General features: G+C 33.7%; 2 protein-coding genes across 2 annotated transcripts; one reads left to right on the top strand and one right to left on the bottom strand.

Annotated features, from left to right (window-relative positions):
* Positions 1 to 43472: 43472 nt before the first annotated feature.
* Positions 43473 to 46979, bottom strand: LOC113762644. The gene is made up of 6 exons (XM_027306190.1): positions 46656 to 46979; positions 46483 to 46541; positions 45460 to 45509; positions 44881 to 45366; positions 44213 to 44390; positions 43473 to 43854 (listed from the first exon to the last, which is right to left on the bottom strand). The coding sequence occupies exons 1-6, from the start codon at positions 46798 to 46800 to the stop codon at positions 43690 to 43692; spliced, it is 1083 nt and encodes a 360-aa protein (XP_027161991.1). The 5' UTR covers positions 46801 to 46979; the 3' UTR covers positions 43473 to 43689.
* A 5331-nt stretch (positions 46980 to 52310) lies between these two features.
* Positions 52311 to 59510, top strand: LOC113759502 (extensin-2-like). The gene is made up of 3 exons (XM_027302078.1): positions 52311 to 52888; positions 56576 to 56646; positions 58978 to 59510. The coding sequence occupies exons 1-3, from the start codon at positions 52311 to 52313 to the stop codon at positions 59508 to 59510; spliced, it is 1182 nt and encodes a 393-aa protein (XP_027157879.1).
* Positions 59511 to 72089: the final 12579 nt, after the last annotated feature.

Raw genomic sequence — 72089 nt, 5'->3', positions numbered from 1 at the left:
AGGTGACCTTGTTTGATGTTGATCTCAAATCGACTTACTAGTTCTCAACTCGTCAATTGGCACCGTCTATGGAAATGAATTTTTGCCTCATTCGGTATAATACCGACAAGATCAAGAAGTCGAAGAGTTCCTTAAACCAACGTCGACGCAGATACGAATAGCCAAGAAGACATTGATCAGTGTATGGATTATAAAAAACGAGAGCCTTACACTACAAACGAAAAGATCCTCGTTAAGTTGGTCGAATTTGTAGTCGAGAATCCTAAAATGTTTGAAAAGTTAGAGAGATATTTTAAAAGAAAAAGTAAGGAAAAGGTCAAGACATCTAAGTAAAGAATTGTATCTTCTATTGAGATTCCTTCAAATGAGGAATCCGACAATCATCACTTAAAACGAAATCATTCAATGCAAGTTCCTTCCAAATCCAACGCCAAATTGGTGGCGATATCCAAATCTTTATCCTAAAACCTATATGGAAAACGAGCAGATGTACCATCGAAACGAAACATTAGATTTGTTACTAACTATATGAGGGTTACGCCCTTAACAAATAATATCAATAAAGATATGATTTTTCACAATTTCAAATTATCAAATTTTCAATTTTACAATGAAAGAGATAATCCTAAAGATCGCATTCATATATTTATCTTTGCCTTCTACTTTTATTATGTACATTTTGATTCGATGTATTATTTGAAAGTTTTGATATAATTTCTTTGCTGAGAACACTGGTTTTAAGCCTCTACCCTTGTGTGTATGTCCTTTGTAAACATCTATTATTACTTCTTTTTTTTTGTATTGTAGTTTACACTTGGTCGTTGGTATGATGCAAAAGTCCAAGCAATGTGGTATGAAAATTCAGCGACGGATCTTACAGTCAAAGAAAAGGACTTGCTTAAATTAGAGAAAAACTACTCTCTCTTAAGGTAAAGAAAATGAAAGGAAAGAATAATGAAAGAGACAACTCTCTGTTAGATAAGATTTTAAAGAGCTCAGATTGTGTTACTGCTGTCAAATATGATCTTGAAAATTTATGGAAAACTTTATTTGCCATTAAGTCAAAGACAAAGGAAGTCTTGATAGATGCTCCCATTCTAAAGAAGCGCAAGTTCTGAGTGTTGACAGATTTACTGCATGTCGTGTGCATATTTTTTCAACAAAATGGTTTGATAGTATGGGTACCTCAACATCTCGGATAAAAAAACGTCTTAGATACCTTTATCTTAAATGTCCTTGCCATAAGTTCATCTTGGGATAACCCATCTACTTGAGATATAAAAAATTTTAATTCGTCACTATGATATGCCTAGAGATTGATATGATAACTCGTTACTGACATCGGCACCGTGTCTTATCCTACGAGGTTAAACCACAAATAGATCTCATTATTCCACCACCTATTTTCTCTAGTATAAGTACTAACTCGTTGCTCATTTTAAAGGTATGAAAATCAACTCATTTAGATTAATTTTTGATAATTTTTGACTTAAACATTGGAGTTAAATCGAAGAACTTAACCTCGACCACTTCTTATTTTGCAGGTGAACTCGTTTGGCATTGACTTTCACTTGGATTGCTAGTTCTTATCTCATCAATTGGTGTCATCTGTGGGAACGAGTTTTTGCCTCATTTGTCATGATACCGACATGATTAAGAAGTCGAAGAGCTGGTCAAACTAATGTTGAGGTAGATGCGAATAATCGAGAAGACATTGATCAGCATATGAATGATTGAAAACGAAAGTCATGCTCTAAAATGAAAAGACTCTCGGTAAAATGGTCCAGTTCGTAGTCGAGAACCCTAAGATGTTTGAAAAGTTGGGGAGATGCTTTAAAAGAAAAGGTAAGGAGAAAGTCGAAACATCTAAACAAAGGATTGTATCCTTTCCTGAAAGTCCTTCAAACGAGGAATCCGATAATCATTAGTCATGACAAAATCATTCAATGCAAACTCCTTCCAAGTCCAACTCCAAATTGGCAACAATATCTAAATCTCTATCCTAATACCTATACGAAAAAAGTGCAGATGCGCCGTCGAAACGAAACATTGAATTTGCAACTATACGAGGGTCACGCCATTTGTTGATGATATCAACAAAGATCTAATTTTCCCCAATTTTAAATTTTCAAATTTCAATCTTACGATGGAAGCGGAGATCCCAAAGATTACATTCATGTATTTATCTCTATCTTCAACTTTTATGGTGTATCTGATTCGGTAATGTACAGAGTTTTTTCAATTTCTTGGAGAAAAATGCCCGAAAATTATTCTGGAGTTTGGAACTTAGGAGCATCTCCTCCCTCAAAAAATTGATGGACAAGTTTATCTATAGATTTGTATCTTCGAGTCCCATCATTAAAATGTTGATCAATTCAATGAACTTATATCAGGCACTCGATGAGTCTCTACGATCATAAATTTAGATATTTATCAAGAAAAATATTTTGATTCCTGATCCCGATAAACAGGTCACGATAGTTGCGTTCATTAATGGGTTAAAAGTAGGAACCTTTAACATCAAACTGCATTAAGATTATCCTCGTAATTCGCATGAGTTATGAAAGTTTATGGATAAAGGCATTCAAGTTGAGGATGCAAATCGAATAGAGAGTGAAATTCAAGTAGATCGGACATCTCTGAACCGAGAAGACGCGATCAGGGTAGAGCCGACACCATTAGTTGGATTTCTTGATACTAAAAATATAAAGTAATCTTTTATATCAAAATTATCTCGGATGGTCAAAATAGGAACATAATTTTTGGTGTACTTCTTGTAAATGTTTCGTGTTGTTCCTTTTCTTTTTTTGGGAAGGTGTGTGGCGGGGGATGGGGAAGAAACATAAGATCAGGATCATTTTTTGTAATATTAATTTCACTTTCAGGTATTGTCCATTCAGCTCAAGGGTTCTAATCAAATTGAAATGAATTATGATGTGTGAATATCAAATTAGGTAATGAATGGTAGACATACAAGAAACCAGAATTTTAGAATTAGTAAAGAAACATGATGTAACTTTGGTTACATAGTTCTCAACTACAGATTTTTTTACTGTTACTAGATTAATATTGAAATATTTTTGCATGTGTGGCATATGCATCATCTTTGGTTCGTTTAGATATTTGATTGAGGGTCTTCCTTTCGCTATTATTAATGGTTTTGACCTTTCACTCAAAATATACTTACTTCTTTTGATATATATACCTGCAAATTATACTATTTCCACTGATGATAGTTATTATGAAATTTTAAGTTTTCAAAGTTTCATATATACTATTTTATTTTGAATAATTTAAACGAGGTATGACTTGTTTCTATGTTAAGGAGAAACTTCTGAAGAATGGTGTCAACATCCCGTAATGATAAAAAGATAACATTCTTTTGATCCAAACATGACATTACTCTTAATGCTTAATTTAAAATCATACCAAGATCAATTTTTATATAATCCTAGGCATTTGTTGAAAAACCATGTCAAAAATTAAATTGGCTGATGACATCTTTCACTTACAAAAACTTGGAGTTAATGAAACTAATGAACTAATGGTCAATATTCTTTAGTATCGTGCCATCCTTAGTTATTTTTTCAACAAAGTCAGGAGATGAATTGTGTTTGTCCATATTTCTTTTTGAATGAGATTTGATGATGAAATGAAATATTTTAAAATTTTTTCAAAAAATGCAACAATAACACTAATCATCCACTTGGCGTGGGGAGATTAGCACTATGTGATGGGTTTCAAACTGTCAAAACTGATATATAATGCTTGGTACACATCTATAAATATGAATCTATCACTTTGAAAGACCAAAAACAAGGCAATAGCCATTCCAAGCCAAATTGGACACTTTCACGTCCATTCTCGAATTTTTTCGAAAGTTACTCATTGAGACATAGAAAAACTTAAAAATAAAAATAGCAAAACTACAGTAATTGTAGATCATCATCGCTTTCTCATCATCTTTGTCTTCCTCCTTTCTCCCTGGTCTATATTTTCCTCAGTGTATCCCCTCTCTCTTCTCTACTCTTCTTTTCTAAGTTTAAACCACATAGTTCTTTTTTCTTTTCCTTTTTTTGCTCCACACCCTGACCAAACAAATTGATATTGTCTAATTTAATATCCTGACCAGACGAATTGATGCTACTGGGTCTCTATTTTTCTTGCAATTCATGCTCAAAATTTTGATAGTTTCAAATAATTGTGGGTTTGTCGAGAATTTTGTTGATTTTGTTTGGCATTTTTCTATTGGGTTTTATTGATTTTGTTAATAAGACATAAAATTAGAGAAGATTTTTGAGATAGAGACATGGTGATTTTTTGAAATTAGACTATCATCCTATCTGGTGATGGGATGACAACGAAGAGGAAGAGGAGAAAGTGGCATCAAGATGATGAACAAAAATAAGAAAAAATAAAGAAGTAGATGATTATGTAACAGTAACAGTATTATTCATTGAAATGGGGAATTTGAGAAAAATAAAGAAGTTTGATGCGGAATTTGAGAAACCTAGTCATTATGAGGCTTACTACAATGGAACCGAAGTAAAGCTACTGGTATACCACGTAGCAGTTCAACAATATATAAGCACTTTCCAACCATTGTAGCTAAGCCAAAAAATTCTATACTTGTCATTTTCTCCTCTTAATATTGTTTGGATCTCTTTTTCGTTTTATTCTCTTAATATTGGTTGGATGATTTTTTTTCTTGATAGTTTTAGCCAAGAAGCATAGGGACTTGTACATAGGAGGTCGAGTCTCTGCCCATAGGAACAGGATAACACATTCGGTTAAGTGATGAGGACGAAAAATGTTGCTCAACTTTTCTACCTAGAGGAATTGGAATGCACACTCACTTTAGTGATGAGGATGAAGAAGATTGCTCTATTAATCTATTTAGAGGAATAGGAAAACACTTGCGTTTCAATTCGGATTCGAAATCTCCTTGACTTACTCTTTAATTCCAGGTTTCCTTGATTTTTCGCTATAAAGTGCAAAAAACTACTGCGAAAGTTGATAAAGGTTTCTAATGTACTAATGGAGCACATATTGCTCTCTTTTTACTTCTTTGAGCCTTTAATATGAAGAATGGCTGTAAAGGTTGATGATAGGTTTGATATGCTACTACTGTATAGAAGAATTAGATATTAATTAAATGTAAATAGAAACTAATTGAGTACATATTACGATTTCTTTAGTAATAGGAACCTTAAAATCCTTACTATAGTAAAATCTAGAGTTTACAATTTGATTTCAATTGATTAAAATTGATTTTGCCCCTTTATTGTGTGGATGAATTCATTATTTCTACTGGGTTACTAAGGATTTTTTGGTCAATTTGGAGGTTGTTTAGTAATGTGGACTTGGCATATATTAGTGGGGAGTGCTAACGGTCAATTGGAAATTGGTTGTGACTATAGTGAAATGATGACAATAGTCATGCATGCCTTTTTTTGCTCCTCAATTGTGGACGGGTTTCAAATTTATGATAATAGTTTTTATTGTCTTTGTTGGTTAAAAAAAAGAGACGGCCTTTCTTTGGACTCCCATCCATTAGGATTGTCTCAAAAAAATATCAACTCTTTATCTTGAGACTTGACCTTTTAATTTCTTGAAATTCTGCTCTTGCACGAGTCCTGGAGACGGGTCGGTTGACACATTATGTGTCTCCACCAGAATCCCTTAGGAAAATTCTTGTTGAACACAAAGACAAAATTATTCTTTCACTTCTTGATGGAGATCGGAGTATCCACTACCAATTTTTTAATATTCTTCAATTGGGTGTCAAAATAAAACCGCTCTTTGTGTCCACTATTCTTGACTATGTAGAATTTTCGGAAGAGATTAATTTTGGAAACCACTTATTGTTCTCGACATAGCATCTCGATCCCTATCAAAGTTTGGATAGCATTTAGAGTCAACGAGTAATCTGAGTTCCCTAGTGGGGAAGGTTATCTCAAACTTATCCGGCGGTGGTCATTCTCAAACGCGCCTCCAGCTACTCGATGTATATTGTCACTTGCCTTTTAGGTGGGATGGCCACTGATTGATCCGATTATGTTCAATATATATCATAATCTCGACGGAATAGGTATGCTCGTAATAACGCTCTTGATCCGGCCTTGTCGATCGTGCTCCTAAACAAAGGGACCTCACCAAAATCAATCAAGGCGAGGTTAAGGGAAATGTTAGGCAGAACTACTTTAATATCTTGAGGTACATCAGAATCTAAAGCGTCATTATACAAGGCCTTTAACTCCATAGCAGACTTGATTGATCTTTTTGCCCCTTCCACTCTAGACTGCCATGAAAACTCATCTCTAGAGGTAGTAGTCTCTTCTATCTAGGTTGTTTCCTCTTTTGTAGGGTCGGGTCTCTCTGCCTCGAAAAAATTCAGACTCACCATCTCTTTGTGAGTCTTTGCTATTCTAGTTATAACTACTATAGAAAAGGAAATGCAACTTACTAGTTTCAGAAAGTTCTCAATAAAGATGAGCTCTTGAAACACCTTGGATAATTGTGTCTGATGGAAAGTTACAGTTTGATCTCACGGTGAAAATGAGTCATGAATTACACCTTATTTATAAGGGTTAAAGAGGGTGAAAATGTGGACTTTTCGAATTTCGAAACTCTCGTCTCTCTCTTTTTTCTCTTTCCTTATAAATCATTGATAATTTACCTAACACCTTCCAAAAGAGTGACACATCAGTCATCCTTGATTGATATATTGTCTCTTCACAGTACTATGTGTTGACACGTGTACCCTTTCATCATTTCATGGTAGAATCTCGGGAAAGAATAGTCTCCGGAACTTCTCATTCTTCCCAAAGTTGGGAGATTTATTATGGGTACCTCGACAATTTAGATAAAAAAATCTTATATATTTTGGCTTATGTGTCCTTGCCAAGGGTTCATCACGGAGTAACCCATCTACTCAAGGTGTAAAAAGTCTCAACTTAATAAGTTAGATCTGTCACTGGCATCGACGCCACGTCTTATCCTATTAGGTCAGACTATCAGTAGACATCATTATTCCACCGTCTCTCTTCTTTAGTATAAATACCAGTTTCTTGCTTATTTGAAAGGTATGCAATCCAACTCACTCATTATAAGTCCCGACAATTTTTGACTTAAGCATCAAAGTAAAACTGAGGGACTTAACTCTGACCACTTCTTATTTTTATAGGTGAGCTCGTTTGATATTTGGTCTTAACTCAACTTGTTAGTCCTCACCTCATCAAGTAGAACCTATGTATGTCATCTAGGTTCAAAAGGCTGAAAATTGGCTGAATCTATGGTTGATATGTTTTTTCTAAAATTCAATGCAAAGTGTGAGAAGCCTGGTCTTTATGAGATTTACTACATCGGTGTCACACCCCAAGTCAACCACCTGATTTGGAATGCAGCACGCCGTGAAACTCAAGGAGTAAACACCCCTTTAAGTCTCACAAGGCATCTTACTTTACTATTCAACCTTGCAAACAACACTTGAAATAGATGCTTTCAAAAAAAGTCCAATAGGACCTCGCTCAACATCAACTAACATAAGGAGTAAATGTATCATGAAAACAAAAGTCAAACTTGTGGACTAAATTAAAATCCCTCAGACATGACTAGAAAATAAAAAAAAATCTCCACTTCTAAACTTATAAGATTGGCCACTATATTAACATCCAACCATTGACCATCTATTCTTCCTTTTCTTCGACAACCACTAACTCATATTCTCTATCGTTGTCTGCAAAATAGGGTGAGAGGAGGGGGTGAGCTTTTGCATGCTTAGCAAGTATTACCTACTATCCCTACTGGATCATACACGTTACATAGACATATAATTTAGCATACACACAACACAATTCATACTTCATATTTATGACTCTAACTATTCAAAAGAACCATAGAGTCGTATTCAAATTTGCAAACATAGTTATGCATCAAATTCAAATTCATAACAATCACCAAATAAAAGTTTTAACTTAATTAGAGGATTATGTCTTCATCTGTCTCTGTGTACATAGTCTAGTGTTTAACCCCCACTAGGGAAAGGTCATAGTTCAAATTCGAATCCATAATCATAACAGTTGAACCTAGTCCTGCCAAGTATAATCATGATCATAATTAAGTGGGTCCATTACATTAGTATTATTTTATTTCATAACACATTTCATAATGAGTATATCATGATAAAAGTTTCATTCAAAATAGCATATATAATCCGAATTTTCATATAGTAAAATAACATTCCAATTCATAAAATATTTGTTGTCACAACTACAAGGATAGTGTGAAGTACTCACCTCAAATTCGAACTAACTTCTTTTACTCTTCCATCCCTTGAGCTAGCTCTTATGCGTGATCCTAATAATATACAAAAATATCATCCAACTATTAATAAATAAACACTTTTAATTCGTGTGGACTGAATTGGTCTTATTCCGCAATATTTATAGCTTTTACTTTGTCTTACGAAAAATTTCAGATTTAACCAGTTGCTAGTGTCTCAGTCCTAATTTCAGATATACATATTGTAACCAGAAATTAAAGACACCTCCGTAAACTAGACTCGAAACCCTACCACTTCCATGAAGACTACTTCCCTAAATTCGCTCATTTGCCTTGACAAAATTCGCTTATCATTTCCAGTTACTCCACCTGATGGATTTTCTGTTCATAATCTATCCCTAGAAAAATTCCTAATCTTTAAGTTAAACAATTAAAATCTCTGCCTTATTACTTGTGACGTTTAAAATCGCTTTCTAGGTTCCAAAGCAATAACCCATTAGATTTAACATTCTGATTCTTTTGATAGATTTGAACTCGCCCACTGAACCCTTGCAAAAATGATCTTTAAGAACTAGGTTTTATATCCACAACATCCAGAATGTTCTTTTACAAGTAATACCCAAAATTTATAGTCAAATCTTGGGTGAAAGTTGCCTTAAATTCGTTGCTTAAACCCATAAGAATCAAGTTTCCAAATCTGCTTAGAAACCTGATAGGTTAGGAAACCAACCTTTTTTTTTTCTTTTTCCAACTTAGAGAAAACTCAAGAAACATTTTCAAAATTTACCCAAACTTTTATAGTATGATCTTTTACATGTTAGGAGGATTCTGGTTCAAGATTCTTGCAACAATTATGCATAAGAAAACATTTTCTTGACATACAACCCAGCCTCATGCAAAACTGCCAACGCATGACTTTGATTCAGAAATCAAAAGACCCTCCCAAAGTTCGAATTTTGGTCTGAAATTTTATACACAAACCCTACACATATAAGCCCATAACATATCAAAATTTCATCAAAAACCACAGCCTCTAAGGCCACGAACAAATTCCATATTTTTGCCACTACAATCTGTCAAAACCTAATGGCTATTCCTGTTTAGTTCAAACACTCAAACCTTTTCAATGTAACTCCTTACAACCACGTATTAAATCACGAGTAAATTTCCAAAAAGTGTGAGTTTTTAAACTAACTTCCCAAAGGGTGGTGATTTTTGAGTATCTTCCAAAAGGGTGAAAACGCATCCAGAGAATGCGTTTTTATAAATAAAATCGCAATTGTCAAATACGCTATTTTAATTTTCATCAATTTATTTTAATATGAAAAAATTGGTTAAATAACGCATTATTAGAATGCGTTTTTGATCTCACCATAAAACGCATTTCGGAAATGCATTATTTCATAAGAAAACGCATTAGATGAATGCGTTTTTTGTTTACAATATGTACCACTTTTTTTCATTTCTTCATTCTAGACTTCGGTTATGTAAGGTTTTTGTTTTAAATATTATCTTATTATTTTATTGAAGTTATTATTAATTTAGCTCACTAATGGAAGTCAAGATCCAAAAAAATTGTTATTTCATAGTTGTTATTAATTTAGTTGGTAGAGATTTCATTTCAAGTTTGCAAAAGGCTTAAAGGTTTTGAACTTTGGATTTTATATACGGATGCACTAATTTTGTATCTCGAATGTTGGTAGTAAAATTCAAAAAGTATTACAATAATATTATTACGAAAGGAAAACTAGTAGGTTTTGTATTTAACATAAATTAAATACGTGAAAGTAAAAAAAAAAAAAGAAATTACCCATTTTTTACCAACTCTTTATGGATTTCTTCTATTAGTTGAATAAAGTACTAGCTATGGGGGCAGGCATTTTACTCTGAATCATATAATTTATATTAAATATATAAATGTTTCTAAGTAAAATTTAAAAGTGTTATACTAATATTTTTATGAAAGGAAAACTAGTATGTTTTGTATTTAACATAAATTAAATATTTGAAAGTTAAAAAAAAAATTAAATTGCCCATAACATACCAGCTCTTTATGGAAAACTTGTAGGTTTTATATTTAACGTAAATTAATTATGTGAAAGTAACACTCGTAGGTAATTTAATTAGTTTAATCAGTTACTTAATTTGTTGATAAGAAACAAGTTTCTTTTGCAAAATTTGGCCATTAGATTTCTCCAAATAATTAGGGTATAAATTTCTCCAAATAATTAGGGTATAAAGGTAAATTTTCACAATCTTTTGTTAGCAATAAACTCCAATTTCCTTCTAAGGGAGGGCAGTGCTTAATTTATATGACCTGTTAAGCAAACACTTGCATATTCAAATATGTCATAAGACGATATAATGTCACATCTAATTTCATATACTAAATTTACTTGGTTTTCAATCCAAATTCTCTTATACAATAAGAATTCTTATAACAAGACAAGTACAATAAATCATTTGAGAATGCCTCCAGAGTAACACAACTTTTGCCTTCTGACTCTTTTAGATGGTGGCCGCAAGGGTAGATGCTGATTTTTACCACGACCTTTACAAGTGTCACGCTTATCTCGATCTGCATGTTCTTGTGTTTGATGTTGCAAATCAAACTCCAGATCTGTCTGATCATGCTTATCACTTTGCGCATGTGTCAGATCATGTTCACCAGCTTGTGCATGTGTTGTATCACCTTCTGTATGTTCATCCCTTTGACCTTGATCGAGATTGATTTCAGAAGTCCGATCACATGTCTGATTGAACTCATTAGCTGTTTGCTCATTTCCCGCGTCTCTAGTCTCCTGATTCAACATATGATCTCCTACAAACTCAACCTGACTTAAAATCTGATTTTGTACACTGTTTTGATCAGTTTGGACGTGTTTTCGCCTTCGTCCCCCTCTATGGATTCTTTGTGAACCTTCTTGTGTAGCTCTTCGAACACGTGCCCGTGGAACTACATGTTGCAACTCTTCATCCATTGAGAGTGGCATTATTAGATTCAATGGTAGGAGTTTCAATCTCATCTCACATCCAATGGCACGCATAGTTGATTGGCACATATCCTGAATATCAGCGAGAGCAGGAACAGAGATGGCCTCAGCATGTGGTAATGCTTCAAGTTATCTATAATAGACACGATGCAATGTATCTACCTGAAATGTTATCAAAATAAATTCTAATGTTGCCAATACAAAACTTTAAACAAAGTAGTCAATTAAAAATATCTAAATAATTGTTACCATCATCTCATTAGCTGGTGCAATACCCTGATAACTAGCTGGTAATAGTGGTCTCAATGATGGGTTGCCAATAAGCAATCTTGTACGCTGCTTATACCAAGTCATATACTCTAAGCTAGCCTCACCAAGAACCTCCTCGAGTTCACCTTCTTGTATACTTGAAGCTCGATCCATCCACATTTGGATGTGGCGGTGGTGTTTAAGGATCCAATCTGTATTTCGTCTGCCTCGACGATCCACTTGATGCAAACTCCAATCCGTGTCACATGGTGCCGGAATACGCTGAACAAATCCTAATTGTCACATACACCTATCTGGCAGGTGTAGCTCTACTGTATCCCAACAAATAAGTGCAGTTCGACTATGCCACAATTCAGAACCAGCCAAACAACACTGAGGCAATGTCTCTAAAATGTGTTGAGGATATGGCTGACATACAAACTATGAATAACAAAATGGAAAATTACAAAATAAACTAAAAAAATTTGGTTGTAACTTGCAATTTACCATGATACATGAAATATGCCATAATCTTAGTGAACTTGCGCTTTTGAGGGGTAGAACCAGCATCCCAACACAATTTCTTTAGATGCGTGTTACGAAACTTTGTGTTGAAGTTACTCCTAACATGTCGCAAGCAAAGTCGATGAACTGCATATAGGGGTTGCCAAAGCCTCTGCAATCTAATTGCATTTAATATTCCTTTATGACGATCAGAAATCAAGCAAACTTGTCTTTCTTTAAGAACATGTTGACGAAGAAGACGCAAGAACCAATTCCAGCTTTCATTGGTCTCTTCATCCACATAAGCATATGCCAAAGAAAAAATTTGATTGTTTGCATCTTGTTCGACTGCAAGTAGCAACTTAGCCTTGTATGGAGTGTGAAGAAATGTTCCATCCACACTAATTACAGATCGGCATGACAAAAAACCATCAATTGCTGGCTTGAATGCCCAGAACATATAGCCAAATGTCTTCAAAATTTCTGAACTGCACGGGTGGTGTTCCCAAACAACAATAGTACCAGGATTATAATATACCATAGCTGCCATGAACCTAGGTACTTTTGTGAATGAGGTTGGCCAATCACCAAAGACCATTTCAATAGCTTTACATCGAGCAATCCATGCCTTCTTGTATGACACATCATAATGCAAAGTTTTTTTAACATGAGTTTGAACTTGCTTGACACTAGCAAGTGCATTTTCTTTAATAAAATGCACAATTCTGTGAGCAATGATCCTCGATTGAAGATGCCTATGATCATTTGTTGATGCCGTTGAAGTACAAGTATGGTCTGGAATCAACTTAGTAACTTCCCAAGTTTTATGTGTAGCTTTCAAACAAGCTCTAAGTTGCCATTTGCAGCCTTCATCAGATTTTAAATATTTTACTTTTCATGCTGTACTTCGACTCTCTTGAACTTGAAACTCGTAGCATTGCTCCATAGACCAAAGTCGGACTGCCATCATCAATTGCTCTTTGTCACTGAATCGCATATGCTTGCGAATACCAGCACTATTTTCACTCCAAAAGTCTATCCTTGTACGAGATCCCCTACCAGTGACAACAAATTTGTCAAGATCTCCGATATCTAAATAAAAAGGCATTCCGGGTGGATTGTAAGCAGGTAATTCAGGACTAAAAGTAACATTATTACTAGTACGACCATTATCCTCCCCAAAAGTGCATTGTTCATTTTCAACCTCTACATTGCAATCACTGTCTTCATCAGACTGCCCTTGTTCAGCGTCAATGAAAGCATCATCTCTAGACGGAAAAGATGCTTCATTCTGGACTAAGTTATGAATCACATCAGTTATCCCAAGTGCATTTCCAATTTCAGCCCCAACAATAGGTTCTTCAGCTGCTAAAATGGTTCTCATAGTTCCAATTTCTTCTCCATTATGATCCAATTGAAATGAACTAGAACAGCCAACATCATCTTCTAGTACATGCACCTGTCTTTGTTGGTTAGCACTCGCAGTTTCATTATGTTCTGTATATTCGAGTGCATTCCGTGACACTAAAGGAGTAGGTAATGATGATTGGATGGGTTTCAATGAAGGTGACATGCTACTTATAGCACGAAAAATGATATCATTATTTGAAGATGGCAACCATTGTGCACCATGCTTATCTTTAAGAAAAGATTGAGTGCATGAAGTTGTAGGTGCAGGTAATATCGGAGATTCAACATCTTGTGTCAGCAAATTTACGTATGGAGCCATTTCCTTACTGGTGAAGATGTTATTGCCCTCCTGACAATTGAGAACTGATTCTCGTACAATGTATAGATGAACCATAGTATTTGGGTACTCAGCTGCTAAAGAAAATATCAAATCCATTCCCTCTTCGTTTATTATTAGTAATGGGCAAAATTTGAAACCCCACGGTCCATGATCAGGATATTTGCAGATGAGCTTCAAATCTATAGTTATTTTATCCACTCCAATATATGAGTGTATATTACTTAGTAAGTCTCCAAATCTTATCCTGTGGTTGATTGTAACTATCTTGCCAATTGGGCCTATAAATCCCAAATCAGGATAATATTGGATATGACCATCCCAATATAAAGCAAGTTTCAATGGATGTTGAAGATCCATTAAAACATATGCTAACAAGCCTTCAAATGCAATGTAAACTACAGTCAATTCATCTCGAATGTTGAAAAATACTATAAATAAAAAGTATATTTTAAAACCAGTCATATCTTGTAAATGTAGGTAACTCCTAAACTTCTAAACTGTCCACATGTATTACGTTCTATACTGTGAAAGAATCTTTCAAAAATAAAAGTCTATAGCAGTCTCTTATTTCTTTTCATTTTGACATGAACACACATTAATTTAGATTAATATCTATAGTGCCAGCATTCATATTCGCCAATAACCAGTAAAGAATAAGAAAATATTTCAAGAACCACCTAGCAATAACTGAAAGAGAGTAGACATACATGTATCTAAAGTGTTGAATGTAATATGCTGCTATGTTTTGTATCTAAACTCTTGCATGTATCTAAGTCTTGAGAATTTAAAAAAGGCACACAAGAACGCACACAACACATGCAGTGGGTGGCTCAGAAGGCAAGTTGTTGGACTGATTAACAAAATCCCCTGCTCCTCTTCTAACAAAATCATAGTTCAGACCAGTTAAATTGACATTAAGTACATTCTTACAAGTAAACTGAGAGAAAGTTAGATATCTTCAAATAAATTAATTGAATGCTAACTACACTGACATGTAAAAAGAAAGAAAATTCAAAAATAAGGTGAAAAATATATCTCCTGCTTCAGTTTTGAAGTAATCTCCAGCAAAGTGTACAAGGTGTGGAGTCTAATTTAGCATCTTGACATAATCATCTCATATTATGGTCTGTTGGGGTATATCTTTTCCCAAATCTTTTACTTTTTATCTGCTGGGGTTTGCCGGATTGCTTAATTCCTTTGTACCCTATAATTCATTATTATGCAAGAGATTATGGATCGATACATTTTTGAATCTAAGTGATGCATTTTCGGGTGATGTCAAAAATTTATGAATTCAAGTAGTAATAGATCCGGATTTTAGAAGTTTAATTCATGATGCATTAGTTGATGGGACGTACTTTGTCTTTTTCTATAAATGTACGGGATGCATATTGCTCTATACTATTTTGATTGCTTCACCCTTCTTATTGGTTTAAAGAACAACAGGAAGCAAAAATTCCAGCCTTGGAAGCTCAACATATAAAAGTATACTAGTAGAAGAAATGTCATAAACACACGGAAGTCATTTATATTTCAACCAAAAAAAGTGTATGAAAAAAAAGAAAAAGAAATTCAGTACTCACTTTGAAGAGAATGAATACTCTGGCAACAATTGATCCTTGGAATCTGCAGAAAAATAAACTTACTTTAAGTTTGAGGGAAAAAAAAAACAAATTTCAGCACTTACTTGAGAGGGAAAAAGAAAGAAAGAAAGAAACCACTGAGAGTAGCTGATCTGTAGAATTTGAGAAAATTCCAGAATCTCTTTGCCTAATACTCTTGCCCTTTGCAGGGTATCTTCCTCTGTCAATAAACCCCAAAGAATCATCTCAGGTTTGCTTTTTGCTCTTTAAAATAATTAAATGCATCCATTACATAAACCCTAAATTTGAGATTTTAAGTATTACCTGACAATATGCCTAATTAGCTCAGCAGTTTCCCAATCACCACCCTTGCTCTTACGTTGGCTGCGAATGTGGGATAAGATGTAAGAAAAAATTGAATGGGTGGTGTGTTTTGTTTGGCCCCTGAAGAAGTTAGGGTAGAAAGAGAGGGATTGAGGGGAAATTAGTTTTTAGGCCCCTGATGAAGTTCTTAGTATCGGGGAGTAGAACAGGCTTCTTAGATATGCTAGACAACTCATTTAGCAAATGAGTTTTTTTTATTAATAAACGCATTTCACAAATTGGTTTTAAGCACAAAAAACGCATTCATCCTATGAGACTTTTTAAAATATCGCATTCTAATAATGCGTTATTTAACCAATTTTTTCATATTAAAATAAATTGATGAAAATTAAAATAACGTATTTGACAATTGCGATTTTATTTATAAAAACGCATTCCCTGAATGCGTTTTTCACCATTTGGGAAGATACTCAAAAATCACCACCTTTTGGGAAGTTAGTTTAAAAACTCACACTTTTTGAGAATTTACTCATTAAATCACAAGTCATGATAGCTAGAATAAGATTCATAGTCCACACGTTTTCTTCCTCCGACAAAGTAGTCAAATTACGTAACTATTTACTAAGTTCATGAGACAAGTGTTTTACCTCTTCAGCACACGTGTACCCTCCTAGTATGTGCACCTCCTTTGTTTCCAAGTTTTCTTGAGCTCCAACCGTCTCTCTCACTCCCTTTTTCTCTCTGTTGGTTGCTGAAAAATGCAAGAAGGGCGGCTCCTCATTACCCTAAGTGTACTTATATAGGCAAACCCTAATCACAATCCCCTTTGAGCTAGGTTTCCTCCCACCTCTTTTTCTCCACAGAATTACTTATATGAAATACTCTCTTCCTACCTATTCCAAATTGTCTTGTTCATAAATTAATTTTCAAATAGTCACAAAATACCGTAACTCATAAGGTTAGGATTCCCTTCCTACAAATTTCAAAAGAAATCCATTGAGTCCTATATTTTATAGTTGATGGACTTTTAATTCAATTAAACAAAATTTTTTCTTAATTCCAAGAATTACTTTATGGAAAGAAAAGAAAAAAAATTACGAGATATTATAAACGGAGCCAAAGTAAAAATTATTGCTATATCACATAGTATTTGGGTGATATATAAGCACTTCTCAACCACTGCGACTAAGCCAAAAAATACTGTACTTGCCATTTTCTCCTCTTAATATTGTTTGGATCTCTTTCTTATTTTCTTCTCTTAATATTGGTTGGATGGTTTCTTTTTTCTTGATAGTTTTAACCAAGAAGCACAGGAATTTGTATGCGGGAGGTCGGGTCTCTGCCCATAAGAACAGGACGAAACATTCGATTTAGTGACGAGGATGAAAAATGTTGCTCTACTTCTCTACCTAGAGCAAGTAGAAGACACATTCGCTTTATTGATGAGGATGAGGAAGATTGCTCTACCAATCTATTTGGAGGAACTAGAAAACACTTGCACTTCAATTCGGATTCGGAGTCTCCTTGACTTACTTTTCAATTTAGGGTTTCATTGATCTTTGGTTGTTGAGTATAAAGAGTTGCAGTAAAGATTGATAAAATTTTCTAATATATTAATTGAGCACATATTGCTCTATTTTTACTTCTTTGAGCATTTAGTATAAAGAGCTGTTATATAAGTTGATAAAAGGTTTCTAATATGCGGTTGCTATATAGAAGAATTAGATGTTAAGTAAATGTAGATAGATACTAATTGAGTACATATTACAATTTCTTTCGTAGTCGAAATCTTGAAATCCTTACTATACCAAAATTCGAAGTTTGCAATTAGATTTCAATTGGTTGGAATTGATTTCATTCCCCTTTATTGTGTGGGCAAATTCATTATTTCTACTGGGTTATTGAGGGTTTATTAGTTAATTTGGAGGTTGCCTGCTAATGTGGACTTGGTATGTATTAGTGGAGAGTGCTAATGGTCAATTGAAAATTGTTTGTGGTTGTAATGAAATGATGAAGATGGTCATGCATGCCTTTTTTGTCTCTCAATTGTGTACGAATCACAGATGTATTGTTAGGAATTTTATTTCCTTTGTTGGTTGGAAAAAAGAGACGGTTCTACTTTGGACCCCTTTCCTTAAGACTATCTTGGTAAAAAACCAACTACTTATCTTTAGATCTGACCCTTGAACTTCTTGAAATTCTACTTTTCCATGAGTCCTAGAGACCGGTAGATTGATACATTATGTGGTCTCTACCAGAATCCCTTAGAAAAGTTCTCATCTGACACAAGGACAAAATTATTCTTCCACTTCTTGATAGAGGTTGGAGCATCCATTACCAATTATTTAATATTCCTTGATCTGGTGTCGAAATAAAATCACTCGTTATCGTTTCGACTATTATTGATTGTGTAGAATTTTTGACGAAAATTAATTGTGGGAAACACTCATTACTCTCGGCACAGCATCTTGATCTCCACCAAAGTCTGGATAGCGTTTAGAGTCAACGGGTAATCCGAGTTCCTTAGTGGCGAAGGTTATCTCGAACTAATCTGGTAGTGGGTATTCTCAAACCCACATATAACTGCCCGGCATATATTGTCATTTGTTTTTTAGATGGGATGGCCACTGGTTGATCCGACTATATCTAATATATATCATAACCTTGGCAGAATGAGTATGCTTGTAGTAGCGCTTTTTATCCGGCCTCGCCGATCATACTCCTAAACAAAGGGACCTCACTAAAATCATCCAACGCAAGGTTAAGTAGAATTTTGGGCACAACTACTTCAACTTCCTGAGGTACCTCAAAACCAAAAGCATCGTTATACAAGGCCTTTGATTCCATGGCATAATTGATTGATCCTTTTGCCCTTTCTACTCAGAACTCTCCCGAAAACTCGTCTCCGGAGTTGGTAGTTTTTTCTGTCTCAATTGTTTCCTCTTCTACAGAGTCGGATCTTTCTGTCTCAAAAAAACTCAAACTCATCGTCTTTTTGTGAGTTCTTGCTATCCTAGCCGTAACAACTATAAAAACGGAAATGCAGCTTACTAATTTCAAAAGGTTCTCGACAAAGATGAGCTCTTGAAACACCTCGGATAATTGTCTCGGATGGGGAGTTATAGTTTGATCGTATGGTGAAAATGAGTCATGAATTACACCTTATTTATAGGGGTCAAGAACGGTAAAAAGGCGTACTTTCGAATTTCGAAACTCCCATCTCCCTTGTTTTTTATGTTCCCTCATAAATGATTGATTGCTCGCCTGACACTTTTCAAAAGAGTGACATATCAGTCATCCTTGATAGATGCATTGTCTTCTTACAGCACTACGTGTTACCACGTGTATTCGTTGGTCACTTTGGGATAGAACCTCGGGAAAGAATAGTCTCGGAACTCCTCATTCTTTCCAAAGTTGAGGGATTTATTGTGGGTACTTCGACATCTTAGATAAAAAAAAATTTTAGATATCTTAGTTTACATGTTCTTGCCAAGAGTTCATCTTGGGGTAACCCATCTACTCGAGGTGTAAAAATTCTCAACTCGTCACTATAATATGATTAGTGATTGATATGATTGATGTGATAGTCAATCACCCAATAAGTTATATCTACAATTGGCATCGACGCCACGTGTTATCATATGAGATCAGACTACTAGTAAAGCTCATCATTCTCCCACCTATCTCTGCCTAGAGCAACTAGAAGACACATTCACTTTAGTGATGAGGATAAAGAAGATTATTCTACTAATCTATTTAGAGGAACAGGAAAACACTTGCGCTTCAATTCAGATTCGGAGTCTTCTTGACTTACTCTTCAGTTCGGGGTTTCCTTGATCTTTAGCTATAAAGTATAAAGAACTGTTGTAAAGATTGATAAAAGTTTCTGATATACTAATTGAGCAAATATTGCTCTCTTTTTACTTCTTTGAGCCTTTAATATGAAGAGCTGCTATAAAAATTGATGAAAGGTTTTTAATAAACGGCTGTTGTATAGAAAAATTAGATTAAGCAAATGTAGATAGATACTAATTGTAATATATACTAATTGAGTACATATTGAGATTTCTTTCATAATCGAAATCTTGAAATCCTTACTATACTAAAATCTAAAGTTTGCAATTGAATTTCAATTGTTTGGAATTGATTTCACCACCCTTTATTATGTCGACAAATTCATTATTTCTGTTGGGTGATTGAGGTTTTTCAATCAATTTGAGAGTTGTCTGCTGATATGAATTTGGTATGTATTAATGGGAAGTGCTAACTGTCAATTAGGAATTATTTGTGGCTATAATGAAATGACGAAGATGGTCACGCATGCTTTTTTGCCACTCAATTGTCGACGAGTGTCAAATTTATGATCAGAATTTTTATAGTCTTTATTGGTTGGAAAAAAGATACGGTCGCCACTTTGGACCTTCATCCATTGGGATTACCTCAAGGAAGAACCAGTTATTTATCTTGAGATCCGAGCCTTTTATCTTCTGGAAGTTTTGCTCTTCCACGAGTCCTGAAGACAGGCTGGTTGGCGTATTATGTGTTCTCTACCAGAATCCCTTAGGGAAGCCCTCGTCTGATTCAAAGACAAATTTATTCTTCCACTTCTTGATAGATGTCAGAATATCCACTATCAATTTTTTAATATTCTTGGATCGGATGTTGAAGTAAAACCACCCCTTCTCATTTTCACGATTCTTGATTGTGTAGAATCTTTAGAAGATGTTAACTGTGAAAACCACTCCATGTTCTCAATACAGCATCTCGATCCCCACCAAAGTTCGGATAGCATTCGGAGCCAATGGGTAATTTGAGTTCCCTATTGGCAGAAGTTATCTCGAAAAAATCTAGTGATCGGTATTCTCAAACAAGCCTCCAACTGCTCTGCATATATTGGCACTTGCCCTTTAGACGGGATGACCGTTGATTGATCCAGTTTTGCCCGATATATGTTATAACTTCGGCAGAATGGGTATGTTCATAGTAGCGCTCTTGATTTGCCTCCCCAATCATGCTCTTAAACAAAGGGATCTCTCCGAAATCAACCAAGATGAGGTTAAGGGGAACTTTGGGCACAACTACTCCAATGTCCTGAGACATCTTGGAATCAAAGGCATCATTATACAAGGTCTCTGACTTCTTGGTAGAGTTGGATAATCTGTATTCCTCCTCCATTCGACTTCCCCAAAAACTCTTCATCCAAGCTGGCAGTTTCTTTTGTCTCGGTTGTTTCCTCTTTTGCAGGGTCAGGTCTCTTTGTCTTGAAAAAACTCGAACTCACAATCTCTTTGTGAGTTCTTGCTATCCTAACTATAACTACTGTAAAAAAGAAAATGTAACTTACTGATTTCAAAAAGTTTTTGGCAAAGATGAGCTCTTGAAATACCTTGAATGATCATCTTGGATGGGGAGTTATAATTTGATTGCGTGGTGAAAATGAGCCGTGAATTACACCCTATTTATAGGGGTTAAGGAAGATGAAAATGCGAAATTTTCAAATTTCGAAACGCTCACCTCTCTCTCCTTTTCGCTCCCCTCATAAATGATTAACAGTTTATTTAACACCTTCCAAAAGAATAGCACATCAGTCATCATTGATTGACGCATTGTCTCCTCGCAGCAATATGGGTTGCCACGTATACCCTTTGGTCACTTCGAGGTAGAACCTCGAAAAAGAATAGCCTCTGAAACTCCTCATTCTTTTCAAAGTTGGGAGATTTATTATGGGTACCTCGGCATCATAGATAAGAAAATATTTTAGATATCTCGACTTACATGTCCTTGTCAAGAGTTCATCTCGGGATAACCCATCTACTTGAGATGTAAAAAGTCTCAACTAGTCATTATGATATGATTAGTGATTGATATGATTGATGTGACAGTCAATCACACTATAAGTTAGATCTATAACTGGCATCGACGCCATGTGTTATCTTATGAGATCAGACTACTAGTAGATCTCATCATTCCACCACCTATCTCTTCTGGTATAAATACCGACTTCTTGCTCATTTGAAAAGTATGCAATCCAACTCACTTATATAACTCCCGACATTTTCTGACTTAAGCATTAGAGTGAAATTGGCGGATTTAGCCCTGGCCACTTCTTATTTTTACAGGTGAGCTGTTTGGCATTTAACTTCAATTTGACTTGCTAGCCGTCACCTTGTTAGATAGAACATATGTATATCACTTAGGTTCGAAAGACTGGAAATTGGTTGAATCTGTGGTTGATAAGTTTTTCCTAAAGTTTGATGCGAAGCTTGAGAAGTTTGGTCTTTTTGAGATTTACTACAACGGAGCCAAAGTAAAAATTGTTGCTATACCACATAGCAGTTGGGCGATATATAGGCACTTCCCAACCACTGCAGCTAAGCCAAAAAATGTTGTAATTGTCATTTTCTCCTCTTAAGATTGTTTGGATCTCTTTCTTGTTTTCTTCTCTAAATATTGGTTGGATGGTTTCTTTTTTCTTGATAGTTTTAGCCGAAAAGCATAGGGACTTGTACATGGGAAGTTGGATGTCTGTCCATAGGAATAGGATGACACATTCAGTTTAATGATGAGGATGAAGAATGTTGCTCTACTTCTTTATCTAGAGCAACTGGAAGACACATTTGCATTATTGATGAGGATGAAGAAGATTGCTCTACTTCTTTGCCTAAAGCAACTAGAATACACATTTGCTTTAATGATAAGGATGAAGAAGATTGCTCTACTAATCTATGTAGAGGAACAGGAAAACACTTGCACTTCAATTTAGATTCGGAGTTTTCTTGACTTATTCTTCAATTCGGGGTTTCCTTGATCTTTGGCTATAAAGTGTAAAGAGCTATTAATTGAGCACATATTGCTCTCTTTTATTTCTTTGAGCATTTACTTCTTTGAGCATTTAATATGAAGAGCTGCTATAGAGGTTGATAAAAGGTTTCTGATACACGGTCGCTGTATAGAAGAATTAGATGTTAATTAGATGTAGATAGATACTAATTGAGTACATATTGCTATTTCTTTCATAGTCAGAACCTTGAAATCCTTCTTATACTAAAATCCGAAGTTTGCAATTAGATTTCAATTGATTGGAATTGACTTTGCCCCCTTTATTGTGTGGGCGAATTCGTTATTTCTGCTGAGTTATTGAAGGTTTTTTTTTTTTTTTTGGTCAATTTGGGGGTTGCCTGCTGATGTGGACTTCTTATGTATTAGTGGGGAGTGCTAGTTATCAATTGGGAATTGTTTGTGGCTGTAGTGAAATGATGAAAATGGTGACACATGCATTTTTTGCGCCTCAACTATGGATAAGTCTCAGATTTATGTTTAGGGATTTTATTGTCTTTGTTGCCCGGAAAAAAGAGACAGCCGTTACTTTGGACTAGAGCTGCAAACAAATCGAGTCGCTTGCGTCAAAGCTCGACTCGAGTTGGTCAAATCGAACTCAAGCTCAAAATATTAAACTTGTTAGGCTCGCGAGTTCGAGTATATATATATATATATTTATTTATTTATTTTAATAGTAAAATTACATATATATCCCTAATATTTTATTATTTATTAAAAAAATAATTATTTGTTGTTTTTATTAGAATAATTTCCAAAAACTCGAGCTAACGAACTGCTCACGAGTCAGAAATTCAAGCTACGTTACGAGCTGACAATTCGAGCTGCTCGCGAGCCAGAAATCGAGCTACAGCTTGCGAGTTTTGTTGAGTCAAGCTCAACCCTGGCTCTTTTTTGATCGAGTCGAGCTCGAGCTCAATTTTCTTGGCTCGTCGAGCTCGAGATCGAACTCTAGCCTACCTGTTATTAAGTCGAGCTCGGCTCGATAAGTTCAAAATTCGACTCGACTCAGCTCGTTTGCAGCTCTATTTTGGACCGATTCCAAGCGGTGGCTAGCAGTTGATGCTTGATTGTTTTTTCTGTTTCAAAAAAAAAAGGGAGATCGCCTATTTAATAGTGTTTCCAAGTGGTGAACAGTGTGGTAGGGATTGGCGTGTGTGCCTAATTTGTTTTTCTTGCATCGCTTCTGGTTGCCGTTGGATTAAGAAGAAGAGGTGATAACAACTATCCTATGGCTGGTAGTAAAATCCAGATGTTTACCTTTTATCCCACCTCCACCTCTTCGTTGTCGTCTCATGAACTCCCTCTACTTGCCTCTTCTTTCTTTTTTTGCTTTATTTTTTTGGCAATTTTCTCTCGCCTTCTTCTCTTGCTCCTTTGGTCTCCTTTAAGATTTAATGCTGTTGGAGGTGAATTAACTATGGTAACTAATTTTGTGATAATTTTTTCCATCTATATTCATAATCAGAATTGTGAGGAAATCTTGGTTCTTATTGTTCACAAATAAAATTGTTTATAATTTTTTTTCTAATAGTTGCAATCTTTTGGATGTACAAGTCATAAATGTGGTGGTTAATTGTAGGCTATTCCACAATCGTAACTTTGCCTTTTGTTGCATTAATGAAGATAGAACTAGGGAAGGTCAGTTCTACTGCTTTTCAAGTGGTGCCGTTGTGGGTTGCTGGTGAACTCTCATAAGATTTAGAAGAATTGGAATCTTGATTAAAATCTGTAATTTGGATGTTGGGGTTTCTAACTAACTTTATTGTATTATTTTATTCGTAAGTCTAACTTTAGGGATTTTAGGAATTATATATCATATGGCCAAGAACATACATGCTTTTAGTATAGCGACATGCTATCTTTCCTTTGATGAGATATGGGTGGCTATATATAGCCACCTTTCCTTGATTGACATTAGATTTAAGTAGGGTATACATTGTTTTGATACATTTTTGATAGAAAAGATCATTTCATTCAAATAAATCTGTACTAATGGCAAAAAATACATCAAACAAACATGACACTATATATATATATATATATATCTGAAATCAATAGATATAATAGATCTAAAAAAATAATACAAATAAAGACAACATTAATGCTCCTATATATATATTCCATCCAGATGAATCACTGTAATCCAATATATCACTGCATGTCTGCTGACAATCAAATCTGATTAAGACTGGTTATACATTGTTTTGATACTGATTATGGTAAATGGAGGACTGCTCCTTTAAGTATAACAATTCTTGCTTCAATAGTTCTTGGCTTGATTGAAGTTCAAGCGCAAAATGAACAATTGATGGTAATTAGTGGACTACTTTAAATTTTTTGTTTTTGGCTTCAGCAATTCTTGGTTTGCTTGATTATTATTGTTGTCAAGGCATATTGGTTGTTTGAAGATGAAAGTTTTCTAATGTTAAATGAATGGTTGAGCAGCCGAGGATGCATAGTTAAAATGTATAGGTATTACCATAAAATCAACCGTCTTGCTATTATGTATTTTTTTGAATCATATGTATGGCTGCCTTTGAACAATACTATAGCAAGTCCTAGCTGCATAAATGCATCATAACAAAAGTAGAAATTTTTGGAACGGAATTTGGATCCATTTCAAAAGTTTCAACTGTAGTTTACAGCCCACTTAAATAATTCATCTAATAATGTATGAATACTTTCTAGCTGATTTTACATGGCTTCAGAGGATGTATACCTTTTAAGTTAGATATGGCCCATTGCTTTAGACTATTGAATTCAAATAGTTTCAAATTTTCACGTCTTGTACAAAATTTAAATATTTTCGACAATCTTTTATTTTAGATATAGTTCTAAGTCATCAAATTTATAGAAACCAATGTGTTGGATGCTATTTCTTTAACTCAAACCGCTAATGATGAAAACTTGAGGGAATTTGCTCAAAATGGATTAGGCATTCCTTTGAGGAGCTCAAATTTCATGTTCATATTACATTTTCCCTATTGGCATGCTATGATGCACATACGCTAGCTAATAAAGTTGTTATGGATGCTTAAGTTTTGGTTAATTTGTTTGCAACAACTGAATTTTTTTTTATTTCACACTTGTATAATATATTATATTGTGTCTGAAAAGTATTTGCCCTCAACCTGGTCGAGTGGCTTCATGGGACACTTCAACTGCTCCAGTTACGCTAGTTGATTGTTTCTACATTGTTGTCACAATAGATTTAAGTTTTTGCTATCTATTTCTATACTCACACGTCTAGAATTTTTTTTTTTTTTTTTTTTTGTATATTATAAGTAGCTTGTAGAAAGGAATGCATACTTATAATGGTTGGTTGATTGGAAATTTATATCAGACAAATTACACTTTACCCTCTAATGATTTAGTATTTTTGTACATATTCCCCCAATAGTTTCAAAAGTTATACATAACACCCTCATTGTTTCAAATAAAGTGTCAAAGTGATGAAAATAAGGGTTAATCACATTTTATCCCTTTAAAGAATACCCTATTTTTCAGTTTACCCCCTAACCTTTAATTTTGCTCACTTAACCCCCTTTAGAACAAAATTGTCCTTGTATTATTTTGACTTTTCATTTACCTTGTTTTCCTTTCTTTTATTTCTTTTTCTCTTTCTTCTTTATTTAATTCTTCCTCTTTCCCACAAAAATTTTCACCTTAATGATTGAAATTAAAAAAAAGGAATTGCAGAAATCTATCTTCTCCTTAAATGATTAAAAAAAATATTCAAATCACTTTCCTAAAATACAATTTTTTTAGCCTTTTAATTTTTTTAAGTTTGGGTTTTCCTCTTTCCTTTCTAGTTTCTCATTTTATTCTCAAGAAAATATCATCAGAGGAAATTGTTTTCCTTTCTTTTATTTCTTTTTCTCTTTCTTCTCTCTTTCATCCTTTCCAATAGAAATTTCATTTCAACGAAAATTTTTGTTTTGAGTTTGTAATTGTATATTTTTGGGTGAAGGTTTAAAAGGCATCAAAAACTAATTTTGATTTTTTGTATGATGCCACGTGTCACAAATTTCAATTGATAATTATTAATCAGGTAACAATTTCATCTTAAGATATTTTCTTGGGAATAAAATGAGAAACTAGAAAGGCAAGAGGAAAACCCAAAATTAAAAGAATTGAAAGGCTAAAAAAATTGTAATTTAGGAAAGTGATTTGAATATTTTTTTAATCATTTAAGGAGAAGATAGATCTCTGCAATTCCTATTTTTTAATTTCAATCATTAAGGTGAAAATTTTTGTGGGAAAAAGGAAGAATTAAATAAAGAAGAAAGAGAAAAATGAATAAAAGAAAGGAAAACAAGGTAAATGAAAAGTCAAAATAATGTAAGGGCAATTTTGTCCTAAAGGGGGTTAAGTGAGCAAAATTAAAGGTGATGGGGTAAACTGAGAAATGAGGTATTCTTTAAGGGGATAAAATGTGATTAACCCTGAAAATAATCATTTGTAATAGAACCTATAAAAATGTCAAAATTATCCTTGTTTAAACATTAAAATGGTTGAAATAACCAAAATATATAAATAGTATATACATGACACACTAATTCTGTATGGTTTTATGTTTTACAATATAACCCCCTTATAGTTTAATATTTTACCATATAATCTCCTTATGGATTTCAAAATATACACATTATCCCTTTGTAGTTAATAAATAATTTTCACCTTTACATAGGGATATTTTTGACATTTTAGGTGACTCCATTATGGATTGCAGATTCCATCACTTTAACACTTTAATCCAAATCATGATGGAGTTATGTATAGTTTTTGAAACCATATGAGGGTTACATATAAAAACGCTAAACCATAAGGGAATAAAGTGTAATTTGCCCATTTATATATGACGTTAAAAACTTTGAAATGTATCTTACTCATTCAATAACACGTGCTTATCAAGTTAATTGCATTGACTTCTAGCTATTTTTCACACCAAAAGTTTTGAACCAGCTTTACTTCAAGTAGGCAACAACACCAAAAGAAATGTTTTCCCAATTTTTCTCCTTTTACTGGACGTGTGACATGATTAGATTTATTTCATCTTGAAGGATTTCTTGCTGGTTTGGGCTAGCTATTGGAGTGTGGCTTGTACAAGATCTAAGAACCCAGATTCAAGACTTGCACTGCAGATTTCATACAAATGAGATATCGTAGTCCCTACCACAACACGACCCGTTAATATTTAGTTGCTCCAATATATTGTGAAACGTATGACAATCAATGTAAATAGATTTTTTACCAGAATAACAAGGATCATATCAAATAAAGACGTTTATCTTCATTGGACTCTCTGCTATATTACTATGATATTTAGTCATTTGCAAAGGGCACAGTAGTTATAAAAAACATTTCATTGGTCTGATATGATAGATAACTACTTTAGCATGCCGGCAGAACCCTGTTTTGCCTTTACTTGAATGTTCTTTATGATGCGAACCTTGTTTTGCCTGTTTTGCCAAAGCTAAAGTTAAATCGCCAGATTTCATGTAAAAAAAAGCTTATACATATGAAATTATTTATGTTAGTGCTGCTTTATGTTCCTCCTTTTTAACTTTAGTGTAGAGCACACCAAATCTGGGCAACCTCACGCGACGCGAGGCCCAAATCAACTAGTATTGCATTAAATTGGAAGTGTGATCCATGTTTACTTCCTCATGAAATTTTTCTACCCGATGAAACCTTTTTCCCTGTTTTGGGGAAAATTGCGCTACAATACCAGGAATACTAATTAGGATCAGTCTTTAATCTTTTGTATATGTGTGTGGATAAGCAATAATGAAACCTATAAAGCACACTAATTTTGATTGTTAAAGTCGATATTACGTTCCAGTTGAGATAACTTACATGCAATAATTTCAAGAGCATCAAGAACTTTCATCACGGAATAGAATCTTCAACAAAAGCCATTAGTTGACCAGACTAATCACACAAACGGCATAAAGAATAGGAAAACCAAAAGAAAATATTCCCCAATTAAAAAGTTCTAATCCTCCAAAAACGCATTCTTGAGCAACTCGTGTTTCATACATAGAAATTTAATATACATATTATAAAATGCAATACATGAGATAGAGTACGGTCAAACAAATTTCAAGCAGTCTTAGCCAGTTGGCTGGTGGGATGCCAGATGTAATAATAAACTTAAAATAGCGACTAGGTGGTAAAGTCATCTACTCTGGAAAGGAGCTGAAGTTTCTAGATCAGGTGTTAAAGTTTGTTGGAGAGATACGAGTAAATCTGTAGTAGTTGGCGGACTGGGTTTGAAGAGGATTTCACTATGGAACAAAGCAATGTTGATTAAACATATTTGGGACATTACTTTGAGAAAAAACTCTCTATGGATAGCTTGGGTACATCCTGTAAAGCTCAAAAATCAATCCTTTTGGGCTGTACCTTTTCCTCAGGATAGCTCTTGGCTTTGGAGGAAACTTCTTCAGCTGCGACCACTTGTTCAATATCATATTAAGTATATTGTTGGTAATGGTGTCAGCACTTCCTTATGGTATGATAATTGACACCCAAAAGGGCCTTTGATAAACATTTATCGAGAACATATTATGAAACAGTTTGCAAGCACTACTCAAGCTAAAGTAGCAACAACTATTGAGAACAACAGGTGGAAATGGCCTGAGGGTAGGAGACATACAAATGCTGTAAATGAGATTATCCAAGCTCTTCCTACAGATGATCATTTCGGTAGCTCTTGTCCTGACTCGGTTCGTTGGTTAGCTGATAGTTTAGGAGTTTTCACTCTCAAATCAGCTATGAGATTACTTGTCCCTGAGGAGCGCATTGTATCTTGGCATCAGTTGGTTTGGTTTAAACACTCCATTCTTAGACATTCTTTTGTTTTTCGGATGTTGTGTGGGATCGCTTGGTGCAATGGGGAGTAATTTCTGATCCATGGTGTCCATGGTGTGCAACTGCTTATGAATCATGTGAGCATTTGTTTTTCCAATGTAACTATGCTGCTTATGTTTGGTCTAGAATTCAGGAATCGTTATTGATGTAAAGGGGAGCACTTTCGTGGTCAAGGGAATTAAAATGGTTGGAACATCACCTTAGGAAAAATTCCTTCTCTAATCAATTTCGTAAGTTAGCTGTTGGAGCAACTGTGTACCAGATTTGGAAGGAAAAGAATAGACGCGTGTTCAAGCAAAAGGGTGTTGATGCTATTGCAATCATTCACTTGGTTTTTGAGGAACTTCGTCGCTATGTTAGTACTTGGAAAAATGTACCAAACACCAAAGAAAATTGGGAAATTAGTGTCATCTGGAATCTTTCTCAAAGTATCTTTTGCAGCTAATGGGGTTAGATTGTTATAGTAGTTCATAGATGAATATATTTTATTTGAGAATGTTATGTAATACTGCAATTGCAATGTGAATTGCAGCTCTGCTGCAGTGTATTTAATGGTTACAGTAATAAAAGTCATAGATTTACCAAAAAAAAGTCATCTACTCTTGAACCAAGAAATGGGGTATCGAATACCAATTCAACTTCAAGCACAAGGGGCACCAGCATGAGCTTAAACAAAATTCTAACTTAGCACTATATCAACTAAGATTGTTGATGGCCAGTACATAATTTGAGAAGAGAGATTTGAGTCAATGCGATTCTCGTAAAGATAGAACATATTCCTTTCCCAAAGAATGTTGGAGTGAAGTTAGAGGCAAAGGTGGGCTGCGACTTCAAGCATCTCATCCCGGTACATAAGTCTTCACCTTCGGCTGTCTTGTCCATCCATCACTTTTAGCTGGAGCTATGTGCTTCAGTCAGATCAACAATCTGGGAAGATCAACCTATACATCAACCTGGCTTTATGCCAGTATTAATTATTGGTGGTGGTGGTGATAGCAGCATGGCAGGAATGGGCTGAGGTGGACCTTTTTTTGACACTTAACCAGCTCCTTTGCATACACGTTGGAAGCATGGTTCGCCGTCGCGAGTCCCAGTCGCATCGTAATCTCGGTTGTTCTATATCTGTCGCGGCATATCGATTGAATATTGGATGATACGCACATTATAGCACATGAAAGTTTCCAAAAATTTTCAAAAAATTACTAAAATTAGAAAATACCAAAAAAGGTACAATTTAAAAAATATTTGAGTCGACTCGAATATATAGGCCGATATCATGCATCACGGATTCGAATCGGCCAATATCGACCGAGTCAGAGTGAGTCGTCACGGATATGGTAATATCCGCGATTCGGGAATCGATATTATACCGGTCCCCTCCGTTCTGGTTACGACTCGGCCGATACGTATCGGTATCGGGCGATATTGTGAACCATGGTTGGAAGTAAACACAACATAATGCATAAAACCATTATTTGGTATCCAAGCTTCCAATGCAAAATTATGTGCGCTCAGAAAACATTAGATAGCCATTATCAAAAAAAAAAGGAAAACATTAGATAGCCAATAAGTCCGATTAAGTAAAACAGGAAAATAGATGATTGGAAATATCTTCAAATATTTAGAAGCCAATATTCAGCCATAGAGAAAACTGCCAAGTATGCTAAACAAGGATTTTATACTTGTATGTAAACAACGTTAGCAATCAGAATAAGTCACGGTCCTCCAACTTGATGAGTGTGGCATCCTGTTAGCCTCACTTTGAAAGCCTATCAACTATATGTTGGTCCCTTTCATCCTTAACTGCAATGCTATAGCCTGCGGTATGGGTCTCTTCCTATCTAAAGACTGCAATTTTTAGGGTCCGTTTGTTTCGGGTGAAAATGTTTTCCAGGAAAATATTTTCCTAATTTCCCGTGTTTGGTTGCACAAAAGTTATTGAAAACATTTTCCTATGTAAAATATTTTCACTCATCTTATGGAAAACAACTTCCCTTCCAAACTTACTGAAGTTGTTTTCCGAAATGCATGCATCCCGCCTGTAGTATGTTCCAAACTTACTGAAAACATCTTGTAATATGTTCTTTTTTTTTTTTTTTTTTTTTAGTGCAAACAGGAGGATTCGAACCCAAGGCCTCTTCCTTATGCTCCTTCCCCCGTACCACCCAACCCTCCCCCTAGTATATTCAAAATAAAAAAAAAAACTCATCCTGCTCATCCTATGCTAGTAATTAATTATGTATAATAGGGACATTCTTTTCTGGAAAAACTTTCAGCAGTGAGAGTGCAAGATATATGTCACAATAAGCATTGCATGTGATTGATATTTGACACTAAATGACCAGCAATTTGTTTATTGTTTAAGGAGATATTTTTTATTCATATATACATTTCTCCAAGATTTTTTAAAGTTAAACAATGAGATAAATTTTCTTATTTTGCATGGGAAGAAGTATGTAGTTATAATGTGTAGAAAGTAAAGATAGAGATAAAAGTGAAAATATTTCAAAAGTTAAACAAACACCAGAAAAATGAAGTAAGAAAATATTTTCAATAAGCTAACCAAACACCTGAAAATAATGGAAGGGAAATGATTTTTATGGAAAATTACTTCCACGGAAAATATTTTCCCAAGGAAAACATTTTACTTCCAACCAAACAGACCCTTAGTGTTTTGCAGTTTGTTGCTCTTCTGTGTGGCTTCTGGTTGCTGCAATTTTCCTGTTTCTAGTGTGCTTCTGCTTCTGTACTTACCGCACCTTGATCAATTCCATCCACTCATCATGTTGCCAACTATAAGCACGAAAAAGAATAGTAATTATCTAAAATTGGAAAAAGAAAAACAAAAGAAGAAAACAGTTTAGGCAAGATAGAAAAGATTAACGATGGCTATTGGCTTCGCTCCCTAGTTAAAAACACATCCCACCTTTTCAAGTTTATTTATAAGGAACAAGAAATATTTATTTCCATGTCCTAATCATCATAAATTCATGATAAACCCAGAAGCAATTTTTCGTGGACTGTAATCTAATTATACACAAGAAGGGACCATTGCTTGCATTAAACATCATAGGCAAAAATGAAATAAGCAGGAAAATAAGCAAGAGATAAACCTCTGCTTGCCGGAATTTAGTCAAATTTAGAACATGCAAAACTTTATACCGAAATATGGTCCACTTTCAAGTATCACAATAGAATTACATTACAAAATTTGGTTTAACAGAAACTATTTTCCAACCTGATGGAGGATAAACTTGCCATTCTTAAGGCAGGCAGCTTTCTAAATCTCCTCAAGCTTAGGACACAAGCGTGCTGGCGCCTGGCAGTTGTAGATTCACTGCAAGCGAGAGCTTCATCATTATGTGCTCAATTTAAAAAGAATTGGGCAAGATACGCTTTACTCCATCTGATTTAGCGATTTTTCACGTAACCCCTTATAGTTTCAAAATCTATATGTAACCTCATCATAGTTTGTATTAAAGTGTTAAAATAATCGAAAAAATAATTTGTAACAGAACGCATAAAAATATCAAAATTACCTTTGTTTAAAAATTAAAATGGTTGAAGTGATCAAAATATATAAACATAATATACATGATACTTTAACCCCATATGGTTTTATATTTTACTATATAAATCCTTTATAGTTTAATGCTTTATAATATAACTCCCTTATGATTTTCAAAATATATACAACATAATCCCTCATGGTTAATAAATAATTTTCAACTTTATCTAGGGGTAGTTTTAATATTTTAGTTAACTCCGTTATGGAATGTAAATTCTATCATTTTGGCACTTTAATCCAAATTATGAGGGGATTATGTATAGTTTTTGAAATCATAGGAAAATTATGTGAAAAATGATAAACCACAGGAGGCAAAGTGTACATTGCCCAAAAGAATAAGCAATAATGCCAATTACATAATAAACAAGCATATTAATCAAAGCAACCAACTGGTTCTTAGTCTATATTATCAATTTTGAGCTCTTGACTAATTTTCTGATTAGCCTTCTGCAGTTTACATATTGGATTCAATTCCCGTACGAGTGAACATTTTTTCGAATTTGATAATAAGTTAATTAGTTTTTTTTCCCAAACCATTTTTTTTTTTTACTTGTTTTCTTACTGGGTGTATTTACAACGCCGTATCACTTTCCATCGCCGCAGTATTTTGGACCTTTGGTAAGACAATCGTTTCATCAGTTTATGGCCAAAATTAGGTCACAAATACAAGAAAATTAGATATAAAAATTAAGATAATGTAACCACAATTCATATGTAGGCCTTATTCTCTACTACTGATAAGTTGATTTTAGAAAACCAAATTAAAAAGCGCTAAAATAGATATTTCTGATTTTCAACTTTTTTAGACTCAAAAAATCCAAATCAAGATTTGAAAAGTAGTTGAGAATATAACAAAATAAATTTTTTAAAGTTAAAATCTAAAATCAGTTGAGAACAAAACCGCACAAATCTATGCGAATAATACAATGAAAAGATTACATAAATAATTTGTGATGAATTGTATCTTTTTCAAAAGATTTTACATCGCCCCAAAATGATTACTAACTCAATCGTTTCTACCCATTCCCCTGTGCTGCGTCAGTTAAGGAAGAAGCCTCAAATAATATTTGAGGACTGCTAAAGTAACAATTTCGCAGTTCCATAAATTGGTTTCAATTTTCATTGAGAACAAGTACCCAAAAAACTCAAAATTGACTGAGAAGACTTTAATTTAATAGTTGAGATTGAAGTTTCAAAATTTAGAGGGGTTAAATTCTAATTCTAATTTTTCCATCTGGCAACTCAAATGATTAAATCTCATCCCTCTCCGGCTAAAAAAATTATTAAAAAAAAAACAAAAACTCAAAGTTGAGTGCAGTATTAGAGAATTCCAGGGGCATCATTGCCCTGAACCTTGTGGCAGTGTCTTTATCCAGATAGCAAACCTTTTCGTGGCGTGCCCCAATAACAGAAGAAAATACAGAATTGATGCATGTGGCATGTTCAAGACCCGCACATTGATTTGGTGGGCGATTTGGTTTATAATTCTTCATTCTCTTACTTTTGAAGATCCAAGCTTGACAGATGCTTTTGATTGAAAAACGCACATTAATTATTACTTCTAAATTAATCACTGTAGGTATAAGTACAACTTGGCCAGGTTCTAGTGTTCAATATGAAGGTACTCGAGAGTTCTGATGGGGTCTAAGCTATAAACTAGACAAACTCATATCGCCGTCTGCTTACAATTAACACTTTGTCTAGAAGTTGGAACAGTGCAATGATCCCGAGCCTTAAGTATTACATCATTTCGTAGTTTGACTTTGAAGCTTATTATTATGTAAGCGAAGTTTATCATCAACTAAGCTTGAGGTTTGGGATATAAAAGAATCTAATCAAATCGAATATTTTAATGTTTAAATTTATTTCGATTATTCTATCAAACTTGAAACTGAGTCCAAATTTGATTTGTTTATCTATTGACTTGAACTTAAATGAATTTTTGTCGAGACTAACTCGAGCAGTTTGAATTTTTTATCTATAAATTTCAATTTATGATAAGCAAGCCAAACTTGGACTGAGTTTGAAAATTTTTCGATTGCAAAATGTTATTCAAACTTGGTTTGATAGGTTGACGAACCAAATTCGAACAAATGCTTATGAAACGAACTCGATTTGAGTATTAAGTAGTTCAATTCATTTTTCAATACTATTTAAATTTTAAAAAATTTAGAAATTGTAGGTTTATTATTTCTAAGTGTGATTTTAGCCTAACTTTCTATAAATGTGAGTTTAGTCTAATTTTATACAAGTATTAATATATAACTCTTTGTAAATTAGTTTTGTGCCAAATAATAAGAGTATCTTGTTTATATATCCCATCATGGAAATGTTATGCACTATATATATATATATATATAAGAGATTAGTTGTAATTTGTCACCTTATAATATTAAAAGAAAAAGGTTAAGGCATGGCATCGAGTTTAGACAGTTTAATTCGGATACGTCTTCGCGTTGTGCTCTTTTACTTTTCGCGAACATCTTGATTGTTTATTTCGTAGCGGCCACGGCAGTTCCAGATTAGGGGAAGACCTAATAAAGGCAAGAAACTAAAATGTACAACTTCATTTCTTGGAAACTTGAATGGGACAGCCAGATTTTTCATTTAAAAAAAGGGATAATTTCAGCTCCCTCAAAGTTTTTTTGACAATTACACTTAAATACCCTTTAATATTGAAAATTACACTACCCTCCCTTTTCAAATAGATATGATCAAATGTCGCCATGGGTAGTTTCCAAATGACCAAATTGCCTTGAAAAAGTAGTGCATTTTCTGCTATTGAAAAAATAATGAGGAAACGAAATTGCATCAAATATTATTTTTGTCTACTTCTTGGCGCCAATTTGCTAATCGCATAAGAACTTGAACCAAGATGTTATATAGTATTATTATTGTGAGAAAACTAATCTGGTTTTGATAAGAGAGAACTCCAAAGATCAGAGTATCCTCGAATTAGTGATCATTTACCTAATGTGAAAAATCAAACTAATTGTCGTCTTCCGCTGCTCACTTCTTCTTCTTCGTTGCCATTATACCACTTGAAATAGTCACATTTGGCACAATAGAAATATACTCTATCTAGATTTCTTTCACTTTCTGAAATTCTAATTGTTGCATTGCATTCTCGGCCACAAATTTTGTTTTTGATTCTCAATGATGTTCCTCCATGAATCAAGTTCCTATGATAACTTGAATTTCGTTGCCAATGATGTTCCTCCATTCCACTTTGATAGTCCTGTATTCCTTTTTCATCTGTCCCAAATTGTAGTCCACTTTCCAATTGAAGAATGTAGTTATATTTTAATTTTCCTAAAATACCCTTATTCAATGTAAGTAGTTGTTACTATAAACCTATCCCATTTAATGAGAGTTGATTCTTTTTTTACCATCAATTCAAATTCCCATAAAGTTGTACCATATTTAATGTGAGGGTATTTTAGGAAAATAGCAATCTAAATTTACTTTTCCAACAAAATTAACTACTTTTTCTTAAACTGTGTGAAAAAAGAAACAGGACTATCAAAGTGGGACGGAGGGAGTACATATTTTCTCCTACATACATTAAGAGCAAATTTGGTAGAAATTTATGTGTCAATACTTTTTCTTAATCTTTAAGGAAGTTTTTCCTAAGAAGGGCCGAAGTAGTTATAAAAACAATGTCATTCAAGGGGAGGACAATGTAATTTCCAATATTAGAGGATACTTAAGTGCAATTGTTAGAAACTTCGAGGGTGGTTTTCAAAATTATCCCTTAAAAAAATAAAGTTGTCAATTTGCCACCCCACATCACCCCCAACCTGCCTCCTGGCTCTCGGGACTTTTTCTTAATTTTTTAAAAATAAATTTACTATAAGTTCTTAAATAAAAGATGTCAACAGACGAGTAGACATTTCCCAACTAACTCATATATCTTGAATCTTCCATTTCATAATAGGGTTTATCTAACTTTTTGACTAGCAGAGGTTTATGCAAAACCAAGACTAATGTGCTAATATTGTAATAGGAATATGTCTATGTATTTGGTACCCTTAGCGCACTAAAAGAAGTGGGTTAGGTGCTTCTATTATACAAAAAAATTAATTTTCTTTGCAAAGTGTTGCAATTCAGGTATTAATTTTAGACCTTTAACAGTCAGCCCGCTCTCTTTTTTGCGTACTTACCTAATATTCTCAGGGCACCACACAGTAAAAATCCATTCTAATATTAAGGTACTAGTTAAAAAGCTAGCTGGAATACTTAAGCGAGTTCCACGTAATACTATTTAATATGCAAAGAATCGGTTGCTTAGAATCATCTGTATTCTCAAAGTCCAATCCAATTTTCTTCAACTCGAAGTGTATATTTTTACCACACTTTTCCACCTGTATATGAGAAGTTTAGGCCTTGTTTGGGTTGCAAGTTTTTAAAATTTTTGTAAAATGTGTCGAAAAAAATAATTCTACGAAAACTCGCAATCTAAACAATGTTACATTTTACTACACTGCAATGCTCATAGCCATTAGGTTCTTATCTAGTAAAGAATTAGAAGAAGTCTTTTTTTTTTTCAAGAAGAAATATTTTTTATTTTCTACCTTTTGTACTTCCACACAATTTAACATTATAAACTATGTTTTAAAAAAATCTAGTTTCCTTTCAATCAACACGTATTATAAAAAGCAGCCACCAAGTCATTTTAGGTTGTGTTAAAGCTCGCTTGCAGTTATGATAGAAGGAGAATGTCAACATTTTGGCTGCATTAGAAAGCTTTCCACAGTTTATATCAAGGTCACCAATTGCCTGAATTCCTACCAGTTAATTGAGCTCTTGAAAAATCAGACTAATGTTAAAAAAAAAAAAAAAGACCTTTATTTTTTTAGTGAAATTTTGGTTAATGATTGATACGTGTAAATATTAGACCACTTATGCCCTCCATAAACAAAAAGAAGAAAAAAGAGAGATAAAAGATTAACCTGAATAATCTAAAATTTCAAAATTTAAATTTACATACATGCTTGATGGTTAAAGTATATAAACAAAGAAAACTGCTTTGGAAATTGCTTGGGGTCAATTGTCATTTGCCAGCTTGTGTCTCCACTTGTAACTTACCTCATAATGAAAGATCAAAAAAATTAAAAGAGGAAAGGAAAAAAGGAAAACTATATATATACACACGCACACACACACATATATATATACATGTAAAAGGGCCTTGTTATATACATTTTTTTTAAATATTTGGAAACATGTTTTTTTTTTTCTGAAACATGTTAGGCAACACTTGTTTTCTCTTCCATCTTACTCTTGGACTTGTCCCACCTCTTGAAAAAGACTAGCCAACCAACTCAAAGTCTATGGGGAGGTGGCACAATACTGTGATCGAATTGGTTAAGTGTACTAAATTTAGACAATGAAATGACCTACTAAAGACGAAGCTTTTGTAATCCACATGTTTTTGGCGATTTTGAACCGCATAAAAATTTTCAAGCTAATAAATTAAAATTGTTTTAGTAGGAAGAGAAGAACCATTTAGCCATAGCCCTTAAGTGGTAAGATTTGGTTTCCAAGTCAAATTAGTATATGATTAGTTGACCCTTTTAGTATTTAATCTATTGTGGTAAGAATCGATTGCGACTGAATAATCAAACAATCTACATGTAGATAATCAACTTGGAAGTTGTGAGTAATTCCACTTTACTCCCTTAACTTGAAAAAATAAGAACTTTTCCACCTAAAACTAGCATTCAAATCATTCTAATACAAATTTTGTTTGCAAAACCAATGGAAAAACCATATCACCCTTTAGGTGAGATACTGAGTGTGCCAAAAGAAGGGGGAAAACAACGTCATAGGAAACAAATTAGCCATATAAATCGCTATTAAAAGTAGAGAAAATAGGAAAGTATCTTTAAAAACAAAAAAAGAAGAGTAAAATTGATCTTGGTAGGGTATTGGCCTTCTACTTTGCATGTAAAATGATCAAGCATTCAATCAGTTGAAATTATCTACTGAATAAGGTTTATTGAGTAGATGTAAGTACTGGAAGTTGGGAAAAGGAAGGTTTTCATGCTCCAAGAACAATAAAAAGCGAATTGAGTTAAAGATCTTTTGCAAAATAAATATTTGTTGTAGATCGAGTGTAAAAGACAAGTGTTTGACAAGGCGTGCTTATGTTGCAATTTGTATGATGCCATCTTACAATTTGTTACAATTTTTTGAGTTCGCATTTTGGCGAAGGTGTCTCTTGTATAAGGGCAAAGTGAAAAGAGCTTTGAACATAAATGTAAATGTATGTAGTATGAAACCGAGTTTCTTTTCATTTCAAAGCTTTGACCATTCAACTCAATTAGCATAGTCCGTTTGGATTGTTATTTTTTTTAGAGTTTTGATAAAAAATATATATTATAACGATTTGATATATGTAAAATAAAATGTTAATTAAAAAATATATTTACAGAAAACGTAAAACTTTTTCTATAGAAAACTGCAATCTGAACAAAAATTTGCTTAAAGACAACTCAATTGGAGAGTAATTCAAGACTACCTGACAAAGATTTATGTTAAACTTTTGTTACACCTTCCCTTAAAAAAAAAAAACTTTTGTAACACATCTGGTATACCAAAAACCAAAAATAAATAAATACATAAATAAACAAACAAACAAAGCATACCAAATCTAATAAGAATAATTCCTCCGTTGAGGTTTATGCTAATATTACTTGGCACCTTTAAAGTTTCAAAAATATTACTTACTGTCCTATTAGTGACATGGGATCACTAATCACTATCATAGTACAAATTGACAAAATTGCCCTCACTATTATAGTAATTCTTTAGACAAAAAATGGAAGAGACAAATCAAAATCACTAAAATAAAATGGCTATTTTAACTTTTTTTTTTCCACTTGAGTCATCCCACTTATTTAACCGTCCTACATTAACTGTGTATTAAATTATCCTTGAAAATTATTTAAGCAAATAAAATCTAGAAGAAAAAATCTAAGTTGATAAAGACAATGGCTATTCAAATAATTATTTTTGCTCTTAAATAATCTTCTACCTCCAACTTTCTTAATCCTCCAGCAACAACGTTATATTAAATCACCCTTACTTCTCTAACATTTGTTTAAGCAAAAAAAAAAAAAAAAAGGGAAGAGAAAGTACCAAAATCCCTGAAAAGAATACTATTATAACAACTATTTTTGCACTTAAATATCTCTTTCCCCCATTTTTAATTCTCTAATGCAAACTTTATATTAAAATACCCTTTTATTCTAACAATTATTTATGCAATAAAATTTAAAAGATTATAAATCGAAGTGACTATTCTAACAATTATTTTTCTATATAAACATCTCTCTCCTCTATTTTTTTTAGTCTCATATGCCAATCTTATATTGGATTTTATTCATTATTCTAATAATCATATAGGCAAAAATAATCTAGGAAAAATCAAAATGAAAAAAAATCACAATTCTAAGAATTATTGTCGCACTTAATACCCCCTCTCCCCTTCTTAAATTTTTTTTAAGTCCTCCCATGCAAATCTAATATTAAGATCAATTTGATAGAAAATTCAAGATAAGACAATACAAAAGGGTAGATTTGGAAGGAAAGTATATCTCTCTCCTTACATGATTATTATAGGAATACTTTTAGGATATGGGGGGGTGGGGGGACATTGTTACAAAAGGTGTGATTCGAGGGGGAGGCAAGTGATATTTCAAAAATTTAGAGATACTAATTGAATATTAGCATAAACCTCAGGGGGAGACTTCTGAAATTATTCCAAACTAATACTACGAAACAACCAAGGGATGAAAACTAGGGGCTGACATAAGTTCACCTGTCATTGTTCATGTCAAAAACTCCAAAATGCACTTGCAGCCGCAGCACCCAGAAAGGCTAAATCAATCATAATTATTTAATTCTACAATTTCTTGATTCAACGAGTAGTAGCTTTCTTCCCACGCGCCATATTTAATTCCACTATATCCAACCCCAAAAATGGTCCATAGCCCATACATATCTGCTTGGGATTATTATACTAAATAGCCAAGAAACTCCAAACTCTCTTAACTCTGCAAAAAAGAAAAAAACCTTCATAGCAGATCAGCAAGATCAAAACCTTCATAGCAGATCAGCAAGATCCATCCAAGATCAGATTTTTTTTTTCCCCTGAGAAGAAGGGACTGATTAACTAGTCCGGTTGCTTAATTATTTGTTTTGTTCTGAAAGAGATGCTGCACTTTTTCTTTGCTGTGGCTTTCTCAGCAGCGCCCCTGATCCTTTATGTCCCTCCAGTAAGAAGCTTAAATTTGTTTCTGGAGACCATGGAAGATCTTTGGAGGGAATCAAGTTTGTATACAAATGGGGTGTATCCCCGTGTACGGTATGCTTGTTCTAGGATCTTCAATTGTATGCTTTGTATCACTACTAGGTGAAGGAATAAATGACTAAAGTTCTTATGGTTTTTGTTTGATGATCAGAGTAGAGGGTTGCTTGTACATAATCTTTCTGGCCTTTTCTTTATGTCATTCGGTTCTGATTTTGCTGTTAATTTCTTCGTTTCTTGTATTGGTGTTGTGGGCTGTAGTTTCCATAACTTGGTGTAATAATGAAGCCGTTGCGGCATCTTTGTACAATGGTAGTTGTATGGAAATCCAAGAGAATCAATAAGAGTTTGATCAATCGTTTCAAAATTGTGTGTTTTCTGACTGAATCTTGCTGTGATGCTATCTTGTTTTTCCGGGCTAATTTATGCTTATTGCCCCTGCATTAGAGGGCATCATTTTTGGTCTAATTTGCCCTGCATTAGAGGGCATCATTTTTGGCCTAATTTGCCCATCATGTTATCCAGGACATGAATTATGGTACAAAACTTCTTGTGTTATCCAGGCATTATTTTGTGTAATTGCATCTGACAATTATTAAGGTCTCAATCTCTCAACAACATATTGCATTGGAAGAAATTACTGCCACATTTCAAAGTATTAAATCTATTTGTGGTGCTTTGCAGTTTGGACTGAGGAGAAAGCTGCATAGTTTGTTTATACACACACACACACACACACACACACACACACACACACACACACACACACACACACACACATATATATATATATATATATATAAAATACATTATGTCATTTTGGAAAAAGAGGTGGGGTTTGTTGCTTAACACGTTACCGTTTGGACTAACAGATGATTATAGTTTATAGTGCCGTCTGTATGCAAAATTTCAGATTCTCCATTTATACTAATCATGTAAGTGTGGACAAGTTTGTCATTAGTATTTGGCTTTGATTATTTATTAATTACCATCGAAAGACAACTGCTTTGGATGTGATTTTGATATAATTGTTACCTATAACGGGTAGGTGGAGATAGGAAGAAACAAAAGGGGTCTAAAGATTGTTCAAAATGTGGTTGGCATCCTGGTAAAGTGGATGATACTGTTGTCATTTCTAAAGGAAAAGCTCTGCTTTTGGACTTTGTGTGTTTTTGGATCCAAAATGTTTGAAAAGGGTCAACACATTTTGTGGAGAATTTCTCATTAGATAATCAATTTCTTCCTGGAGTTTCGCTTTGTAAAGTATCTCTACTCCAACATCTTTTGGACCGATCATCATCATGAGGTATAATCAGGGTAATTTGATTGGAATTCTGGGCTTATTCATCCCAACTCTTGAGGGGCTTTTGGTTCTATTGGATTCTCCTCTTTTAGATGTGTCCCTGAGAGGAGAACGAATCATCACTCACTTTATTGTATCCATTTTGGAAAAATCACTGAATAAGGAGCAGAAATTGGGGATGCTATAGAGGCCTTCGATTGGCGGATATATAATTGTAGGTTTGGAATGCCCCAAAATGTTAGTCTAAATGTAAAAAATCACTGAGGTTTGACTAGTGGTTAGAGAAGGGTTCTTCGAGTTCTCTCAGCTGTCTAAGTTCAGGATTTGCTATAAAATATTTTATCTTTTTAACTACTATCTTTTTATCTCACATATGACAAATAATTTTTCCAAATAGTGGGTATCTAAACACCCGTTTTCAAATAATGGGTATAATATAAGTATCAAACACTACTGCTTTAAAGTTCTGTTTGTAAAACTAGAACTGGAATACAGTAAACAAAATCGTTATCAAAGAAGTCTAGCTGTTGAAATTCAGAGTTACAATTAATGCATCGCAGATTTGAGTGCTAAACGGATTTTATCCCCAATCAGACCTGATATCCTTCACAACCTCCATGCGAAGAGACCCTTTTTTTTTTTTTTGTTTCAATATATATCGAAGAAACAAAAGGCTATCGATTGAGCTAAAAATTCTAAAAACTGATTGGAGATATATTTTGCATAGGCCTCTTGATCACATTTTTGAAAACTCAATAGAGAATTCTTCGAAGGGGAAAGGAAAAAAAAAACTTGTAACAGCCTAATTGAAAGCCTAAAATATTTATATTGTTGCTCGACTAGAACATTTATCCTTTACATCTATAGAGCTGGAGCACAGCAAAATGAAGGACAAAGACAACAAGTTTTATTTACTGAAGTTGGTTTCTGGCACAAACCATGTTCTTATTACAATATATATTTCCCAGTAGATGAGATGAGATGAATGGACAAATGAATTGAAGAATGTGGATATATGTATGTGTGTCTAAGAAGCACCTGATACGAAAGAATGAAAGAATGAGAGAATACAATTGAATGTCTGGCTTGACTTCTAAATGGACTAACTAGAAAGTGTGCAAGGTTTTAGAAACCATAATACATCCAAAGGCTTGGCTTCTTTTTCACCAATCATCGCCGCATGCCCTCCATGATTGCTCTTCTTTCCTATCTCATTATTCTTCTCATCGAAATTCCTCTGTCCCAGCTCCTGCAGAACTCCTCTCTCCTAGTTTCATGAAGCATAATGTGCATGAAATTAGTAAACAAGACACGATAATAATTTGAAAATAATGTAAACTTCCACCACATGAACTTTGGTACAATCTTGTGCAAATTACGCCATTGTAACTTAGGCCAAAACCACATCATGATCGGTAGAAGAGCACTGACTTATAGGGGATGGTTAGAAACAGAAAAGCAAAATCATGTATCTTTCTTTATCCCCCAACTGATATCAAACTATTTTGGTGAAACCATATAAAAGAAAGGAAAACTCTGTAATTGCCACCATTTGTTATTTCAATGATATAAACGAATTGAAAGTAAACTGGTGAAGCAATATGGTCTCTGAAAGTCCTCATTACCGGCATTCTAGACTTGAAAGCTTGTGGTGGGGTGTGGGTAGCATTGGAAGGTCCACGGCTGGCTGAAAAACATTGTGGAGTGGGAGGACAAGTCCTAATCTGCAACAATGTCTCTTCTTGATGCTTGATGGTCTTAACATTGATAGTAACTGGAGTGTTTTCTGCATCATCATATCTCCTGCATGATATTGACCGAATAGATTATATTTAGGAACCACAGAATAATGTTTTATAATTGGATTCCTAGAAGGGCATTTTTGGGCACAAGATGTCTACATCTTTTCAAAAATACATTATAGCTAAATCATCCATCCAATTCCAAGAATCAGATGGTCCATTTTCTGCACTGAGTTGGTCCAAACATAACATCAATCTGCACCAATTAACATAATTTTAACTGCTCTAATACATAAACACACAGGGCCAAAAACTGTCTGCCCTCACCCATATGCCCAAATTTAACTCCAGTGATGATTACAATATGGTGGGATAATATTGAGTTGTTATTCCAAAACCAGAAATTCTTTTTCCTAATTCTAAGTTGTGTGCTCCATATGCATCTATGTGGTATGGGGTTCATTGCCAATATCTAGTGCTAATACAATTTGTGACCAAGATAAAAAGAACTTTCAGGTAACATGACAAAGAACAAGGGATATAGCACTTACTTCTTCCTTGTCCGCTTATCCTGGAACTTGCTATTTTGCTGTGCTTCATGTTTCTCCATGCTTGCCTCAAGCAATGGTTTCCTTTCTTTTTCTTTATCATCTAGGTCACCAGAATCATCCCTCACATGGTCTTTAATCAACTTCTCCTCCACATTCTCTCTGTCCTTGGCCCTTGTTGCCAACTTCTTCAATTCATTGCAAAACTCTGCCACCTTATTAAGTATATCGCTGCCAGCAAACAGATTCTTTGCAGACAAGGTACTTCTGAGACTTCGTGGTTGTTCCTTCTTCAATGTACTTTCACGAATTTGTTTCTTCTCTGTGCCTGATTTTATTCCCTCTTTCATGAATTTACCTTTGTAATGGGGAGGGGTCAAGAAATTGGGATTCTGGTTCTCACTGTCTTCAGTAATCCTTCCATACTTCAAGTCCTTGATTGGTGATATTGAAGGTCCTCTTAGTCCCCTCTTCTTCAGTGTAGCATCTCTGAAATCATAAGAAGAATTGTTCTCCAATCATCAGACATGAAAGATCGATGAGGACTATAAAATGCTTAAAGAGCTAGGACTGCATTTGTACCTCCTTGTTCTTTCACCAAATGGAAGTATCTCTGAGACACTAGCCGACCTCTGAAACATCAGGATAGAAGATTAGTTGAAAAAGTTATTTCAAAATAGACGAGTCAAACAATATTACTCAAATGGAACAACTTAATACTTTTTCAGCTTCCGATTAACTGGTGATGCATTAGCTAAATCTATAAAATTTACTAGAGAGAGACAATCCATTCACTATTAGACCGGGTTAGAATCACTAAGGGCATAATGTTTTACATGTCTCAGAATGTTAAAATCATAATGTTTTATGTACTTGGAACTTTTCCAAATAAGATTTACTGCAAAAGGGAAATGAGCTTAGCTTCATTTCCTCTTTCACTGAGGGCATTGTTTAGCACTTAAATTTTAGTGAATCCAAGAAATGAGATTCTAGGATAGCTCAAAATTTTATACTAAATGGTTTTAAGGAATACAACAAAGAAACTGAATGTTAACAAATTATGGAATAAACACTTGGAACAAAAACCCAAAACTCTTTAATTTCTTCCACACATTTGCAAAAGCAAAAAGTCTTGTCCTTTTCCTTCTAAAAATCCAATATCCAAACGGACCTCAGAACCTAAATCTTACATGTTGCCAGTAGGATTGGGTAAATTAATGTTCAATTTTGTATATGTACAAGAAAAAATAGCAGGGCAGCATTACAGAGAAATTCCCATATCAAAATTCAATCTTGAATTCTAAACCATTTCCTAGTAATTAATTGAAATCTCCACCCCGCCCCCCCCCCCCAACCCAAAGCCCCACCAAAAAAAAAAAAAAATTGCATAAGCAATGAGCAATAACCCACTTCATAAATCTTCAACGCAGTAATTAATCTGCAAATAACTACTTTTATTACTTAATTTTGCCTGAAAACCAAATGGGTTCCTCCCCCCTTCCAAAAAAAAGAAAAAAAAAAAAGAAAAAGGAACAATAAATAAAAGAAGAACCCACATACAGCATAGAAATCAAGAAAATGCACAGCGCAGAGAAGTAAAGAAACCTTAAAATGTGGAGTTGTTTCTTTGAAGAAATCTTCAACCCTTTTTGGATGATTACAATCTGCAAACAATCAGCACCAGAAACCTCAAAATCAAGAAACTAAAACCCATACAATTTCTCCAAAATCAATGACCCAAAAAGCCAAATTACACTTATTTGTTGCCCAGATATTACCTGGTCTACAGAACCAAGACTCATCATCAACGGAGGCATCAGGGGCAGAAAAATCAACCCATTGAGGAGCATTGATATTCTCATAAACCTCATCTTTGGCAAACCTCGAATCTATGCTCTTCCAATCAATTACTGCTACCTCCATTTTCCTCTACAAGAAAGGGAGGAAAGGAGCTTCAAATCTTTACACAAAGCTTCGATTTTTCCGAGTTTTCTGAAGAAGTTTGGCTTGTTTACTGGCTTATTGTGATGGAATAGTGAAGTGAAAATGCCTCAGATTATAGCGGTGAGGTGAAGGCTGAAGAATTGGCTTGAGAATGCGGTCTGAAAAGTGGACCGTTGGGGGGGGGGGTTGAAGGGGTCTTATTGTTATTATTATTTTATTATTGTGGTTTTATTAATCGACCGTTGGAGATTCTCTTATTTATTTGTCATCTGGTGAATCAAGGCTTTATTCCCCTGGGTATTTAGGAAAGAGAAAACGAAAAAAAGTGAGGGGGGATGGGGGAAATCATTCACTGGTATGGGCCTTTGGTTTATGGGGTTTTGGGCTGGGGGATCTATCTTTGGTTCTGAGAATTACTGATGGAGATACAAGTGGGAAGGGCTTCGGTTGCTTCTAGGTCAAAGGCTTTTTATATAATTTAAGTGTTTGGATTGGAGATTATTTGGAAGAATTTTTTTAAAATAGTAGTGGAGCATACTAACACTTATATGATGTATATCAGATAAAAAAATTATTTAAAATATAAAAAATTAAAAAAATATCTTTATGATGCAAACAAAACATTATTTGGGAAAAATATTTATATCCAAACAACTCCACTTTATCCAATTCCAAGCCATATATACTCTACCAAGAAAAAGAAAAACCTAAAATCCAAGCCATAAATTGTTTGCTTTGGTTTGTTAGGTACTTATTTTTTTAGCTAGCAAAAACCAATAGAAATTACAGGAATTTGAGATAAATTGCTTGGGCAAAATGTGTGAAAATTACACCCCCTAACTAAGGAAAGTACAAAATTTTCATTACATTTTTTCACCCAATTAATTGTTTTATGCAGTTTCTTTTTAAAAAGACACAGAGTTCTTTTAATTTGTAACTTTTTGGTGTAAAAAATTAAGCTATACCAAACTAGTACACCAATATCCTGTATAAGTAGATCTGGTTGCTGGGAATTATTTTGATTGATTTCCACATTTACCAATGAACGTCCTATAACAAGAAGGTTCAATCACTTTGCTACAAAAAGAGAACAAATACATGAACAACTTTTTATTCCTTGAAATGGATAAGTTGTTTAGTTATGTACAATATGCACAACAGTAACAAATTTTGATAGTCTAGCAAAATTTATTTTCTCATTCACTAAGAGACCATGTTATTCATTTAACTGAGGGTGTGTTTGATAAAACTCAAGTCTGAAAACTGAAATCTAAAATCTAAAGTCTGAATCCATTAAGTCATTGAATTGTTAAGTAATAAATCTAATACATTTCGGTGTATATCACATTTAGTGATAAATGAATAGTTTATCACTTATTTTTGGGAGCAAATTTTGTCTAGGAAATTTAATGCCATTTAATTAATTTAGATGTTCAATTTTTTGTTATCAAATGCGTCTGAACATGTTAAGATATGAATCTATTAAGTTTAAGTGTTGAATTGGGTTATCAAACAGGGCCTAAATCGCACAATAAGACAGAATTTTGTTGATTGCTTGAGGACTAAGTAGTACGTTTTAGAAAACTTGAGGTGTCTTGGGAATAGTTATTAAACCCGGCCCGGAGAGGAACCCGGTGAAAGAGGTGGGTCAACGGGTTACTGGTTCAACCAGTGGGTGAGTGATCTAACCGGTGGGTCACTACATATATTTAAATATTATATTTTATAATTTTTGATATAGTTAAAACTATAATAAACTATGTTATAGTAAATACTCAATTAGTCCAATTTATTATATAATCATTAATTCTTATAAGAATTAACAAAACCTAAATTTAATTAGTAATCCACCAAACTTCAAGTATAAAATTTTATCTAAGTGTAATTATCTAGTTTATTTACGAAATTTAAGTGCAAAAGGTTATTAAGAATAATATTTATTTTAACAATGAATTGTGTAATATGTTATTTTTTAAATCCATTTCATAATTTATAGAATTTAGGGAATAATAAAATTTTATTAAAAGATTCCAAACAAATTTTGTTTTGAAGAAATAAAATAAGAATAAAAATCTAATAGATACTATAGAAGGAGTAAATAAGCACTAAGTGAGCTGTTGGATTAGTGGTGAGTGTGCTTAACCTTTATATTTGAGGTTTGAGGTTCAAATCAACATTGGAACATCTTCTAATCATTTTTATCCGAAAACTGGGTTTCTTACAAAACCGTCCAGTTCAACCGGTTGAACCGCCGGTCCGTTGAAAAGTCAACGGGTTTCTTGCACAAACGATCCAATTACAAACCCAACCCGGTTTTTGGCCGGTTCACCGGGTTGACCGGTTGAACCGTAGGGCCGGGCCGGTTTAATAACTATGGTCTTGGGGATTAATTTAGCCAAAAGAAATATTTGTTAAGTCACATTTAAGGATAAATTTAGCCTAATTGGAATTTATTAGGTATTGATAGGAACAATACAAGACTTCACCAGTGGTAATCGTGTTAATGAATTGAGCACTCGTGTTAATTTGAGTACAATGAGGTTGTTTTATCAAAATCCAAAATAGAAAAAGGAAAACAGGTTAACAGAGTTGAAGGATTTCAAAGATTTGTTCTTCAATATTCCCTCCTATATTTTTAAGAATTTTAAAATAGCATAGAAAGCTGAAATACTTTCACAATTGGCCCTAGGGATGCAAAGAACCCGAGATTTTAAGTTTAATTCTGACTTAATCAAATCCTGACTCAACTTGAATATATGAGGCTCGGAATTGAGTTTGAATCTGGAGCTAGTAAGTAAATTAGGTTATGATGATAATTAATATAAAGAGTCAATTTTGGATATTTGTCTACTAAGAGATAAAATTCAGCACCACTTTTCCCTTTTCCCTTTTCCCTCTTGCACATCTTCCACTAGTATTACTAGATCGTATTCCAGCTCATGATGAATAACTTCTTGTAATAACGTAGAAGGGCCAACATATTCACTAAACACAAGGACCATAGTCTAGAAGTTACAGAAAATTAACATGAAGAATTTGGTAATTTAAGAATATCGGAATTGGATTATGCACATTCACATTTGGGTGGTTCTTTTTTTTTTTTTGGGCTTAGAGGTGTTTAGATTTTACTGTAGATTAAATATTATGACTCGGTTGATATGTTGCTAATCTCTTTGTGTTGAAAAGTTGATCAGTACACTTTCCAGCTGTGGTGGAGCCAGAACTCTAAAAATAAGGGGGTTAAACTCCGATAACACAAGAATTGTTGTAGAGTTTAAAACCAATAAACATGTCTATCTTAAAAATTCATTTTTTCGATGTTAAAATGTGCATTCATATAAATTGTGCTTAAAATTTGCAGTGAAAATTATCTTTGAATTCGCTCTTGTGAAGGATAATGCTTGTCTACTGTCAATTATTTAGGAGGGCAATATATGATAGGAAAGAGAATTCTAAAAATTTTGGGAGGCAAACAAGAAACAATTATAAAAATTTATGAATTTTCTAAACTTGAATCATAATTTTCTCCAAATTGAGGGGATGCAATCGCACTCTCTCAACTACATGTGGCTCCACCACTGCCTCCCATATTAAAAATAGAAACTTGGCATAGATATAGCAAAAAAAATTTTATGTTGGCTCGAGCTCCTCTCACGTTAAAGATTGAAAAATGAAGGATTCTATATGTGGACCAATCAAAGGCTTCGCCGGCCAATTGACACAGACCTTGCAACCGCAGTCCCTAGGGGACCATAACCCTTTTTATGTGAGAAAAAGAAACGAAGAAAGTTCTTTGAACCTTCCTGGTCCTCAGGTCAAAATTTTGTGGTAGAATAGTTAAAAAACTTAGCTGGATGAACAATCTTTTAACTTTCATTAAATCTTGACATCAATTTTTTCAAGAAATATGAGCATTTCTGCAATAGTTTCTAGAATATTTCGATGCTTTGAGGTGATTTCTCTCCCTAAAAGTCCATGCTATGCATGATAATTCTACGCCTTCTCGGAAAGACGCAATCCGAAATAGTCAATGCCTTCTTAATAATAATAAATCTTTGAGGTACTTGTTAATATTTAATACAATAGGATTAATTTTTTATGCACTAATAATAGGGTGATTTTTTTACACTATCAGTTATGGATAGATACATATCATATATACATAATTTGAATTTCAAATTTGAATTCATATTACGTGACAACGATTTAAGTCTGCTAGTGTTAAAAGAAATACACCGACACTGTATGAAAATTTACTCTGCAGCATAATTGTAAGTCCAGTTTACATTCAGAAAACTGATGCTATATATAAGAGAATGCATATCCCAGAAGAAGTGATCCAATTACACAGCGAATCTGCAAGCAAAACTGCTTCAAATTCATTTGAAGCACGACAAATGGATAGTGGTTTGTAGGCTCAGAATAAATATATATTCTTGAGGAAAATTACTGAATATTCTTTAAAATATGGTACAGTTCGTTATAGACACCAAGAAACTATAATTTCTTCTTCATGTCATGGTGGGTGAAGATTCATAAGTTGCTGACAAGTGAAATCGTGACTTTCATTTGTTTTGCATAAGTTTTCAATTTTTATAGGCTTTACTTTTGGGTTAGTTTCCAAGTTCACCTCAAACAGCTCAAGTGATCATATCAAGGTAGAATAAGTCGCCCGGGTTAGTTATTTACCAAAGGCTGGCCAAGTCTCGAAGGTAGAATCAGTCTCTTAGAGTTATAAATTGCCCACCCCACCCCCGCCCGCCATATTGCAGATGTTGGTGCAAAATACATCACTTGTCGGTGGACAGATAATCAGCTGTATCACAAGAAAAAAGTTAAGACAAAAAAACTCCATTCCTACTAAGCTTAATGTATTTTCTGATTTTTAATAGCACTAAGAGCTACTTTTTTGAACAAAAAATTTAGATATTTAAATTTAAGATTTAAATTACAAAGTGTTCATGTAATAGGATTTCGCTTAAAAGGTTTTATGTACTCATATGTCAATCAATTTTCTCAAACGAATTTTAGAGAAACTGCTTGCACAAAAAAGGTTTTGCTGGTAAAGAACAATGAAGAACGCTTCTAACACATTTAATTTATGCTGAGAGAGTATTCAGAGTAAAAATAATTTATGTATTGAATTAACCAATTGCCAAGTTGAATATTCTTGTCTAATTGCTGATTAAACTGACTAATTCTTGCCTCCAATCTTACCTAACGATGCCTGTCGTGTGAACCTTAATAAAAGAATAATGCATGCATGCGCAGTAGAACTTGTAGGACGTCAAACTTTACACTATTCATGAAGCTGACTACATCGACAAATCATCACTAAATTTGTGTATATAAAGAGGGTAAAAACAATCATCTTCTCATCAGATGAACCTCAACTGAGTTTGCACTCCATTAAGTCCCCAAAACTTTCTGGAAATCAAGCAAACTTGTAGCTCATCAAAATTCATAACTATTCCTATCACTTAGGAGACATGGCTCTCCTCAAAGCATCACTATGGCATTTGTTAGCACTTGTCTCCATATTGGCTCTTCGCGTCAGTGCCAAGGATGATGGGCCACCTGCTGAATATAGCTCTCCCTCACCTCCTCCCTATGAGTACAAATCACCACCATATATGCACAAACCTCCTCCTTACGAGTATATGTCGCCACCATATATGTATAAACCACCGCCCTATGAGTACATGCCACCACCATATGTGTACAAACCACCTCCCTACGAGTACATGCCACCACCATATGTGTACAAGCCACCGCCGTATGTGTACAAGCCACCACCGTATGTGTACAAGCCACCGCCGTATGTGTACAAGCCACCTCCATATGTGTACAAACCACCTCCTTATGTGTACAAGCCACCGCCATATGTCTACTCATCACCACCACCACCACCTTACAAGTACTCCTCCCCACCACCTCCACCATACATGTATTCTTCACCTCCACCACCTCCTTACAAGTATACTTCACCACCTCCCCCACCATATAAGTATTCCTCACCACCACCTCCACCATATAAGTATTCCTCACCACCACCTCCACCATACAAGTAAACCGCTGAGCCACATCCTTGCTATTAGTTACCTTCACGCCTGCCACCTTGCATTACAAGTCATCTCCATTAGCGATTGCACCTCCTTATTCCTACTGATTTCCTTGGACTATGTCCTCTAAAACCACACGTTACAAGAATATGTCCAGTGTCTTCCTATTGGTGTCTTGAAGTTATTTGTTTGAGTTTGTCATTTTACTGAAACCCTCCAAGTGATAACTGCCTATCCAGAAAATCTTAGAAAAAGAAATCCGTGATCAGCCATTCAGTTCAATAATCCTGTTTTTTTCTTTTTCTCTAAAAAAATAACTATAGGCAGAGCTACCTGCTTTGGAGGAGTACTTTAATTTTGTGCTTCAATATTGTTGTGAATCCAATTGTATCGTTTTGTTGCCTTTATGATGGCCTGTTCTTGTACTACATATATATGTTTGAAATAAAGTGGTTTATTTTATTTTATTTTCTGTTGGATTCCAAGTTCGTCTTCCTCTGATTGTCTTAAATAAGCATTGGTGCTTGAGAACTATTTGGTGCACTTGATTGCCTATATTTCAGGTGTGAGATTTTGGTTTATCTCTGCTTTCCATTCAAATAAGCATGTTGATTCACCTGCTCCTGCATAGTGGCATTGCGTATATGCATGGGCTTTTTCTAGGAAAGAAGATGACCATTCTACTTCTTTTATAATCTCAAGCAATAAGTACACATCTTTCTGGAGAAAGTCAGTAGTTACTCATTGGCTCTTAAGAAAACGAAACGTATGGAAAATTGATCACGAGATAGCAAGACGGTTCAAATCAAAGTAAAAGTCAAACTTAGAGTAGCCACATTTCTCAAAAGAAATTAAAATCTTTATAGTTCCAACTAATTACGTGTTCATATAAGCACCGAATAATATTGTATATATATATATATATATACACACACACAGTTAAAAGAATTGTTGGTGGATGCAAGTAATATCATTTGACAGTGATCTTCGTGTTGCTTGGTTTCTTAATTCTATAGTAACCTTGTGGGATGGATTGATGTACAGATACATCATAATTCATTTGCATATTAACATAAAATTTGCTTCACATTTATAATTACTAATTCAACGTTTAAACGCTAATGGAAACAATAAAACGTTGATATTATGGAAAAATAAGACAGGCAAATCAATATTTTGTGGCACACAAAAGTGTAACAAAGGTGCAGATATATTTTACAAGAAAATTATAAGCAATTTGTGAATAATCAAATAATTGCAAGCAAATTTGACGTTTTACCTGTTTTCCTATTTGACCTGGCACAGTCTATGGAAGCTCTTAGAGAATCAATTTCATTAATTGCAATTACTTTTTTGATGTATAGAAAATGGGGAATGGATGGGGCAATGTCACCAAAAACAATTTACTGGAAATTGAATCTTAGGCAAATTAAACTACAGCCCGTGAACTACAGGTCATTTGTTCCTTTTCACCTGCCGTCTAAGTTTTGCAAAAACAGAGCTTTTGTTTTTCATGATATTTCAAATTTTCTTCGAGTTATATTCGGGCTTAAATTTCATTTTTCCAATAAGAAACCACTTAGAAACAGTGGGGTTTGATGTAGATCCCTACCTGTTTTTATACAAAGTTATAAAAAAGAGTACATTATGCAAATGAAGTGAATCGTTACAATTACTCGAGTAAGTACGCATAATCATGTAATACAGATTTGTTGGCATGAAAAATTACGTGCACAGCGGAATCAATTTTAACACATATAAAAATATGTGGGAGGAGGAGGAGAATAAATACTCAATAATTTATTTAATTTAAAACTCAACAATAACAAATATCAATTCATAGCCTTTCACTCACGACAGCTCACAAATCTCAACTATGAAACTTTCTCTCAAATGTATCTTTCAAGATTCTACTTAACTCTTCAAATAACAATCTACTAGACTGATAGTATTTATAAATTGAAAAATTTCCTAAAACAACTATAATTGTAAACCAAAATTTACTTGAAGACTAACTTGAGATTTCCTAATCTAATGTGGAAACTAAACAAATAAGACACCAACAAAAGAATTAGGAAACTAAATTCTAAAATAACTTGGTTTAATTTCCTTTATTGCCTCATTTAAACCAAGCTCTTGATGTTGTCATCTCTAACGCCATATCGACTTTAAATCTCCATGAAAAATTTAGTCGCAGTATAAACAACATTCAACCCCAACTTATAATTGATCTTCAATTTCATCTTCACGCACGATAGTGGACAAAACTTATACTTCTCAAACGGTTTCTTCATTTGATCACTCTTGTCAAAAAATTCAATCATGTTCACCCATACTCCATTAGATACTCCATAATTTAATTCATCCATGTCACCAAGAAAATCTCCCAAAACCACAAAATCATAGTTGCCACTACCGATGCTTTTAACATCACCATGTTTTTCCTTTACTTTTTTCACACCAACAATTGCATCAACTCTAGCAGTATCACAACGTTCAATTAATTTGTCCACCTCACAATTGATCTTAATCAAGTCCATCACTTGATTTTTCTTTTCATAAAGTTTATCAATCTTGATAAAATTAACAATTTCTACGTTGCCATGATCTTCAGGCACATCTTTAACTTCATCAATGACTTCACCTTTGTCCTCAACCACATGTGAAATTTCTTCTTGAATCATAAATTCTTCATCTTCATGTGCACTCGCAACTTTTATAATTTCTTCTTCTTTTGACTCATCAAAGTATTCTTTTTCTTCTTCTTCATCACAAATTTCTTTTCCACCATTACCATAGGAATTTATCAAAGATTTCCAAGCCTCCTTTATTGTTTTTGCATGTATGAATTTATCCGCTACATGTAATTGGACTTGAGTGTTGAGATAGTGGAATGCCTTATAATCTAACTGTCTATTCCTCTTTTTAATTGCATCATCTGATAATTTCGTGTCTTGTACACGTTGTATGAATCCCTTCTCAACAATATTCCAAATTCCAATAACTCGAAAAAATCTTTCCATCATCAAACTCCAAATCTCAAATTCATTTTTACCATCAAAGATAAAAATCCACCCCATTCATGCCCTGTGGGGCAGGCACTCACTCTCGTTACCATCCTATTAATGCTTACTATTTGATTTTTTTTTTATAAGTCAAAGTGAGTTGGAATTTTTGTACTATTGTAAGTTCCTGTCGCTTTTGCATTTCCGTAAGTTATTAATTCTCAATTCAAGAAAACTAGACGTGTCAGATTTAGTGATTGGAAAGAAAAATAGTATGTAAATAAGCAGTTGCTTAAACCTAAGCTTGTTGAATGTTACTCTATAATAAGGAAGCAATAAAAATCCTAATTGTAATCTAAAGACAAAATATTGCCTTAGGTTTAATTAAGCATATAACTAATTAAGATGACTGCTCCACACGTGTATTGTGTTAGTACGGCTTCTAAGCACACTTCTTTTTCTTTGCTAAAAGCCAGAAAATATTTTGGTTCTCAAAATTAGTCTGTTAATTAATCAATTTGTATTAACTAAATAGATACAAGTCAGTGCTAAATTTTATTATAATGTGCAACACACGTGGTGTTTTCTAGTTGGCTAGAAACAAATGAATTAGACGCTTATACTTTCAATTCATAGGTTTCAAAGTTACTTTTCACCATAATGCTGGTTGTGTTTCTCATGTTTCAGTAAAATCAGGTTCTTTTATCAAATACAGAATAGACAAGAAAAACAGGTTAATAGAGTTGAAGAATTTCAAGGTTTGTTCTTCCAATCTCCCTTGTTAAGATCAGTTTTGTTAGGGCTCAAAAAAAAAATTCCCTTGTTAGATTTTTAAGATTTGGCATAAAAAGCTGAATACTAACATGATTCTACCTAGGGCTGCAAACAGACCCAAGTTTTTTAGTTTATTTCTGACTTATCCGGGCTCAGCTTATGTATGGGAATGAATTCAGCAGTTTTGTTCTATCTATAGAGGTATATATGGTTGGAGAGATGAAGTTTCTTGGCGGTGTAACTTTATACAGAACAATACTTTGTTACTACGGCTTATAGAGTAACTTTATACAGAACAATATATGGTTGGAGAGGAATCAAAGGCAATTCAAAGGTAGATATTCCACTCCAGAAAATGTGATACAGCAACTAGTTGCAGGGTGGCGAAGAGCAATTGAGAGCTGAGCTTAGATTGGAATTTTAATGAAGCTATAGTTTGTCCTGCTTAACTATTATTGTAAACATATAGGTTTTAGTAGTACTAGTTGATACTGTAATTATTACTCCAGTTTACATGCAGAAAACTGATGCTTCATATAATAGGGCTACATAACTTCTCGTTGAACACTTCCAATGATATAATAACAACCTATGATAAGACAGAAGGAATTAAGAATGCATATCTCAGAAGAAGTGATCCAATTACATAGCGAATCTGCAAGCAAAACCACTTCAAATTCATGTAGAGTATGACAAATGGATAGTGGTTAATATGGTCAAAATAAATATGTATTCTTTGGAAGACTTATTTCTACTAACTAATCTTTAAAATATGGTAGATTTTGCTACAGACTGCAAGAAACTACGCGTCTTTCTCATGTCACAATGGGGGAAGATTCAAAAGTTGCTGACAGATGAAATACTGACTTTCATTTGTTTTGCATAAATTTCCAACTTTTGAAGCCTTTCATTTTCGGTTAGTTTTCAAGTTCATCTCAAACAGCTCAAGTCCTCTGGTAGAATAAGTCACCGGGGTTAGTTATTTACCAAAGACAGGCCACATCCTCAAAGGTAGAATCAGTCGCTTGAGTTATAATTTACCCTAGATTGCAGACTCTCTAAAAGCATAAAAAACTCAGAATAGTAGTTAGATGAAAGATTTTAAATATTCAAAAAAGTAGTTACAAATTAGGGTAGAAACACCTAGAAGGTAGGGATAGAGATAAGATAATGATACTTTTTTTTGGGTAAATTCCACTTTACCCCCTTGTGGTTTAGCGTTTTTCACATAACCCCCCAATGATTTTAAAAGCTATACATAACCCTCTTATGATTTGGATTAAAGTGTCAAAGTGACGGAAATGATCATTCGTAACGGCGTCACGTAAAATGTCAAAATTACCCTTATGTAAAGTTGAAAATTATTTATTAACCAAGGGGGGTTATGTGTATATTTTAAAAATCATAAGAGGGTTATATGGTAAAGTACTAAACTATAAGGGAGTTATATGATAAAATATAAAAAGCATATGGGGTTAATGTGTCATGTATTTATAAGGGTAATTTCGACATTTTTAGAAGTTCCGTTACGAGTGACTATTTCCGTCACTTTGACACTTTAATCCAAACCATGAGGGGCTTATGTATAACTTTTGAAACCATAGAGGGGTTATGTAAAAAAAGGGTAAACCACAGGGGGGTAAAATGTAATTTGCCCTATTATTTCTAATTCTCAAGATCACAGCATCTGTCATCGAAAAATTAAATAGTCCATTCGTACTAAGCTTGCTGTATTTTCTGATTTTTAATAGCAATGAGAGCTACTTTTTGAGCACAAAATTTAGATGTTTAAACTTAAGATTTTAAAGTTACAAAGTGCAAATGTAATAGGATTTCCTTTCAATGGTTTACTCGTCAATCAAATTTCTCAATCAATTTTTAGAGAAACTACTCCCACATAAGAGATTTTACTGGTAAAGAATATTGAAGAACACTTTAAAAACGTAAAATTTAGGCTGAGAGAGTATTCAGAGTAAAAATAATTTATGTATTGAATTAACCAATTGCCAAGTTGAATATTCTCTTCTAATTGCTGATTAAACTGACTAATTCTTGCCTCCAATCTTACCTAACGATATATACCTGTCGTGTGAACCTTGATAAAAGAATAATGCGTAGTAGAAATTGTAGGACGCCAGGAAGTAATACTGTTCATAAGGTTGACTTGAGTTGTTTATATGAACGGGAAAAAGCAAATCATCTTCTCATCAAGTGAACCTCATCTGATGTTTTCACTCCTTTTAAGTCTCCAAAACTTCTTGGAAATCAAGCAAACTTGTAGCTGATCAAAATTCATAACTATTCCTACCACTTAGGAGACATGGCTCTCCTCAAAGCATCATTATGGCATTTGTTAGCACTTGTCTCCATATTAGCTCTTCATGTCAATGCTTACAATGTTTGGCCACCTGTGGACTATGCTTCTCCTCCACCTCCTTCCTACGAGTACAAACCACCGCCCTATATGTACATGCCACCAACATATTACTATCCATCCCCACCTTATGTCTACTCATCACCACCACCGCCACCTTATGTTTACAATTCACCTCCACCACCTCCACCATATGTTTACATGTCACCGCCTCCACCACCTTACAAGTACTCCTCTCCACCACCTCCACCGTACGTCTATTCTTCGCCCCCACCTCCACCATACGGCTATTATTCACCCCCACCACCCCCTTACAAGTACACCTCTCCCCCACCTCCACCATATGTCTACTATTCACCTCCACCACCACCATATATGTATACTTCACCGCCACCTCCACCATACCAGTACACTTCACCACCTCCCCCACCTTACAGCTATTATTCATCTCCACCACCACCAACATACAAGTGAACCACTTCCTTATTATTAGTTACCGTCACCCGGCCACCTTGCATTACAAGTCATTTCCATTAGCCATTGCACCGCCTTATTCCTACTGATTTCTTTGAACTACGTCCTCTAAAAGCGCACGTTATAAGAATATGTCTAGTGTCTTACTGTTCTTGTCTTGGAGTCATTTGTTTGAGTTTGTCATTTTATTGAAACCCTCCAAAGTGAGAACTGCCTGTCCAGAAAATCTTCGAAAAGAAATCACGTGATCAGCCATGCAGTTCGATAATCCTGCTTTTTTCTTTTTCTCTAAAAGAATAACTATTGACGGAGCTGCCTGCTTTGGAGGAGGACTTTAATTTGACGCTTCAATATTGTTGTGTATCCAATTGTATCGTTCTGTTGCCTTTGCGATGGCTTGTTCTTGTACTTTTTTTTTTTTTTAATTTTATATCCTCCCACCTCTTCCCACATCTTTTCCATCCCCAACTACCAGATACAGAATAAAGTGGCTTATTTTATTTTGTTTTTTGTTGGGACTATAAGCTCCTTTTTCCCTGATTGTCGTAAATAACCTATATACATGGGCTTTTTCTAGAAAAGGATATGACTGTTCTACTTCTTTTTTTAATTTCAAGTAATAACTATATATTTTTCTGGAGAAAGTCAGTAGTTACTGATTGGACGAAAATGAGTGGACTATTATCCAACTAAAAGGCTTGAGAAAACAAAAGGAATGGAAAATTGATCACGAGATAGCCAAAACAGTTCAAAATCAAAGTAAAAGTCAATTTCACAGTAGCCACATTTCTCAAAAGTAATTAAAAGTTCTTTACAGTTCCAACTAATAACTTGTTCATATATGCACCGAACAGCATTTTGTAGATATGCAGTTAAAAAAAAAAAATTTGTTGATGGATGCAAGTATTATCGTATGACAGTGCTTTTCGTCTTGCTCGGTTTCTTTAGAGTATAGTAACCTTGTGGGATGGATTGATGTACAAATACATCATTTGCATATTAAAGGAAAGTTGCTTCTTGTTTACAATTACTAATTCAGCGTTTACACGCCATTATAAACCATTGATATCATGGAAAAATTAGACAGTCAAATCAAAGTTTCATGACACACGAAAATGTAACAAAGGTGCGGATCTATGTATATGTTTTACAACAAAATTGTGGGCAATTTGTGAAGAACTAATTGCAAGAAAATTTGAAGTTTTACCTGTTTTCCCATTTGACCTGGCACAATCCATGGAAGCTCTTACAGAACCACCGTCAATTTATTGCAGTAACTTTTTTTTTTTTATGAAGTTCCATTTTGCCCCATTTGTGGGTAAATTGGTAATTTCATATTTTGTTGCATCATTTCTCAATTCAGCTACATCCTATTTAACTTTTTGTTACAACATTTTCTAATCCAATTGTACCAAAGGCCAAACTTATGGGAAATGGAACTTGCATCCACGGTATTGGCATTGCTATTTATAAATTGCCGAAAGTTTACTAGCTGGCTGCTTAATATACGGTTAATGCTTACTAATTGACATTTTTACAAGTACTCAATTGTAAGTTGCAATTTCTTTACTCCTGTTTAAGTTTCTATATTTTTTACATTTTCATCAGTTATTACTACTATTGTTATCTTAAGTACAATTTAGCAAGTTAAGTGGTTAATTTGTTCTAGTATGTTGGTAGTGAATCTACACCAAAATTATTAGTATTTCCTACTTTGATGAGATCATCCAAGCTTTTACATTATAGGGAGCATTTCAAATTCGTATTGAGCTGGATATGACTAGTATTCATTTTACCAATTTACCAGTGACTTTTCACTGTTTGAGGCAGATTGGCCTATTTTTTTTCAACAAAGCGTTGAGAGAAATTATTTAAGGGGGACCCACTAAAGTCCAACTTCGAGGCAATTGCTGACTAGAAGGGACCTCAATAGACCTTAAACACTCTCACTCGACTCTCTATTGAACCGATGTGGGAGAAAGGGATGGGGAAACACTCAACTTAAGCCAGCTATTAACCCTCATTGTGACTTTTGTTTCTTTTCAACAAAGCGTTGAGAGAAATTATCTAAGGGGGACCCACTAAAGTCCAACTTCCAGGCAATTGCTAATTGGAAGGGACCTCAATGGAGCTTAAACACTCTCACTCGACTCTCTACTGAACCGATGTCGGAGAAAGGGATGGGGAAAGATTGGCTTATTGGTGGTTTGGAAATTTAGAAATTACTAGCAACTTGCCTTTGGTACCAATTATGCCTTTGCCTTTTTCTTATACTATTCAATTCCTTTCCCTGAAAAGAAAAAGAGACCTAAAAATTGCTTCGGAATCAAAACAAATGGCATGCATTTGAACGTTTTTAAAAGATCTGAAATGCATCTTTAACAGTTACTAGACATCAAGTTGTCCCCTATAGATTAAATACTCTTCATAAAACAACATCTATTTTTTAAAAAAAAAAAATTTCAGTAGGAAAAAGTGAGATTTAAGAAACGGAGGGAATGGAAAAGGGTTAAAAGGGTATTCATTTCTCAAATTTAGCCATTTAATTCAGCCTAATCTCCTATCTTTTTGACACTAGATAGCTCATACCTAACCAGCCGACGAGGCTGGGACCGCAACTAGAGGCTGAGTGATCAGGCCCTCCTGATAAAATAAATACATCAATAACAAAAGAAAAAGGAAAAAAACTCCTTTTTTTATTAAATTCTTATCAATAACACGAAAAGTATATTGCTTTATGGGTTTAAATATCTTAATGCTAATTCTTAAAGGTATCCCTTCTATTTTCATATGACTCAGGATCTAAGATGAAACAAGTGATTAGCCTGACCTGAGCTATGAAGTCTCCTAGCTAATCCAGCAAAAGGTAAACATCGAAAACTAGATACTTTCTTTGAACTATATCCATGCAATTGCTAGGTTTGTTTTCTCTTTTTTGGTTTTTATTTTTCTTGTAGGAATTGCTCGGTTAAATATGATGAATGTTAGAGTAACCATATTTGCATATATTTACCATATCCATAGACGTACCTGGCTTCCCCCGTGGCTACTACTCACATCGTCTCACATGCAGTACCTACCTCAATTTTAAATTTCTTTAACTTTCAATTTTCACCACCCAAAATCCAAAGGAAAAGATCTCGGCTTTGAACCCATATTTTAAATTGTTACTAATTTTCAATTTTCAATTTTCGCCAAAAAATATTCAAAGCGAAAGTCCTCAGTCTTGAATTATTTCCAGAAATTGCCAACAGAAATATACAGTGGAATAAGGTGGGCATCTAGCTTAGGGATTATATGGGTGGCGCCAGGGCCTCTCGTCCAACTTAAGCTGTACGCGTGGCTTTCTAAATTTTAGTCATTCAGATTGTGAGCCAAGTATACAACGGATGAATTTGAAAAATGAAGCTAATTGTTTACATGTATTGAATAGTATAGTATTAGAAAGTAGTAATCATAAGCACACTTTTAACTTCAATTCTACAAGGTCCATTTCGATGGAAATTTAAATTGTAGATGTGTGTTGTATTAAAATATAGGAAAATTCTATACTAAGCAAGAATACGACTTAAGCTACATAAATAAATTAAAAGATAGCACTCCTCCTTCATTTTAGGAATTTCATCTAATTTTAAGAATTTTAGGAATTTCATCTGTTTGTGTTTATCACTTAACAATGTCATAATTTTAAATCATTTTTTGCAGGTAAACTCTTAAAACATATAACGTGGTGTTTTAGAAGCATTTTTGATGGGTTTTAAACAATAGTAGTGAACTCCTCCTGCTCCTCGCCCTCCGCCACCCTCTAATTTTCGTCTCTAGCCTCCTTTTCCCTATCTCCTGCCACCCTCCCCCAATTGACCTAGTAGGCCCAAAAAAATATCAGATTCTCTCAATCCTCATGGTGATTTCTTAAATATTTTATAATATAAAGTTGAAACGATTTTTTTCCCTTAACTGTGATTAAGTTGAAATTAAATGATGGAATTAAATGCAAATAGAAGAATGCGTGACTTTTAAATTAAGGTAAGTACTTTAATTTGCATATGCCCTTACCTTTCATCCAATCTAGTGGCAAATGGCACATCAAAGCAACTAACTCTGATTAGATATGAAAGTTATTTTAGCTTCTAAAATCTTCTGAAGATTTATAACACTGCAAATTTTCAATGATCAGAGAAATATTGGACTTTAAGAGCTTAATCTGCATAAAATTCCAGGGAATTAAAGTTCCCAACACAAAGGTTTTTTAATATGTTTAAAATTAATTTCGCATACACTAACATCCTTTGATTCATGTCATTTAATTTGAATTTGAATTTAAATTTAAATTTTTTACACATATGGCATGTAACTAAAGATGTTAGTGTATATAAGATTAAGGGATAATTTCAGAAACCTCTTTTGAGGTTTTTGACAATTTCACTCACCTCCCTTTAGGTTTAAATAATTACACTAACCTCGTTTCATGTAGTAAAATGACTATAATATCCTTCACTTATAAATAATTTCTACAAACAAAAAAACTCTACAATTATAACTAGTCTTTTATTTTAAAATAACTACTGCCACACAAACTAAACTCTTGTTCTATTTCTCCGACTCCTTCTCTTACCTTCTTTCTCCTACACCTTTTTTTTTCACAAATAGACACACACTCTTTTTTTTTATATAAGTATTATTGAATTGAAATTACACAATGACAAGTTGCCGGATCATATTTGTTGTCAAACTAAATGAAGGTGAAAAAGATGGCGGTGATATAGAGTACACACAAGAAAATAAAAATGATAGCTAAAAAGGGAATGTGGATTAAAGAAGGTTATGATATTATACCAATTGTGTAAAAAAGATTTTTGAGATATAAAAACTATAATTAGATTTGCCTAGAGACATGGGATGTGGTCTCTAGTGTTGTTTTTGGTTGCTCCGTGTTGATATTCTTAGTAGGTTACATTATTTTAGTAACAACAAGGTTGAATAGTGACATTGGTCAATTCAAACATTGAATTTAGGCAAAAAAAAAAAAAAGAGCCTAAATATTAGGTTGAATGCAGACTTTAATTGGCACAGTTGATTTGCATGGGAAGGTTTGGGGCGGCAATAGTAAGATGTCAAAATTGTAAAAATATGGGAATTATGGTGAAGTGGTTTATTGAGTTCGTTAAAGTGGTGGTTATGTCATTTACAATAGTTGCAATGTGAAAGAAATTTATTAGTTTATTTTTCCCCCTTCTAAGTAACAAAGGGGTATTTTAGGTTTTTTGAGGAGAAAGTTAGCATTTTGGATCTATATTGTAACTGAAATGCTAATCATAGGGAGGTAGGTATAATTTTTTAAACTAAAAAGGAGCTTCCTGCAATAGTCAGAAACCTCAGGGGAGGTTTCTGAAATTATCCCTAAGATTAATTGATACTTTTTGTTCATAAAGTTAGTGCATGCTCTCTTTTTATTGATATTTATATCTTTAGCTTAATAGGCCAACCTATTTTCTGGTGTCCTGCCTAACATTGTACATTACTGTGTATATTATGTTTCCTTTTCATGCTGAATACTCAAATGTTATGTACCATTTTTTACTTCATGCAAGAATTCTAGATTCCAAATATGAATATCAATCAAAAAATAACGACAAATTATAAAATAGAAGCTAGATACTGGAATTAGATCTTTATATATATATATATATATATATATATAACATTGTTTTTTATATTTCAAATAAGTCTTTCTCTATTTTCAAATCATCAGATTATTAAATTTACTATTTATTTTTTCTATTTTAGAATCTAAGAGACGGGTAATGACGTGCGCGGGGTATACATATACAATTAGCTCATTCACAATCAAGTTTTACATTTATAAACTCCTAAATACCCCACACGCGATTTATCTCAAGTATACGAATCGTGAGCGAGTATAGGGTATTAAGGGTCAATCCCACAGGAAAGATTGCAATTACCGGTGATTTTCGAACTCCTTTATTATCTAGACTACCATAAATATAAAAGTAATGAAAATTAACACTAGAAATCTCCTAGAGATATGGAATTCCTCACTACTCTTGCAAATGAGATTACTGGTTAAGTGAATGCTATTATCTTGACTAGTTATGGCGTAATTTCCTAATGTATGTGAAACCTACTCTCGTAGTGAATCAACTATACTTGTAATTAAGCCATACCTACTCTCGTGGTTATGAAATTAACTACAAGTTCATTTCTTCTATGAAATTACATGAAACAAGTCACTTAAGCCACATAGGTGCACCTCTACTTGCGTGAGAGAACTCCCTATGTTTATCACTTCCTTGAACTAGTGTTAAATTCCAATTCTCATTGCAAATTTAACACCTTAGATAATCACAATTAATGGCCAGTTAATTATGATTAGAATATCAAAAGTGATAAATAACTTGCTCAAAATAATATCACCAAATAAACAAATAAACATCACTAACAAAATATAGAAAGTTCATCAATACTCTAGGCATTAATTTTAGAAATACATAATAAACATAAAATCCAAAACTTGTATATTAACCATACTTAAGAATCCAATACAAAAAATAAAGAGTTGGAGAAGAGATAACCCATGTCACTTGAACTTTAACTCCTCCTTCTTCATCTCCATCTTCATCATAATCTAGCTAATAAACAAGAAGGATGAACTCACTAGCTAAACTATCCTACACTAAGAGAATGGAAAAACTACATTTCTGCACTCTTCAAGCTTTCCCTCGTATGATAATGTCAGACCTCCCCAAATGTCTCTGCATAAAAGTTGGTCCAAAACTCCTTTTTCTTGGTCAAATTTTCCACCCTTTGATTCCCAAATCTGAAATTTGTTAAGATAGTCAATAACCAATTTTTTTGACTTGAAAATAAGCTACCTTTCTTGCCCTTTTGTCTTCTGAAGCATGTGCACCGAATCCCCTTGCAACTTATAGCTGGAAAGTAGTCTGAACACGAGAGAAATAGCTGAGCAAATTGTAAAATTTCGGCTACAAAACGTGCCTACACAAAACGTGGCTTTCAGTCGCGTTTTGTCAACTAGCATTTTCAATTCTGTGTTTTTGGCTTTACTTCAACTGCAATTTTTTCTATGATGGAGGCCGAATTAGCTTTTGTGAAAAACACAAAAGTTTTATCCCTTTGAATTAGCTTTCAAATGCTTCAAAAATCTTCTAAATCGGAGCTTTGTAGACTGAGATATGACCAAAATACTAACACCTGGTCTTTTGGACAGCAGTGTTCAATTTTGGTATTTCAACTTTTTGATTGAGTAATCGACTGAATTGGATTTTGATGTCTTCATACCGAATTTAGATCTATCTTTTAGCTTCAAAATGGTATAAAGATCACCTCAATCCAATATGTGTAGCTCCAGATATAGTCAAAATACGAAAATGTGTTTGAGTTGTCAAAGCTGAATTTTCTTGATTTTTTTGGTCCTCAAATTGCATTTCTTCCTTTTACACTTCATATTTTATTTTCACCACTTTAATCCATCATCAATCATCCAAATATCTTTTCAATGCACTTTATTTGATGATTGAATCATTAAACCTACAAAATATGAATTTTTACCATAAAAATCAATAGAAATGCAATGTTAGCCACTTTATCATAAAATGTAGATTTTTATCAAAACCTTAGTTATTTTAGTTATAAAACTAAATAATCAAACCAAAATTAACTAATAAAACACACTAAAAATACGTAAAATATATTCTTATCAGGTAAAGTTTTCTCTTCTTATATTTCGTATTCTGTATCTGCACTTTAACTCCTTTTTTCTTTATTGGAGGTGAAAATTTTGACTTCACAGTGGACCCGAATTATGAATTTCTTTTCTTTGCCTACACTAATTCCCTTTCTTTTCCTCATTTCTTTTATTTATTTTCTTACAATGTCCCAAATATTTGTTTTCCTTATCTTTTTTTTTAATATTTAATTATTTCTTAAATTGTTTGTAGTTGACTGGATGCAAATATGTGCTTAAGTTTTAACTCAAAATATATTCGTTTGCTACAAGTATATAGGCCGATATTATAGTTTAGCGCATATAAGGGTTGATCCCATGAGGAGCTTCTATCAAGTACTATGTCCTTTTGCTTGCTATATTATTTAGATTAATATCAAGTTAAAACAATAAAAAAAATAATTTACAAATTAATATGTTAAACTAAATAACTTGTAGAGAAAACAAATGGAAAAAAAGTACAAAAAACTAAGAATCTAGGTTGTAGAATCCAATAATGGCCCAAAAATACAAGTAAATGAATTCAACTCTTATTACTACTCTTGTCTAACAAGGGATTCATTTTCAAACTTAACCAAAACTCAATCTCATGATAGATTGGCTATTACTAGTCTTAGACTCCCCTACTATCATGGTGAAGATCTAAAACTAGTTTATTTAAAAATCTACTTAAGTGTACCTCTACTCTCGTGAACCCATTCCTTAAGTTCTATTTATTCCTTTTCCATTCTTGTTACAAATTATTATTGAACAATAACAACTAATGGCTTGTAATTGGTGTTCAAACAACCACAAGATTTAAAACATGAATAAATGGACAAGGTAGTACAACATGCAACAAGAGTAAATCACTTTCCACTCATAATCTGGAAAGCATTGGTTTCATCTACTCCCTAGATTTAGAATTTAGTTCAACATATCAAGCAAAGCAAGTAAGCACAAAGATTCATTGCAAAAACTCATGTTGATCAAAATAAAGAGAAAGTTAAAAGTTTAGCCAATGGATGACCAAGCTCTCGAAGATCTTTTATTACTCCTCCAAAATGAGTTTGTTATAATGAATTTTTCTCCAAATTCTTCTACGAGTTTCTCTCCTCTTAAGAGAGAAAAATATATATTCTAAGTGTTAAAAAACTAGAACTCATTCTTCTTGCATACAACACGTATATATAGATGAAACAAAGTCAACAAATGAGGTTAAAATGTCATTTTCTCAGCTGTAATTAACTTTGCAAATATCTCTAAAAAGTAGTGAAATAATGGAGTTAAAATCAAGTGGTGCAAGTTGTAGCCGCAAAATTTTGACCGAAATCCCTCTAGGAATCCAACCACGGATTCCTGGCCGACTAAGAATCCTTGAGGGTTGCTCCCCTATTTTGTAACCCTTTGGTTGTCCCAAAACCAAACATTTTGCCTCAAATCCCTCAAGAAATCCGGCTAGGGATTCTTGGAGGGATTCAATCCAACTTCCTTTTTCGATAAGTTTCTTCAATTTCTTACTTTTGTGACTTGAACCACCTTTGAAACTCACCAACTATGTGAACTTCAGAACTTCAATCAACGTATTTGCATGCTTTTTTGTTGTCCAAGATAAAGGTCATTTCTAACTCTTATAAAAAAAACATAGAAATCATGCAAATAAAAGGGATATAAACCAATTAGAAAACCTAATTAGCTATTAACAACATTCTAGCAAAAAAATGACCGTGTTTCTATCTTTAACTTTCAAAAAGTGACTAAAAATGACAAAATATCTCATCAAAAGATTCTGCAAAATAGTCACTTATCAATAGTGTCTAACCCTGTGTACTCGGCTTATTTCTCAAAGTTCTGTTCTATTTCCTAAAGTAATAGCAATAGAAAAATTATTTGTTTGTAAAGCACTATATTAAAAATAACCCTTTAGTAGAAACATCGAAGAGATATATAAAACGAGTATGATCAAACCATAACAAAATTAAGGTAGCAAGTTCATTTCCCTTCAACTTTGGTTAGTACCAACTTTTGGCTCTTCGGTATTACGTTTAAAGTACGTAGAAAATAAAGATCATCGCTGCAGATGGTTTCCACACACACGCACTTATGCACACATGCAAACATCTAATTATTCGAGTTAGTGATAATTTTCTAACTTCATTCTCCCATCATCGGCAAGACATGTCTTCATACCAAAAGATTGCTCCAGTCAATTTGATTTGCAAAAAGACATGTTTGTGTATGTTATTAACAAGAGAATGGAATGCAAATATTACAAGAGAGTTCAAAACGTTTGTATTTTGATGACAAGAAAGCGAAACTTATGGTAGTCATATCTAAGCTAAGAGTGGCAATATTGGTATCCCATCTCTCAACCTCTCTTTTTCGGGGTAGCGTCTTCCACTTACGACATTTCCAGTATCAACTTTTGGAGTTTCATAAGAGTATCTCTCGTTAAACACTAAAAATACTATGTATATTTCGGAAAGTTTTATTGAGCATATATAATTCCTATTAAATGTTTTGCTAAACACTTTAAAAGTTTATACACCTTCATGTGATGCATATTCTTTACTTTGCTTTTAAGCAAAATAAGGTCAGCTTATATTGAGAAATATATTGTTCATTTGGATATATCATATCTAAGAATTTTCTGTTTATATGATAATAAAAATACTTAAAATTCTTCATTAGTTCCAAAAATTTTGATTAGTGTTATATATAGCAACGATTTGCATGGAGCCTGAATCTTTTTTTTTTTTAACCAAAAAGCTTGGCATGGAGCCTCAATCTTGATTAGTGTTATATAAAAATTTCAATTTCAAATTTCAAATTCTTCAATAGTTCCAAAAGGTTTAGACATTGATAATTATAAGATCATCCTTATCATTCCAACTAAATATAGTATAAAAACAAAGTGAGTAGAATGCCAATACGAAGAGATTGAGCTGTGCATTGACTAATTATCAATCAATTGACTTGAATCACTCAAGTAATACTCTATATTTGCAAATCTATTACCATATAATATAATCATGTTTCTTCCCTTTTTGTAATGCCTAATATACCCTTACTTAAATAATCATCTATTTAATCTAGCAAACCTCTGATTTGCGTTGCTTCATCATCCGATGATTCCTATCTCAATACGCTAAATCTCTACCCACAACTCTTTGTCAAGAAATATTAGGTACTCACAATTTACTCCCATAAAAAGTTGGAAATATTTCTAAATAAGTGCCCAATATATGTAATTAAGTACAGGGCAAAACTCATCAAGATGGTATACCTTCCATACGTTGAGATTGACGATATTTTGAACCTTATATATAACCTGTTTGAGGTCAAAGTCATTTAGTGATTGGACATACAAGTCGGACAAAAACCAACAATCAGCAAATGATCCATGGCTGACAAGATGTATAAAATAGCAGGGCCAACGAATCAAGGGTGATGTCCAGTTTACGGAAGAGTAAATTGATGCCTCAGGTTAATTAATTGTTATTGCTCGAGTATAGGTGTTTTTGTTTTAAATTTCTCAAGTGAAGCTATTTATTCCTTTTCTTATGAATATAGTTAATTGTTTTGATACATGACAGTACCACCATATTCTAATTATTTTGTTCTTATTTGAAAAACAAAGAATTGTTCTTCAACATTGATGGTTCATTGATGTCCTAAAATATGCTAAAATATGCTACTCCCTCCATCCCATTGAAACTGTCATACTTTCTATTTTGGAATATCTCAAAACAATTATCATATTAGAAAAGTCAAAGCACCTTTTAGTTTTTCTTTCCAATATAGCCCTTCTTTCTAATCATATGCATGTTACCATTTAAATTTAAAATTTGAATTTGTGGGGGTAAGATTGGAAAAAGAAGCACAAACATCACAATCAAATCACTATTTTTAAAAAATTAGATTCCCCAAACATGACTAAATAAATGGGATGGAAGGAGTATTTTTATTTTAGTAATTCCCATCTTGAATTTGAAATTTCATTCAACTTGGATTTATTTAGAATCAAGGATTAAAAGCTTTGATTGTCCTAGAAACTACACTTTAAAATTATGTAGAGGGGATCCGCATTTTAAAAGAGATGATAAGATAAAATGTAGTTTATTCTTGGGCATCGTTAGTTTCACGATTTATCATCATTTTTTCCTTGCCTGCCCTTCGGGGTTTTGCCTGTCTTCTCCCTTTCTCTCTTTAATTGTCCTTCTTATTGGGCTTGATATTATGTAATAGTAGTATTCTGTAATACTGTAATAGTCGGATACTTTAACATTTTAAAGTATTTAGCTCCTGAGCAATTCGATTGTCTTAGAAATTACATTTTAAAAGCTCCAATTATTTATGGAATGCATGACTACATTTAAATCTTTTGGATCAAGTATTGTGGTAAAGTAGTGATTCCTAAATCTTACTTAGTAGTAAGTCCTTCTTAATGCCCAAGAATATCTTGTGATTTTACTTTTACATGTGTTGTTGCAACATATGGGTGATTGTTAATGGATTTTTTTAAAGATTTTTTGTATCACAGGTACCTATATATGTGATGGACAAAAATAAATTTTTGCACAGGTGCACTATCTCAGAAATATATGGTCCACAATAGAACTTCTCCAGAAATTAAGTCTCAAGAAAAGAAAAAGTAATGCCTTCTTTCTAAATTCATATCTTTCAAGTCACTAAATGTATAAGGTACTATCCCTATCAAGGTCAATTATGCCATCCTTTCATATAAAACTATGAGATAACTAACAAAATCATCCTTTTTCTGCAGTGAATATTTTTGTTGCAATCATAGTGAATGCTAAAATCATTAGAATTAC

Source organism: Coffea eugenioides, chromosome 2, assembly GCF_003713205.1.
Source record: "Coffea eugenioides isolate CCC68of chromosome 2, Ceug_1.0, whole genome shotgun sequence".
Taxonomy (NCBI): Eukaryota; Viridiplantae; Streptophyta; class Magnoliopsida; order Gentianales; family Rubiaceae; genus Coffea; species Coffea eugenioides.
Note: the sequence above shows the minus strand (reverse complement) of the source record. Positions and strands in the feature narration are given on the sequence as shown.

Bases quoted from the DNA above. Each gene is read 5' to 3' on its own strand.
- LOC113762644 (XM_027306190.1), bottom strand. From the start codon at position 46,800: ATGGAGGTAGCAGTAATTGATTGGAAGAGCATAGATTCGAGGTTTGCC. The intron at 45,510-46,482 runs GTTTCTTTACTT...CTGATGTTTCAG, and splicing joins AAACAACTCCACATTTTAAG to AGGTCGGCTAGTGTCTCAGA. The intron at 45,367-45,459 runs GTACAAATGCAG...TTATGATTTCAG, and splicing joins TTTGGTGAAAGAACAAGGAG to AGATGCTACACTGAAGAAGA.
- LOC113759502 (XM_027302078.1), top strand. From the start codon at position 52,311: ATGGCTCTCCTCAAAGCATCACTATGGCATTTGTTAGCACTTGTCTCC. The intron at 52,889-56,575 runs GTAAACCGCTGA...CTCATGTTTCAG, and splicing joins CCACCACCTCCACCATACAA to TAAAATCAGGTTCTTTTATC. The intron at 56,647-58,977 runs GTTTGTTCTTCC...CCTACCACTTAG, and splicing joins TAGAGTTGAAGAATTTCAAG to GAGACATGGCTCTCCTCAAA.